This window comes from Sceloporus occidentalis, unplaced genomic scaffold (assembly GCF_023333645.1).
Source record: "Sceloporus occidentalis isolate IW3139 unplaced genomic scaffold, rSceOcc1.0.p SCAF_5, whole genome shotgun sequence".
In the NCBI taxonomy this organism is placed as follows: domain Eukaryota; kingdom Metazoa; phylum Chordata; class Lepidosauria; order Squamata; family Phrynosomatidae; genus Sceloporus; species Sceloporus occidentalis.
Window position 1 is genome coordinate 156,685,045 of NW_028316985.1, and position 57,017 is coordinate 156,742,061.

Below are 57,017 nucleotides of genomic sequence, written 5' to 3' on the forward strand. Positions count from 1 at the left end.
CATGAGATTTATTAGGAATTTTGAAAAAGCTGCAACAATTCTTGATTGAATTATAAGGATGTATTCCTCTGAGAGCTAAACAACTGAGCCAATTCAATTAACAACTAAAACCAAATGATCAATTAATCAATTAAAGGCAAATGCACATTTGATTGTTTTGAGCCAGAAGTAGTGGATATCATAGGCAGTTTTCTTTCATGGTCAAGTCCAAGCGTTCAAGTATTTGTTTACTTGTGATCCTGTAGCTATCAACTTCTTAAATTTCAACTAAGAAATGAAAATAAGGAAAATCCATAACTGGATGACAGTCACCAGTTGATCTGTATAAACAGAAAAAAAGAAATACAACACATAGGACATGTCTACACTACACTTCCTATGATATTTGATACCAATTCACAGTATCATGGCTATTTCCAAGGAAACCAGGAAACTATAGCTAGGATGGACCACTATACAGAGGTACCTCCATGTAGCAACTTGGCAGATGATATGACTCCCCCCTCTATGCCAGCAATTTCAACCAAACCAATCATTGACCCACACAAAATGGAGGCCAATAAATGTTGGGAGTATGGAAAGGCAGGAAAACTAGAAGCAATGGAAAGGTGCACTGACAGGCTTATCATAGTTGCATTACAGAGTGCCCAAAATGGGCGCTCTGCCGGCACCGCCGCTTGCTGTGTCCAGGAACCGCAGCGGACAAACCATGCGGTTCTCGGACACAACAAAAAGAAGCTGCAAAAAGCAGCTTCTTTTTGCGCCCCGGAAGTGGCGCCGCGAGTCGCTAGTCATGCACTCACGGTGTCACTTCTGCTGCGCGACGTGCAGACGCTAGGCGTCCGTGACATCAAGATGGCGGTGCCCGGGTAGAATGGGCGTTCCCATTTTGTACGTGCCAAGCGTGTACTAGGGTTAAGGGCATCTGGAAAGGATGTCTGGAAAGGGGCGTCTGGAACGGGCCATACTTTCATCTTCCTGTATTTGGAACCTGCAAAATTAGCTTATCACTTTTTCCAGGAATAACAGACAGAAAAGGAGAACAAACACACTAAGCCACCAATTGGCTGCAGTGAGCCAAAACCTGAGCCCATACCAACATTTATTTATTTATGTATGTTATTTATTTTTCATTGACCACCTACTAATCAAAGATTTTGGGAAGGTACTGAACTATATTCAAACATCAAATACAAAAACGATTGTTTAAAAATGCATAATAGAACAAAGATAAAGCCAGTTCTCAAGGATATAGTCAGAGCTTGGAAATGTTAATTTTGGGGGCTACAGCCTCTGGAGCCTCCCCCCACCCCAAGACCAAGCCCTACTAACTGGAGAACTCTGGGAGCTGTAGTTCAAAATAATTACTTCTTGTGAGTACAGTGGTCACAACTGATTCTTCCATTTCACATGGCTAGTTATCTTGTCCAGTGTCAGGAGATCAACCATACATTGAGCTTCATGCAAGAGTTATCAGGGGCAAATAATTTCAAAACATAATTCACCTCATTTCTTTTGAAATTCTTCTTCTTCAATTCCCTGTGTAAAGAAAAAAATGGATAATTTCTGAAACATTCTGTTTGAAAGAAAGCTGAGAACACCGCATGTTAGGTGCATTGGGCTTGTTTTTGATAAAGGGGCTATACAGACCGCCCCTTTCCTGGCTGGATCAGGGCCACAGCAACCTCACACTGTGGCCCTGATCTGGCCTCTGGAGGGTGCAAAAAAGAGCATCAAAAGGTGGCTCCTTTTTTGCCCTCCTAAGGGCGCTATAGCCACAGCAGCACAGATGTATGGTTCCCCTATGGCACTGCATCATGTGGATGCAGCACCTGAGTCACACCATGATGCTATGCACTGTCTGGAATGGTGCATGGAATCATGATTGATCACGGGAACTTCTAGGAATGACCATATAGCACCGGTCTTGAAGTCCCTGTACTGGCTGCCTATTAGTTTCCGGGCAAAGTACAAGGTGTTGGTGATTACCTTTAAAGCCCTACATGGCTTGGGCCCAGAGTACTTGAGGAAACGCCTTCTTCCCTATTGTCCTTCCCGCACACTAAGGTTCTCTGGAAGAAATCTACTACAGCCAAAAAAATCTAGGCTAACATCTGTCTCCCAGAGGGCCTTCTCTACTACTGCTCCTAAACTATGTAACGACCTGCCGGAGGAGATCCGTCACATTTCCATTCTGGTAGCTTTTAAGAAAGCACTCAAGATGGATCTCTTCTGGCAGGCCTTTCCAACTTAGTTACCCTCCCCAGATATAGAGATATTGTCTCCTCATTGGTCTATTCTTCCCCACCTATGTTTCTGCCTTTTTTAAAATGCTTTTAATGTTTTTAATGTTTTTTATACTATTATTGTTTAATTCTGTTTTAGTACTGGGTATGGGGGGGCGGTAGGTCTAGGGTTTGATTTTTAACTCTATTGTAATTGATGTATTTTATTGTTGTAACCTGCCCGGATTCTTCGTGATTGAGCGGGCTATAAATAAATCTTTATTATTATATTATTATTATGATGCCCTGTGGGTGGGGCTAGGACATCTAGCATCAGGACGCTGAGTCCTGACTCTGCCCACAGGCTGGCACAAAGTACCAGTCTGTACAGGGCCTTAGTCATATGTAGACCAGGCACAGTGAAATCAAAGAAAGTTGGGCTAAACTGATTAAATAATTCTACTTAATTTCAGCCAGGTGTACTCTAATGGAATAAATTGTTTCTGAGAAAACTATCCACCAATAGTGTTAGATTTTCCATCAACATTTCTACAGTACTAAAATTTTCCCCCAAAACACAGCTTACTTCATTCTCTTCATCTTTTTCTTCACTACTCTGTAAAGGAAAAGAAAAAAAATGTTTATGTGTCCCATGCAGAAAATCAGCTAGGAGTAGTGCAAATAGATGAGACTATGACACAGGGAAAAGGACATCCTTGTCCCATCCTTATTGCATGATTGCTAAAATATTTTCAGATGATGTTGCGCTTATCCGGTCATTGTTCTGTCATTGAACTGCATTTGACTGCAACTGTGCAAAAGACTTTCACATGACATCATGCTTATCCTGTCATTGTTCCGTCACTGAAGTGGAATTGTCCTGTCATTTTTTAATAATGCGAGTTCGCATTAATATAAATCCACTTAAATGATGGGACAAAGCACAACATCTCTGAAATGCTTTCGTGTAATCATGATAAGGATTGGATAAGGACGAGAGAGTGATCTGCTTTGCTCCCAGCTGTGTCCCATCCCTGTGGGAAAATCTCCAGTGCCTACTGCCTATAAAAGTACCCACATAGTTTTTTTTTAAAAATTAATTATATAATTTCAACCTCTGAGCCAGTTTCATAAGCCTTAAAATTTCCACAAAGAAAACAAAACCACTTTTCCCTCTCTTTTTCTTCTCTTCTTTATAAAGAATATGGTTAGATTTTAAAAGCCTTATTTTCAAGAAAAGCTTACCAGTGCAAGCAGGATCAGTACTGGCCACATAGCCCCAAAAAGCCACAATAAACTACAGACTTAGTACTGTTTCTTAGGAAGTAATGTTCCTGTTCTTACAGAATTTTATTATGCAAACTCTGAATACTTTTTTTAAAAAATCTTGATGCTTTCCCCAAACCAACACTCACAGCTTGCTCTTTGATGTCTTCTTTATTTTCCTATAAAGAAAAGAAGGGAATGATTTAAGTTTCTTTTGAACTTGTCTATTTTGAAAAAAAAAACAACACAAAAAACTAAGAACAGTACAAGCAGAAGATCAAGTGTATTAAGAAAGTATCTCCTTAAATGCCTGCCCTTAACAGAGCTGGTTTTCTGACCTAGGTCCCAGCTTTGGGAGCATTTTTATAGCTGGCCTCTGGGTCACAGTAGCTTTGACTACCCCACCTCTCCTCTCCTTGTGGAGTATACCAGATGCTTGAGGCCAATTCTTGGGTACCAAAGACCTCACTGACATGGCTTTGAAGAAGGCTGGGTGGGGTTCATCTAACCACCAGGAGACTGAATAGCAGGGGTAGTGAATTATCAGGCCTGCCACTCAAAAACTGTTTCCTATTACTAACCTATATCCTCAGGCCAGGCAAAGGGCGGGGGCCGGGAGAAGTCCCCCAGGAGCCCCACCTCCAGAGGGTGAAATCCCATCCCTGGAGGGCAAAAGCCCCACCCCCAGTACACGACGCCCAAAAGGTTCATCATTAGCGCCCTAAGGCACTGAGTTCCCAAGCCATTTACAGCTATATATATGTGTGTGTTAGCCGTTTTAAAAATGCAAATACTTGAAAAGCTCTGATTGTGCTTACAATATTAATTTTAAAACTTCATCCGACAAAACCTAAGAAAATGGTAGATTTGCACATATTTGGGGGGGGGGGGCTTGTGTGTGTTCCCCACCTAATGCTTGGAAACAAGTACCTGCCTCAGCCTAAAGATTACTTTTGTTCTGATGGACAATGGAATAAATACCTGAAAAGAAAATCCCCACAGATACTTACCACTTCAGTATTCACACACTGAGGTTTCTAGAAGAAGACAGAGATTCATGCATTAATGTATATGTGCCAAAATAACACATGCTAAATTATTCTATGTGTCAGTATGTCAGTACTGAGCTAGAAGGATCAATGTGTCGATGTGCTAACAATGCTTGAACAAATTCTTTTTTTGGAGTATAGTTCTCAGTGAACATGACAGAAGGGCTATTTTGAAAATTGTAGTCCAAAAGAGTAACTTTCACAACCATAAGGGGTATTACTAATTTAGCTATTCCCTTTAGATAAAAAGGGGTTAAGTGAAGTACACTAGTCAGTATGATTTCTTTGACATAATGCATGTAATTTCTAAGCAGGATTCTCAACACTAGAGAATTTACAGTATTAAAAGCACTGTAAGAATTGGGTCAGATTTTACTTGGAGATGTATCTTACCCCTTGTAGCTCCATTCATTCTGCCATACCATATGAAAACGGGGACATATATCACCAAGCAATATAAAGGTAAGGTTAAGATGGCAAAAGTTATTAATGAGGAAGAACACACAAGCTAGGAGAATATGCAGCAGTTTGCTTTTGCCTGAGCCTATTAGGAAGAGCAAGATTCTGCCCTTCTTTTCTCCTCTTTCCCCTCCTGAATGAATTGAGTGAAAATTACTTTTGCACTTTAAACTATTTGCACCAATTAAAGTAAGCCAAGGTAAAAGGGAGAAAGTGAAAGGAGAAGAGAGAAACTAGAGCATTTGGAAGGCAGCTGAATGAAATGGGATGACAGAGGATTAATTAGTACTGTCCCTGCCAAATTGAAAAAGTTGGAGATGTGATGTGAAGGAAATAAAAGAGTCTCTAGGAGTCAGCTTTAACCAATGTAGGCTCTCTTTACAGGAGGCTTTTGGGAACAGTAGGAAGGAAGGATGGAAAACACATGGCAAAAAAACATACCCCTTTTCCTTTTCCACCCTGAAAGAAAGGGAAAAAATAGGATTTATTCCAGTACAATGCTGATCTTTTTTTTTAATGCAAACCATATGTGAGGTAACATTAAGGTATAAACCATATGATATCCTGCTCCCAGAAAAAACATCCAACAATGCCAATGGCACACAAGAAGGGATTATGGAGAAGGAGCCTGAGGAAAACATCTTGAATTCTACTCTTGCTTTCTGAATGGCTTCATAATTGGCCGTCTAGAAAGAGCTATTTCAAATATAAAGGCTAGCATGTAAAGGCATACCCTCCAACATTTCACAGAAGAAAACTGGGACATGTGTGGCATACTAACATCAGTGCATGGCCCAGATGGTTTTTAAAAAGGAAGAACAGTTTAGCTAGAAGAAGCTGCAGCAGTTTCCTTTTGCCTGAGTCAAGTGGGAAGTGCAAAATTCAACCTCTTCCACATCCCCCCCTTCCAGTTAATTGTGAGCAAACTACTTTTGCACATTGAACTCAGTTTGCAGCAATTAAAATTTTTGTTTGCAGCTCAGGATGAAGGGGCAAAATGGGAGAAGGAGAAAGAAACCATTCTCAAGGCAGATGGGGAAAATGGAACAACAGAGGATTAATAATTGGTTCTGTCACTGCCAAATTGATACACCTGGAAGGCAGGGTTAGATTGGGAAAGTCTTTCTTATTCTAACTTTTCCACTTTGCTTAAAAAGATTAGATGCAGCATATAACAATTCTCTAATTCTCAAGGCCCATATTCCATCTGTTCTAATTTAGGAGAGCCCACAAATAATGCTGTGCTTGTGGCCTACACAATAATAGTATCAATACTGTCTTAAATTCAAGTAAAATTTGAAAAGGAAGGATGTGCAGAGACACTTACCCCAATGTAGTCCAAGCCAAATGGGCCCTGAAAGATGAAGCCAGAACTTTTAAGAAGACAACTAAAGAGATACCTGCAACCACCCTAAACAATTCCTCTCTCTCTTTCTTTTGGCTGGAAGAGAAGGAGGCCCAGAATGATCTGTCTACTTAAACAAGCAAACAAAAACAACTCACCCCTGTTCCTGTAGTAGGTTTTCCACCCTGGTAGAATGACAAAAATATATTAATCACATTATATTTTTTATTATCATTATTTGCTAGACAGCTGAGAGAGTTTCAAGGGGTTTATATGCTTTGTTTTCCACTGAGATACAAGTCTTTGGTGTCTCAGGAGATTATCAGATGGGAAGGTAATAACAGGAAAAGGATGGGAGCAAAGCTCTATGCTCCCATCCTTATTGCAAAGATTATCAGACACATGGCACTTATCCTATGATTATCCCGTCAATGAAGAGGAATTGTCCTATCACTTCAGTCTTAACAGGTTATCCTGTAATTAAGATATGGAGGTAAATTATGGGACATTTCCTCTTCATTGACAAGATAATCATGGGATAATCACAACATCTTCTGATAATCTTCACACAATGGGCGATAAGGATGGGAGCCTCCCGCTTCGTTCTGTTCCTATTTCTGGCATTAACCTCCATCTGATAATCTTCTCAATCTTTTCGTTGAAAGGATCTCCAAGGTGGTTTAGAAGAAAATAAAACTGCTCCTAAGGGCAGTAATTATTCTTCTGATTTCTGATGTGCATTGACAAGACCCGAGAAAGGGATGTTTGCTTCTCTATGCCTCTGTAAATATAAGCTTATAGGATAAAGCCAATAACCTCAAGAAAGACATTTCAAGAAATTTAGAATGGAGGGAAATCCCATACAAAATTTGGCAAACATACAACAATGATGTCACAAGGAGGAGGACTGTGACTTAAGGAAGCCCAGATGGCTGGACTGGGACTCCAGGAGGACCACATTTAACTCCAGGGCCTAAGATTCTCCACTTTGACATAAAGGGGAAGCTATTACAGCTAGTACAAATGCTTGAGCAATTTGATCTGAGTGGCTTCTCAAGTAAACTACCTGGATTTACATCATATCAATTAATGTGAAAATCAGAATACAATTATTAATTCAGTTATGCACTCCTTGGCATTTTATGATGCATTTCATGGCTCAAAAACATTTGTTGTTGTGTACCTTTAACTCATTTCTGGCCTATGGTGACCCTAAGGCAAACCAATCACAGGGCTTTTTTGGCAAGATTGATTTAGAGGGTGCTTTTTATTGCCCTCCTCTGGTGCTGAGAGTGTAACTAGCCTAAGGTCACTCAATGGGTTTCCAGGGCTGAGCAGGGATTCAGACCCTGGACGCCAGAGTCGTAGACCAGTGGTCAAAGTATTACACGACTCTGGCTGTCCTCAAAAACGTAAGAAAATACAATTTAAAATGCATATCTTAGGATCAAACCTATTTGGAAATGCATATGTTAAGGCATCAAAATAAATATGAAAATAGAACTGAATAGACTTATTTTGATATGAATTCAAAACACACTGATCAAATCTGAATTGTTATTATTTTTCCTTCAGCAGCAACAAGAGTTGGATTCATCAAATAAAATTCACAAGAATAAACAAAATTAAAAGAAGTCTCAGGAGGTTAAAAAAAAGGTTTGATATGTTTTTATCTACAGATGCTATTCAGGCCTTCTACATCATTTCAGCATCCTGATATGTGTGGATTAGGATTGCCAGGCCAGAACTCTTCCAGGACCTGAGATTTCAGGACCAAAACCTAAGAATGAGGGATGTTCCCTTGAGATGGCACAGGAGATGGACCTTCATAATATTACCAGGTGATGTTATAAAAAGTAAATTCTGGTTATGTAATAACCAGAGTTTCACAGAGAAAACCATTCAAATAAAACAAATTACCAATGAGGGGTATTTTACACTCACACAAACACATAGAGGCTTTTCAGGGCAGTGCACTCTTTCTGAAATTCTTCTCCTTTTCCTGAATGACTGGAGAAGGAGGGGTCAGGCACTGAAACTGGAGTCAAGCATTGAGATCTGGAAATCCAAGTGTGGATCTCCTCACATGTGTTAGGTCCACCCTGAGAGGTATTGCCCCTTTTCTGTTGTTCTTTTAGCATTGCATCAGGATCAGGGTACAGACATGTTCCTGCTGTGCTTAATTGTTGCCTTGTTTCATTGCTGTATCTGAATATATGTACTGTATGCAAATGTGAGATGATGGGTTATGATATCATGTTGGTGAAGCTGGAAGAAGTAAAATTAGTCCATGTGCAGCCTAGAATAATGAGCAGATGTGTGGGGAAGAAATATGCGTTCCCAATAACAAGATTGTTATTGTGGGAATCCACAGCTTGATACAAAGGAACATAAAGATGATAAGAATATGCTTTGACTTGCTGACAAATGGGGTGAAGGCTTTGTAATGAGTGAATTGTTTGAACTGTGACTGGGGAAAATTCTTCAGTCCTGACAACAACTATGCACTGTGATCATCTCTGCTTACTGAAGTGAAGTTAGTCTGTACATTACACATTGTAATGTAAAAACAAATAAATGTGGGGTTTCTGACCACTGCAAGTGCTGGGGACTGTCATAGGTATATGTAGTCCATAGCCTCATCTCCCCCCCCCCCCCCTTCCAATAGAAAGTGTTGCCTGAAATGCAGATCATTCACTTTTGAAAAGTGTTTCAGAAGTACCTTCTTTAGACTCAAACTCACCCTATGTCCTCTGTGTTCATGTCCATTCTCCTGTAGTGGGGTGAAAAAAGAATTATTTCTAAACTAGTCTATTGCAATAGTACAAGCATTTAATTTCTTTAAATAGAGACATCAGGGATATCTGGGCTGTCCAAGGATGGCACTGAACTCTGTAAAATATTTATGTGAAGATAAATGCCTTCTATTCTGACAGGCAATGGTGTGGAATAAATGTTTGAAAGCAAGAAAAAAACCCTCTACATACCAATTCATGGTTTGCAGGAACAGGTTTCTGAAAAAACAGAAATGAGAGTTTCATGTTTCCATAGCTAATCTCAAAAACAAAGAGGAACTAATACATGAATAATCTGTCATATTATTCTAAATGTTCTAATGCCTATCCCCTTTAATGTCTAAATGCTGTATTTAAATATACTGCCTGGTGATGTTTCCCCCCTTTTTTTCTTAGTTGGGATGAGGAATCCAGAGCCAGAACCTAACTATTATACTTGATCTTCTACTTTTATTACACATTAATTTTTTAATGGGCAAATAATAATTTGAGAAGGGTGAAACTGGCAGCATGATGTAACTTCCATAAGAATAGCAAACAAAAGTTAGGATAGATTTGTCCTCTGCTAAAGGCTCCTAAATACAACTAGCCCTCCACATCCACAGATTCAACCATCCATGGCTTGAAAATATTTTAAAAAAAAAATTCAAAGAGGAAACTTTGATTTTTTCATTTTATATAAGGGACACCATTTTACTATGCCACTGTATATAATGGGACTTGAGCATTCCCGGATTTTGGTGTCCATGGGGGGGTGGGGGGGTGGGTCCTGGAACCAAACCCCACTGGATCCACAGGACCTACTATGTAACCGATTTACACTGCTGTTTTTGGGAAATGCCCATCTTAAATAGCAATGGATTCCTAATGCCAGCTGACTATTTTTGATTTAAAAATTCTAAATTGACCATGTTCACTATTAGTACTGTAATAAACTTACTATTACATTTATTTTTTAAAGGCAAACACTTACCCTTTTTCCTTTTCCACCCTGGTAGAAAGGAGAATGTAAGGGTTATTTATGAAACATAAGATATTTTCATAGGAAATAAGAAACTTGTGAGTATGCATGCATGTGCAGTGCCAATCACAATGTGGTTCTCTTTTTAGATTTCAGAAATACTCTCAGAATTTGGAAATGCTACTCTTTTGGACAACTTCTCTCAGACTCCTGTTGGCATTATGAATGGCCATACTGGCTATGAGATTCTGAGACCTTCTTTCCAAAAAGCCCCTTTTCCCAACTTTTGCTGATTGACACCTAGAAATGTCTAAATATATGGCTGATGGCTGCAGGTTGAAGGACAGTCCTGGAAGAATGTATGAATTACATATTTAAGCTTATCATAGTGTGATCCAAGAAAAAGGGCAACAGAAAGGGAAAGTCAAAAAAGTTAGAAAAAGAGCCACAGAAAAACTCATCAGCTCTGCCTTCTCCTTTATTGTGAAATTTGTGGGATGGGCCGGGAATTATCCAGGAATATAAAAGCTCACCCCCTTTCCACAGTGTGGCTTTTTACCCTGGGAGAGAGAAATGACATAATACTGAGATTGCTTCAAAAGCTTTCCATAGCTTTTACAAATATGTAGCTACTGTTCTCTACATCAGGAATAAGCAAGAGTAAACACTGGACTGAAGGAGAAAGTAAGACTGAAACTCACCTCATTCTCTTCAGCAGTTACCTGTGGAATTAAAATAGATTGCTTTAACATTTGTTCAGTTCAAAGCAGAACAAGCATATTAAGGGCTTAGGAATCCATTCATCCAGGATGAATTCTTACCTGACCCTCAGATCACACTTAGAGCAACTTTCAGCTGGATGAAAAGTTGCTCACTATGGATATAGACCCAAACAAATGATTTTTTCCCCTTTGTCATTTTGGTTAGAGCAGTGCAACCCCTAACTCACCCCTCCCATGCCATTTTCAGACATCTGTTCAGAAATGGTGCCACAGCAAACTATAAATCCCAGAATTCCACAGCATTGAGCCATGACAGTTAAAGTGTTGTCAAACTGCATTATTTCTGCAGTGCAGATACAGCCAATACAGCTCCAATAGTCAAAGCAGATTTCCTGAATTAGTTGGATTTACATAAGTGCTGCATCAGCAATTGATTTAACAAGTTGGGTCCAGTGGGGGAAAGCAATTGGATTTAGGCCCAGCTTTTAAAAGGGAGTGATCTAAGAATTGGTTTCTTCCTTTAAAAAAAAGCAGTAGCATTAAGAAACTCCCTTTAAAAACAATTAATACATTCTGCATTCTAGCAGAGAGAAAAACAAACAAACAAACAAGTAAATTAATTAAAATGAAACAAAGAAAAACATTTTTAAAGGGGGGGGGCTAGATCCTTTGAATGTTTTACATGTGTATAAGGCTCCCCAGCGGAAGTAGCTGGACATTTTTGTACACCTGCATTCAGTCCAAGATTGTGGAAGCAGAGTGGTATATCACTGTACATAAGATTCACATGTTCATGTGGATGCACATGAGATGTTCATCTGTTTCATTTAGGTATGCATTCAATTGCACAATTTTGCCATTCAACATAAGGGTCGTGGAGCACGCTCAATGAATCACTCCACATGCACTACACAATCCCAGTGGTCAACCTAAGATACTGCTATGTCAGAAAACAAAAATCTGAGGAACTAAGACTTACTCCTTTTCCTTTTCCACCCTGGAACAGCAGAGAAAATAGAGATTAGTCATTTGCATTGTATTTATCCTTTACTTTCCAACCAAAGTAAATGCAGTCCACAAAAGCTTGTGTTATAAAAAGATATCAGTGTTTAACTTTCCACGGGAATCTGTAATTTTTATGGTAAAAATTGGCATCTTGCTGGAGAACAATGCCAATTCCTTAGAAAGAAAAATACTGCTGTGTAACTTGAATCACAGCACAGGTTCTTCAGCTTTGACTGGTATTATTTAGCACTACGGAAAAGCACCCAAAGGCAGCCTGTGTTTAAGGATCCAGTGAGAATCCTAGAAACAGAGGTTGAAGACATAGTTATTTGTCATCAAGTTCACTTTGACTTATAGTGGCGCTATATATGAGAGATGTCCATAAGCCCTGGTCATTAACAGCCCTCATCAGGTCTTAATAAACCTATGGTTGTGGTTTCCTTGATGAATCAGTCCATCTGTAGTTGTACATATATACTGACCAAACAGAATAAAAATAAGAAGTGAGATAAAAAGAATGCAAAGAAAAAGAAGTAAAAAAAAAAGAGGCAAAGAAATTCCTGTGATTCCTTTTCAGTTTGGATACCAATGATTTTTTAAAATCAATTAAATAGCAAACCAGAGGGTGTGGGGCAGTAGTCATTCCAGACTGGGACCTGAAGTTGGGGAAAGAGAGGAATTAACCTTTTGGACCTCTTCTGATCTTGACCACCCTTCACTTTATGTACTCGCTGCTAGTTGTGCAAATGGTGTCACAACTTCTTTGCCCCTTTTTGTGAAAAACCAGGTATAGAGAGGAATTAATGTATGGAGAAGAAACTTACCCCTTTCCCTTTTCCACCCTGGAAATGAAAAAAGAAAAACAATATACTGTTTATCCTTGCTTCCCTAGCTTAAACTTAACTCTGATCTTTATTTTTAAGTCACGTAACATGACAGCTTGCTGGAAGTCGGTGGCACTGTCTTTCAAAGGCCCAGAGGACAGTCTGTCATAACTACTTAATAAAAGTTTGGTCTTGGTCTTCAGCTCATCTCATTCTCATGACTGAAAAATAAGCTCTAAATATCAAGTTGATGTCTAAAGGTTAAGTGAGGAAATGCAGAAACACAGATTGCCAACCTCTGGGATTTGCACACAATGGGATTTGCCATGTAGAAGAGGTCATGTCCATTGGCCACAACCTGTGATACTCTTGTGTTTACTTGTCACTTATCCCTTAGGGTTATGCCTACAGCATTAGTATGAAAGGGATCGTATACAAAGCTGAAAAAGTAATACTGTATATACTCATGTACAAGTCTAGAAATTTAGGTCAAAAAATTGACCCCAAAAATCTGAATTGACTTATCCATGGGTCAATGTAAGTTTTGTATCTTAACTCTTATTTAAAAGAAGGAACCATCTCCTGATGCAAAGCAAGAGTATAATATGTGAAGCACTCACCCCCTTCTACTCTCTCATCCATTCAGCCTTAAGAGGAGGCACAAAGAGTAATGTCTGCTGGACTTTTGTAAGTTCTTTGAAATTTTTTTGGTTTGATTCATCTTGTAGATCCTTTGCTATATGCCCCTAAATTTTATCCTTGACTTATCCAAGGGTCATAGCAAAATCCATAATTTTGGCCCGAAAACTTGCCCTGTACTTACACATGAGGTCGACTTATTGTCACGTATATACGGTAAGTTTCAAGTAACATACAGTAGTTATCAGTAACCCTACAGATTTACCACACTAAGGTCCAGGCACATGAAGTCCTGAAAGAAATACCCATGCAGTGGCAAAGAGAGGTGAATGGATTCTTAAACCTATTTTAAAACACTTTCTCCTAATTGTGATACTTTGGTGCTGAGAAGCAAAATACAAATCAATATTAAAACTCACCCCTTTGCCAAGATTTGGATTTCCATCCTAGTAAATAGAACGAAGTAAGGTAAAATTTATTGTTAAAAGCTAAAACCTGTCACAATATAAAACAGATCCAATCAGTAAATACAAAAACAGTAAATAGAACAAATATGTATCACTGAGAGTGTTTTCAATATTTTTCAAACCCCCTTTGTAATGCTTGATCACTGATCTCTAGATATTAGTTTCCAGGCACACTTGCTATGCATCAGAACTATAAACCAGCCTAACAGAGCTGCATCATTTGTTTTAAAGCTTTATGAGAATGTCACTAATTGCATTCTCCCCTTTTCTTTTTTATGTTCTCTACATCTAGAAAATAAATGCACATTGGACTGGAATGTAAATTGTTATTTTAAGAATTAAACTCACCCCATTCTCTTCTTGTCCAATCACCTGTAAAAGGAAAATAGGTTACTTTAACTTCTACATGTGAAAAAAAGAAGAATACAAGCCAAGAGGGTGCCCAGGACTGACCTTTTCTGTGTATCTCCCCCAATTTGTGATGTAAAGAATCAGGTTTATGAATGGAAGAGAAACAGGTTAATGTATCTGCTTCCTTTAACTTACATAGATTTAAAGGCGGAAAATAAACATTGCAGCTGTGGGACATTGGCTATATTATTTCAAATATGATGGCAGCAGTCCCGTTTGTTTTACTTTTTAAAAAGACCCAGTAGAGCAAATTATCTGAGGTAATATTTATTTTTGATTTTTAAATCAGGCACTAATCACACAACCTTTATGCTGAAGATGAGCCCTGTTTTGCTTGTTGTTGTGTGCCTTCATGTTGTTCTCAGCTTATGGCAGCCCCAAGGTGAACTTATCTGTGTTTTCCTGGCAAGACTTGTTCAGAAGGGGATTTGTTTTTGCTTTCCTATGAGGCTGAGAGTGTGTGACTTGTATAAGGTCACCCAGTCGGTTTCCATGGCAAAACAAGGATTCAAATCCTGATCTCCCGGATTTCTGTCCAACACCCAAACTATTACATCATGTTGGATCTCTGGTTTTCTACCTGGTTCAATACTAAAAATATTTTCTGCTGAATATGAACATTGAAGAACACTGTGTGCTTTTCTACTGGACTCCATATGGGCACACATTCTTTGGATGATGTTATTTTGCACCTCTTGCCTATTTTTGTAGTTCACAAATCATGATCTCTGCTCATGAGCAACCACTTATGCAAGTGGGTCCTGTGATGTGCAATTTGAGCCTTGACACTGATGTATGAAATTGGCATAATTTGACGGGACTGGTTGTTTTATCTGACTAAAGATGCACTTTGCAGACTACAAGAATGAGAGGTAAAACCGTTGATTCCTCTCTTTCATTGTATCGTATGTAGAAAGAACAATACAAGTTTTATAGGGCTTTGCATCACACCAGTTTTGGTTGTCTTTTCAGAGGCATATGAAGGCAGAAAAAGAATCTGTTGAGCAAAAAGCCTTACCCCTTTTCCTTTGCCACCCTGCATGAAAGAAGATAATCAGAATTAGTCTGCCATGCTTTATTCTTCTCAAGAGAAAAAAACAACAACCAAAAACAGGGTATATGTAATAGTTAGAAACCAGCCTTACATTTGAGCTGTTCAAAGGTTTATTTTAGAGTGAACAGGTATGGGATGGCATAGCTGGAAACCAAATTTGTACCCAGACAATTAACATGAGGGACTGGAAAACCAATGCATTCAAAACAACAGTTCTTATCCTTTTAATGACAAATATTAGCTTAAATGGGATTTATGCAAACTTGCATACTGTTTCAGTGCTGTGCAAGGGTAATGGTCCTGCAAACTCAGCACTGTCTACCATGCTTTGAAGGTCTTCAAACAAGAATCTCTCAGTTCTGTCTAGAGAAGGCAGGAATTGAATCTGGGACCACCTCATTTTAATTTCAGTAAGTGCTAACCTTCCTTTTCTTCCCTTTTCCCCAGAAAAACAACAACCCTGCTAAGAATAATATTGATATACCTGCTAAGTTACCAATATTGATATACCTGCTAAGTTACCAATAGCTGTGTCGAACATGTTAGTCAAAGTTGAAAGGACAACCCAGATCTTAAAAACTCACCCCTTTTCCTCGGTTTGGTTTTCCAGCCTAGTTGAAAAGCAAACATGTAAGTCTCAAAGAAGTAGCCATGTTACTATATTGCAGCATGAAAAGGAAGAAGGAAGAGGGAGAAAGAAAAGAAAGGAAAAGAAATGTGGTAGCACTTTTATTCTCATACGAGCCTTTGTGGATATAAGCCCAATTCTTTGGATGTAGTACTGCATCTGAAGAAGTTGCTTTATATCTGTGAGAGCTCATATGAAAATAAAAACCAGTTAGTCTTAAAGATGCTGCCACATTTCTTTTTCTCCTCCCCTTCTTCCTTTTTATGTAAGTGTCAAAAACCATTTCTTTTTATTATATGACAGAATATTTCTTGAACTTTGTATAGGTCTTGCTTTTTGAGCCTCATGTACAATATTTTATCACCTGACCAGAACTTGCAGGAAAAAAATCAATTTTTTAAAGAAAATTATAACTCTCCGAACTCCCATCCAGCTAGGGTTGCCATAACTCCGGACCTCCAAATCGGGGGGAAATGTAGGACAAAATTTCCAAATGTAGGACACAGAAACTGTGTCCTACATTTGAAAATTTTGTCCTACATTTTCCCGCGGAGGGGAGCGGAGGCCAAGCGGCGAGGGAAAGCCTTCACTTAAGGAAGCTTTCCCTCCCCGCCTGGGCCCCGGGCCTCGCCGCGATCGGAGGCCGCGGAGGAAGGGCCAGGCCACGGGCGATCGCCGGGGCCTCCCTTCCTCCGCAGAGGCCGAGGAGGAAGGCACGAGGCTGCCGGTGATCACCGGGGCCTTGCCTCCTTCCTGGCCTCCGCGGAGGGAGGAGGCTGCAGGGAGGCGGGGAGGTTGGCGCGGCTGCGTGCAGGAGGCGCCACCTCCCTGCAGCCTCCTCCGCCCCAGGCCTCGCTGCCCTCCTCTTCCTCCATGCGGCCATGCGCGGTGGAGGAGGAGGGCAGCGAGGCCCCCCGGGTTGCTCTGCAACCCCGCTGCGACCGGGCTTTACCCGGTTCTTGGATGGCACCCGTGCCGGGAGCGGGCAGGTGCCACCAAAACCGGGAAAAACCCGGTTGCAGCCGGGTTATGGCAACCCTACATCCAGCATAGTCAGTGGCCATTGGAGATACAGTCTAAAAAGGGACCTTTCCAGGCTGTAATTCTGACCCTCACCTGGCTGTCTCAAGGGTTTTGAGTACAAACTACCAGCACACTTTGAATTTAAAAAAAAAAAAACTCCCAAGACAGTCTCTCTCATTATATAATGAGAAAATTGCTTCAGACAAAACAGATTTCAGAGTCTGTACTATTTTCCTACCCTCAGACTCTGTCTCTGTGTGCCATTTTGTCAGACTCAGAAAATATTAAGAACACAGGCCCTGGAGACAGACATTTGGTTCATCTATCATGCTATTATTCATAGATTTTAAACAGGGCTCTTTTCCAGTCCTGTGGGGAATTGGCAGGAATTGAACCAAGAACCTTCTTCACTTTCCATAGAGCTACGGCCTTTCCTTTAAATAACAATATTACTGGGGTCTGAACAATAGGACAGAAATACTTCTTTCACTGTGATCAATTGTGCATTATGGTCAACAGGAAAAGTAGTAAAAGCTGGTAGAAAAGAAGTCCTTAGTTCTGGTCACTGAAATCATCTTAAACTCCTCCCGTTCACACAGACTGAGAGACAAATATATTCTTTAAACTGAAACTCACCCTATTCTCTTCAACTTCTTGTTCATTCCCCTGTTGAGAGGGATTGCAAAGAGAAAGTAAGTATTCTTTGCTCCACTGCCACTCCTATTGGCAGCTTATTAAGGCTTATTGAGCCATACAGGATGGTGTATTGCATGTTGGCCAAAATCTGCCAATCCTGATCAGCCAATTTCTCCAATGTCTTATTTCCTTCATGGTTGGTGCACCCAAGGCTTTTCCCATCTTGTCAGCTCTGCATATGCCAGTGTACTTACACCAGAGTAGTAAGCCTACAGCATTCTGGTTTAAAAGCTTATGTTTCAAAATATCAAACTGTGAGCCATCTTCTCAAACCATGTGTCCATTCAAAGATGGATCCAAAACCAAAGTCAAAAAAGCCAAACAACTTCTGAAGTGCCCCCCTCCCCGCCTCTGCTATTGTATAGGGACAAGAAAATTGGAAAATGCATTTTTAAAATGGAGAATTTAAGGAATATTGTGGCTTGGAGTAGGAGTAATTGGCTTGGCACTTGATGTCCTACAAGGTTTCCCACCTTCTAACTGTGTGTTATGAAAGACTACTGCCATGAGAAACTCATGGAGAAGACATGCCACTTTAGGGTACCACTGCAAGTGAGCAATGCTCTAATTCCCCCTCCACAAAACTATATCACTGGCTGATCCTACCATGACACAGAATCAAACAGTCTCCATGAGCATTAGATACTGGATGGAGAGTAGAAATGACAGCCTTTCAGTTAATAATAATAATAAATAAATAATAAAACTTGTTTTTTGTGGGTTTTTCGGGCTATGTGACCATGTTCTAGAAGAGTTTATTCCTGATGTTTCGCCAGCATCTGTGGCTGGTATCTTCAGAGAATGCTAGCCTGGAAAGGAGTTGGGTATATATATACTGTGTGAACCTAGGAAGGCAGGAATGATTTGCAAGTGTATTACTCTGTTGCTAATGGCAGGCCTCAGGGTGGGAGGGTCTGCAAAAGAGGATAAGTGTCTGCTTGATTAGCGCTCATTGTCTGCTCAATATATACATATCTCCCCCCCCCCTTAAAAAAGGATTAAGCAGTATAAGAGTAAAATTCAACAATTAAAAACCAAAACAATAACCAATACCAATAACAGATAACCATGGGCCGAGTCATCACATGTGTGTGGGAGTCTTGTTGTAGAACAATAACACTGTATATGCTACACAGCCTATCCTGCACCCTTTAAACCAGTGCTTCTCAGGCTATTGGATTCCCTCATATTTTCCCTAATGTAAGGGACTCATTAGCTGCACCTCGTTCTTTCTGTGCACAGAACTCACTGTGAACAGGCACCAGAAGGGCCATGGACTGGTACTGTTCCACAGACTATTACTTTGAGTTGCACAGCTCTAAACCTGCCGCTCTTTTTTGCAGTAGTGGACTGTCCAACCGCCAAGATTTCATAAACACAATGCTTTCTCACACAATTATTCCAACTTCTTTGCAGCACTCATAGTTGACCCCGGCTGATTCCAATTTAACCAGAGGCTGAGTTAGTTACCCTGGCCATATTGCAATAAGTCTACACAAACTTTGATATCTTTGCAAACTCTTACACTTGTAATCACAAAAGGACAGGACATCAAGGTACATCTACAGATGCACAAACATAAATGAAAAACATATTGTTTCTAGATCAAAACTCACCTTTCCTCTTTGTTTTTGCTGGTGTTCCTAGGTGAAATTAGGAAAAGAGAATTGATTGTTACCATAGTTGTCTTTCAAAGCAAAAGAAGAGATAACAGGAAAATTAGATATTCTCCTAAAATAAGCCTTTTAAATAAGTGTCACCTTCCTCCTTGAACATGGAAGGGTTGCAGGCTACCTGCAACAAATTACTTCTTTGCAATGAGGGTGAAATAATTACAGTTTAAATGCAGTGCAATGAATCGAAATGAACTTACTTTACTGGTGTTAACAAGTAGTGGTAACAGTTTCTAGTTATTTTTCTTAGATAACATTTCTGCCATATTTTGACAGAAATTTCTAAAAGTCCTGTGCCATTCTCCTATCAGCCCTAAGGAATTTGTCATGAAAATAAACAAACAAAAATAATGAATAATCCAACATAGTGTCCTTCCATTTTACTTTGCAATGAATAAGAACAATGAATTACTGATACCAAGTGAAGGGAATACTTAGTGCCCCCTCTTTTTCTTTTAAAGTAACTTTCTTTTGTGACCAAACAATGCTCAAATGTACTTCCTGTGGTCAAAAGCTCCACTCTCAGTTCTTCCTTTGAAAAAGAGTCAAAAGATCATTACTACCCTGTGGTAATATTGCTCTAAGTTATTTGCAAAGTTCATACTTGAGCCTCAAGTGGAACTGCTCTGGACAGCTCAAGGACCACCAGAACACAGAAAAGGACACCAGAAAGAAAGTAAAGCTTCATTTTCTTTCTACAGTAGGAACCTACTGTGACTTCACTCAGTTCTGCTGGTCCTATTTATACCAAAAGGAAAACTATAAATGCTGTAAGGATGACCCAAACCCCTCCTTCACTTACTCTAACCTTCACCTGAACATTACCTCTCTTCCTATTGTCCTCACAGTTCTTTCTTGACTAGTATTCTTATGTCATTCTTTTCTTGTTTGTATTACCTATCTTTATTGTTAGTCATGAAACCTTGCCTTTCACTGTAAAAAAGGGATTTTTTTGTGTATGTTATTTTATGGACATGCGGTCTACTGTTTGCATTGATCTCATCTGTAAGAGAAGCAGCACAAAAGAAGAGGCCCATGTGTGACCTTCTAGTCTATACATCTGATCAAAGTAGGGGTTTTTTTGGCAAGGGGGAGTGAATTATATAATTTTTTTAAAGCTTTGAACAATTTTTAGAAATGTGACACAGATTATCCATTAAGGTAACATGTAATATTTATAAACAAAAGAAGAAATTAAATTGTGTTTACAGTTAATCTTACCAACAAGTTTAGCAAAACTCGTATTTTGCTGCTATTTTGGTTTTTTCTTTTTAAGGTTTATGAAAACGTTACATTTATAGTGAAGAAAGTGAGCCTAATGAACCTCAATGAAAGTATTTTTAAAAAATCCAATTCAATAGAGGGAGTCAGAAGTTGGATGAGCGGGCATTGGACCTGATTTGACCTCAACACTCTGTTTCTATATTTATATATTTTATTTCCATTTTTAAGGGTGTTCTTTTATGAGAGAGATATTTTAAGTGCATTCTTTCATGGGCTCTGCATTTCCATTTTAAGTATGTTGTTTTATGAGATATATTTTGGTTTTATGCATGGTCTTTTATGGGTTCTGCATTTGCAGTTTTAATTTTTATATATAACTTTTATGTTTCAAGTTCTGTTACACATTTGAATCAAGCATTATGACTTTGGACAGATATGGAAGGAGTCCAGGCCACACTTCAGAGGATGTACATCGCAAGTTCAGACAGAAGCCAACCAAGAGTTTCATAATGCTGCTTCTACAGATGTGAAAGGTGTAGCATTAATACTCCATAAAAATGTAAGAGCACAGTTTCCTACCTGTAACAACATAGATATCTAAAGAGCAACAGAAGATTTACTGTTTGAGTTTGGAAATGTTATTTTGAGGAAATGAAAACACTGGCGGGATACAGACGGGCAAAAAGGGGTGTATTCATGTGTAGTGAGGGGAACCCTGAGACAGGGAGAGCTGGGAGGGTGGAAGTGGCCCAGGTGGGAGAGGAGGGAGGAACCGACCAGGAGGCGGGGCTAAGGAAGGAGGAGCCAAGGGTCCCGGGGGGGGAGATAAAAGAGAAGGGAGAGTGGCGCTCGGGAGGAGGGAGACGTCGCGGAAGAGGAGGTCGGGGAGTTGCGGACGAGAGAGGGGCAGCGCAGGTGACGAGGAGCCCTGGGAGAGACGGGGTCCCAGTATCCCTGCAAGGTCGGTCTAGCTTCCGCAAGCGGGGACCTCACCAAGAGGTGGAGTTAAAGAACCCTCGAGCGGAAGGAGACTTCCCTTACTCCGATGAAGAGGAGTGGGCAAAACCCCTTAGGAAGGACCTAGGAGACGAGTGGTGGGATCCCAAAGGGGAGAAGTGGGAGTTGGGCCCTCAACCCCAAGACCGCGACAAAGCGGACTGCGAGCCACTGGAAAAGCACTCCGGGGGACGGAGGAGCGGCGCTGCGAGTGGGGCGTCGACTGGGGGAGCTCAGGACTGAGAACTTAAGTCATGGGTTTTGAACCCCTGAACTGGTTGGCCCGTTGGCCTTTTTTTTGTTGAGCCCTGAGGAGGAAGGGAAGATTGTTTTGTTATTGGATTAAACTCTGTTGCAGCAAACGCGGGTCCTGTAAGTTTGTTTCGCACGTGGCTTAGGACTTCCCCTTTTCTGTTCTGGATACAAGAATGCAGCCTGCTACACCAGCCCCGCCCACATTGGTGGAGAATGTGGGCAACGCCCACAGGGCGGGGCAAAGGCCCACTCAGGAGCAGCTTTTTGCATGGTTCGCAGAGCAGCAGCAGCTTTTGCTCCAGCATGTCTCGGCGCAGCAGATGCGAATGTTGGAGCAAGTGTGCAGTACCCAACAGCAAGCCCAAGCTCAGTTAGTAACCCAGTTGGCCGAATTGTGGAGGGCTCCTCGGCCGGCGGCCGGGGAAAACCCGGATCGTGGCCTGACATGGACTGTGGAGTTAAACCCGCTGAAGCTGATGAAAATGGGGCTGCAGGATGATGTGGAGGCCTTCCTCAACACGTTTGAGCGAGTAGCGGCCGCAGCCCAGTGGCCCCAAGAGCAATGGGCTCTTATTTTGACACCATGCCTCACCGGCCCCGCCCAAGAAGCGGTAGACACTATGGCGGCAGAAGATGCTAGAAGCTACGAGAAGGTGAAAGCAACCATTTTACAGACCCTCAATATCTCGGAGGAGACGTACCGATTACGGCTGAGGGAGTTGCGGTGGCGGCCGGGGTTGCACCCGAGGACTTTGGGGCAAAAGATTAGGGCAAGTGGTTTGCGGTGGCTTAAACCAGCAGAAAGGTCTTCCGTGGAGGTGGCAGAGCTAGGCCTGGTGGAGCAGTTTGTGGGGGCACTCCCGCTACAGGCTCGAAATTGGGTCCGTTGCCACCGTCCCAAAAATTTAGAGGCGGCAGTGGCGCTAATGGAGGCGTTCTCAGCGGCGGAGGAGTGTGAGGGCGGGAAGACTCGGAGGACAGCAGAGGGCTTCCTGGTGCGAGGAGGAAAGGGACCTACGGGGATCGGAAGAGGAGTAGGGAGACTGGAGATGGGAGCCGGGCCGTCTCGTGTTGGGGCAGAGGCCCCGAGGATGGAGGGCGGTGCGGAAAAAGGGCCTCGTGAGTCGACGTCCAAGGAGCTTTCGCGCAAGCCCCTCGTCTGTTATACGTGTGGCATGGAGGGGCACATTCGGCGGGACTGCCCGGTAATGGAGTGCTCATGGGCGGACTCCTGGGAGGCAGCTCAGGTAAGTAAAGGGCCCTCGCAAGCCCGGGTGGTGCGGATGAGAATCAATGGGAAGGAGGTAAAAGCTTTGGTAGACTCGGGATGTAGCCAAACTTTGGTCCGAGAAGCCCCGGGGGTGGACGGAGCCCAGGCAATAAATGTCCAGTGTATACATGGGGATTTGAAACCATACAAGGCAGGGTGGGCCCGGGTCGAGGTAGCCGGACAGACCCAGAGGCTTAAGGTTGGGGTGGTTCCTACTTTAAAGAGAGAGGCTCTGTTAGGGCGAGATTGGCTTGGGTGGAGGCAGCTGTTAAGAGAGGAGGAGGGCTTGGAAGGGGAGGTTCCCGCTGGCCCTCTGGTCTTAGACCTGGCAGGTGTAAGAAGAGCCCAAGTGGTGTCCTGGCAACAAGATGATCCGGTGCTGAGGGAAGCCTTGAGGCAAGCCCAGACAGGGATGGGGGAAGTGAGACCCAGGTTTGAGATGAGAGGAGACTTGCTGTATCGGGTCCCGCCTAGGACTGGGGGAGAAGAGAGTGAGGGGCAGTTGGTGATCCCAAGAGCCTTGAGAGGGGAGGTGATGCGATTGGCCCATGAAGTCCCCATGGCAGGACATTTAGGCGTAGAAAAGACAACCCAAAGGGTGCTGCAGCGGTTTTTCTGGCCAGGGGTGTATGCTGAGGTCAAGGCCTTCTGCAACTCGTGTCCCCAGTGCCAGTTGTTTCAAGAAAAGGGGCCACCTGGGGGCAAGCTGATCCCAATGCCCATCATTGAGGAGCCCTTTTCCAGGATTTCAATAGATATCGTGGGGCCCTTGGAGCAAGCCACTGGGGGATTTCGTTATATCTTGGTGGTGGTAGACTGCGCCACGCGGTATCCTGAGGCGGTACCGTTGAGGTCAATACAAGCGACCCGGGTGGCACAAGAATTGGTAAAGATATTTTCCCGGGTAGGGTTCCCGAGGGAGATTTTGACGGACCAAGCGTCCAATTTCATGAGCCAAACCCTCAAGAAGATTTGGGAACTGTTGGAGGTCAAACCCCTAAGGACGACCGTTTACCACCCGCAGGCCAATGGCCTGGTGGAACGCTTTAATAGAAGCTTAAAAGGGATGCTAAGGAAGTTTGTGGAGAAACATCCCAAAACGTGGCCGCAATTGGTGGAACCGTTGTTGTTTGCCTTTCAAGAGGTCCCCCAATCATTGTTGGGGTTTTCCCCATTTGAGTTAGTTTATGGGCGAAGGCCCCGGGGAATATTAGACATCCTCAAGGAAGGCTGGGAAGAAGAAGCCCCCACCTCGCAATCAGAGCTCCAGTTTGTTTTAAAGATGAGGCAACATCTTAAAGAAATAGGGCAGTTGGCTCGGGAAAATTTGGGAAAGGCCCAGGAGGAACAAAAGCGCTACTTTGATGATAAGGTCAAAGAGAGGAGTTTACAGGTGGGACAACAGGTTCTGGTGTTGTTACCGGCTCAGAAGGCAAAGCTGTTTGCAAAGTGGCAGGGCCCCTTTGAGGTGATAAGGAGATTGGGCCCAGTAGATTATGAGGTGAGGATGGGAGGAGACCCACCTAAGACCAGAGTTTTTCACATTAATCTTCTAAAGGCCTGGAGGGTACGAGAGGCCCTGTTTGGAAAAGCGGAATCGGAGTCAGAGGAGGAGGAAGAATGGTTAATTGGGCCCCAGGCGGAGGACTTCTTGGAGCAGGGAGACATTCCCATCTTGTCACCCTTAAGTGAACCACAGCAACAGCAGGTGATGGATTTGCAAAGTCACTTTAAAGATGTTTTCCAAGGAGAGCCGGGTTGTACAGGCGTGATACAGCATGCAATCCACACAGAACCGGCTACGGTAGTGAGGTTGCCCATGCGCCCTTGGCCCTGGAGGGTGCAGGAACTCATTAATAAGGAGGTGGCAATTATGTTAAAATTAGGGGTGATAGAACCTTCAAAAAGCCCTTGGCGTAGCTTACCCGTGATGGTGCCCAAACCAGATGGGTCGGTTAGGTTCTGTGTAGACTTTAGACAGTTGAATAAGGTATCGAAATTTGATGCGTACCCGATGCCGGGGGCCATAAATTTGCTGGAACGTCTAGGACAAGCTAGATATCTGTCCTCTATTGATCTCACAAAGGGATATTGGCAAATTATGTTGAGGCCGGAGGACCGAGAGAAAACAGCATTTGCTACCCCGAGAGGATTGTTCCAGTTCACCCGGATGCCATTTGGTTTACATGGGGCCGCAGCTACCTTTCAACGGCTAATGGATAAGGTCTTACAAGACCTATCCTTCTGCCCAGCGGCATATATAGATGACATTATTATTTTTCGTGATTCCTGGGAAGAGCACTTATTGCATTTAGGAAAAGTGTTGCGGGCCCTACGACAGGCAGGGCTAACGGCCAACCCGAAGAAGTGTGCTATAGCCTGCAAGGAAGTGAAGTACTTGGGGCATTGGGTAGGGCAAGGTTGTATTAAGCCTCTGGCAGATAAGGTAGGAAAAGTGCATGAGTGGGGAATCCCCCAGACCAAGAAACAAGTAAGGCAATTCCTAGGCCTGGCGGGCTATTATAGACGATTTATTCCTCACTTTTCACATATAGCGGTTCCCTTAACCAATTTGACTAAGAAGGGGCAACCCAGAAGGGTCAGATGGGGAAGAATAGAACAGGAAGCCTTTGAGAAACTGAAGGCACACTTATGTAGTTACCCTGTTCTACGAGCTCCAGACTTCTCCAGACCTTTTATTTTGCAAACAGATGCATCGGAGAGGGGGTTGGGGGCGGTGCTGTCACAGCAATATGAAGATGGGGAGCATCCAGTTTTATACTTGAGCAGAAAGCTGAAATTGGCTGAGCAAAGGTACGCAGCAATTGAGAGGGAAGCGTTAGCTATCAAATGTTGTGACACTTCGATACTACTTGTGGGGATCCTCATTTCAGCTTATAACCGATCACGCTCCGTTAACGTGGTTGGCCTCCATGAAGGATACCAACCCTCGTATTACTAGGTGGTATTTGGAGCTGCAGCCTTACGCCTTCACGGTGCATCATCGACAGGGACTTTTGCACGCTAATGCAGATTTTTTTTCTCGACAGGCCACCTGGACTGCTTCACGCCCGCCATCTCTCTTGGGGGGGGGGGTTGTGTAGTGAGGGGAACCCTGAGACAGGGAGAGCTGGGAGGGTGGAAGTGGCCCAGGTGGGAGAGGAGGGAGGAACTGACCAGGAGGCGGGGCTAAGGAAGGAGGAGCCAAGGGTCCCGGGGGGGAGATAAAAGAGAAGGGAGAGTGGCGCTCGGGGGGAGGGAGACGTCGCGGAAGAGGAGGTCGGGGAGTTGCGGATGAGAGAGGGGCAGCGCAGGTGACGAGGAGCCCTGGGAGAGACGGGGTCCCAGTATCCCTGCAAGGTCGGTCTAGCTTCCGCAAGCGGGGACCTCACCAAGAGGTGGAGTTAAAGAACCCTCGAGCGGAAGGAGACTTCCCTTACTCCAATGAAGAGGAGTGGGCAAAACACCTTAGGAAGGACCTAGGAGACGAGTGGTGGGATCCCAAAGGGGAGAAGTGGGAGTTGGGCCCTCAACCCCAAGACCACGACAAAGCGGACTGCGAGCCACTGGAAAAGCACTCCGGGGGACGGAGGAGCGGCGCTGCGAGTGGGGCATCGACTGGGGGAGCTCAGGACTGAGAACTTAAGTCGTGGGTTTTGAACCCCTGAACTGGTTGGCCCGTTGGCCTTGTTTTTGTTGAGCCCTGAGGAGGAAGGGAAGATTGTTTTGTTATTGGATTAAACTCTGTTGCAGCAAACACGGGTCCTGTAAGTTTGTTTCGCACGTGGCTTAGGACTTCCCCTTTTCTGTTCTGGATACAAGAATGCAGCCTGCTACACCAGCCCCGCCCACATCATGACGTCATGAAGGTAGAGCCTTCAGACGGGCCTTACCTGAATGCCGCCATGAACACGCCCCCCACACGCCCCAAGCGGGAAGAAGCGGCATTAAAAAGGTGCTGCTTTTCTCCGCTTCTTTTCCGTTTGATGCGCAGCTGCGCAGCTCCGTCTGTAAGCTGCTGCACCGGTACACCAGAATTGCTACGCCGCTAATTTAAGTTGCCCATTTAAAAGCTCCGAGTCAGCCGCGTCGCATAATGAGTCGGGGTCCTGGAACATGCGCAGTTTGCAGTCAGGCTTTAATTGCAGCGTCAGCTGCCATGCAGGTGTGGAAGCTGCAGCACAGCTGCAGCGCATTTTAAGACTCGTAACCCTAACCCTAACCCTAACCCTAACCCTAACCCTAACCCTAGAGCAACATGTACGCATGCGCTGCTTGGAAAGTTTGGACTTTAAAGTGAGCCCCTACACACATTCCTGTGCCATTTTCACCTAACAATAAAAACCACTAAAACTGTAAATATTTACATATATACAAGGGAGGTGATGGGGGATGGCAGGGGGACAGCGATGGCAGCGGCGACAGCTGTGGCTGTGCATTGCAGATTCAGCAGGAGTGTGGGGACCAAAGGAGAGGAGGCATCCATGATGCTGGTGACACTGGCAAAGTGCAAGAGGACAAGGATGCCAACACCAGCTGATCACCAGCTGGCAGGAGACCACCATTGTTCTTGGGCAGAGCGGGGGGAAAAGTTTTAAAGGGGCTTGGGCACTTTAAATGTGCACATAGGCTTTCTGCCGCCGCTGCTTAGCGCTGCAGCTGCGCAGCTGCGCATCCGCCAGCCGGCAAAGGAAAAAAAAAGCCCCGTTTTTGGCCGCCCGTGAGGAAGCTGCCTCTCTCTTTGCAGCGTCCTCCGAGGCGGCGGTTTGGAAACTGCGGGTCAGAAACGGCCCCAGGTGAGGCGTCTTCACTGCCCTCCATGTGGAAGCCCCATCTCCTGAGCCACGCCCCCGGGGTGGGCGGTCTGGAGGCTCCGTATTCAGCAGAATACACCTCCAAGACGTCTTCCCCTGCCCGTTTGTATCCCGCCTGAGATAGCAAACACAAAAATTCAGTCAAATTAAAATTGTATCAGTACCCTTCTCTCTGTCACACATCCGCACATGCCCACTTATCCCCATCTTAAGGAAAAATAAAAACTTCTCAAGACAACCTTTATATGGTGTGTGTGTGTGTGTGTGTGTATGTGAAAAGGGAATTCTCAAACTATGACTTTTCCCCCATTATTTTAAACAGGTAAACTGAGCTTTTTGAAAGCTACAGGGTGTCCTACTAAAAATCTAGAAATGAGATTCACTTCCTAACTTTATCACCTGTGGATCTTGTTAATCATCTGGATAACCTTTTTAAGAAAAAGAAAGAAATGTCATAACTCTACGAACAGATGTGTGCTCTCATTCAGTTGCTACCAAGATATTAACCTGATATTTAAAAAGTTTATGAGAAGTGCCACCCATCCTAGCTCTACTATGATTATACCTATCACATAGTCATCTTGAGCCAGAGAGATCTTACCTACACCTTGAAAGATTTTTTGCATTGAAGGGGGAAAAAGGAAAGCAATCTAGGTTGTATCTATTAACATGCCCACCATTTAAAATATAAGCATATCAAGTCTGTAAACATATATTGGAAAAGTGGCCTCTCAATAGTTTCTCTCACACTTTTTCAAATCTAGCGCTTGCTTTTCCAGACTTATTGAAAATACTGAACCCCCAACCCTTCATTAATCTGCTTTGGGCAAATGGTTGTACAAAATTCTCATGTCCACAATTGGAAACAGCTAACCTGGGGACAGCATAGGAAGCATTTTCAGATATGAGAAACATTGCTATGGGAACAATTTGGCTGAAATATTTCTTAGTGAAAGATTGCTGTGGCCTTAGAGGACAGTCTTACTTGCAATACCTAACTATGGTAGTTATTCAAATAACCCTTTCAAATGATTGATTGCCACACCTAATGTCAGAAGAATAAACATTTGTTGGACTTTCTAAACGGGGCAGGAGAAAAGATATCTTGAGAAACTTACCATATTCTCATTGTTTCCATCTCCACTTCCCTGTACAGAAGACAAGTAAATTACATTTTGACTTGTTAAGTTGAGAAACTTTAGGCCAATATTTACACTTTGCATTGGCATGGTAACTTTGAAATTGCAGCCTCAGGAGCACCAGTTTTGACAGGCATGACTCATGCTGGGCACTTAAGGTTGAAAAACCTAATTGCTGTGGGGATAATTTTCATGGAAATCACACTGCAAGAGAGAAAAGGATTGATTCTGTCTATTTAGCACTGTTACATACCTTTATTTATCTGCACTGGCAATGGGATGGATGATATGCGTGGTCTTACATGGGAATGATTTACTCTGTATAAAGAACTAAGCAATCCCTTTTTTTCTAAGGTGTATCAGTGTGTGGTAGGATAGGAAAGGGCATGATATATCAGAACTTGGGAGGGAATATTAAATATTCCAGCTCCATGTTATGGAATCCCAGTAAAAATCAAAACCTCCAAACTGTTGAAAGTAAAACAGAAGGGCAGGTGGTGGGGGAGGACAGGCTAAAATCTTGTTGGTGACATATACTTGCAATACCTGGGATAATACAATGCATTGCCTGGGATAACACAGATATCAGTGCAGTGCCTCTCCCTTATACAATGCCCATCCCCTAAAAGGCAGCTTGACAGTATTGGCATCTCTCCCAAATTTATTAGCCACAGGAAAACAAAGGGAACCCAGGCAGTGTCCAACTGCAGTCCAGCACCTGGGGAAGAAAAGGGAGGGCATTGCTTCTCTAGATCTCCAGCATATTCACTGAAGAGCCAAGAAAGTAAAGGCTGCTCTTTACTCCTGTTTTTGGAATTGCAGCTGGATACTGCTAGATGCCACCTTTCCTCCTGCCAGGTGCTAATTGGCCATTAAATCAAGAACAGAAGAAAAATCTGATTTTAAAAAAAAACATCAGATAAAAAACTGATTTTATCCAGGCTGCACATGTTTCATAGTTACATTATTCAAAATGTATTAAGACTCCTGCAAGAACAACAAAGCTCTCTGGTTTCCCCTAATGGGAAGATTTTGAAGGTGGGAGAAATCTCATTGCTAGTCCCAATCAATTGCTGAATAAATCAGCACATATATAAAGCCCATTGAGCCAATGGGTCTATTCTAGTTATGATTAACAATGGAATTTAGGCCATAAAGCAAGGCTGAGAATCACGCAGCCCTCCAGATGCTGCACTAAAAGTTCCAGCATTTATAACCATTGACTATACTGATTAGGGCTGATGGGGACTGCAGTCCAACATCTGACAATTTCTGCCCCTGTCATGGTAAGTAAACCTTAAATTATTTTTCTTTGTTAGAAGAAGGAAGCCCTACCTGATGACTGGTAGAACTATTGTGGAAGAAGGATCAGCATCCCCACCATGATCTTTGGTATCAGCATGACACTCTGAGACATGGAAATGGATATCTTCTGAAGTGTGCTGTTAACCCCTCATGAAATGCGAGAGGCCCGTCTTCATGAGATGCAACTCCAAATCTCATGACATACGAAGATGGCCCAAGCTGTTTTAATACCCAGTGTGCTATCTCTCTCTTTAAAGTCCACTTTAAAATAAAAAAGAAGGAAATTCCATGTAGGCCTAGGAAAACCCACTCAAAAGTTGATTCGTTTGCCGGGAGAGAGCTAGCTTCTATGTCCTGAACTATTTGGCACCATGTAAAAAAGAAACTCTTAGCCATAACAAAATGCTCCACAGGCAAAATAATAAACAAGGCATTAATATTTTGGCTGAATATTTTTGTACACTTCCAGATTGGAGGCATTGTAGCATATGTTAGCACACACAAACACACACATCTATAAAATATTCAGTGAGATAGCCCTGTTCGGCTGTTAGAGATTTAAATGAAAAGGGAGAAGGAATCTAGTAGCATCTTTAGACTAAGGCCTGAAATGCACTGGCCAAATAAGGTAGCTTCTGTCTGCTTTGGGACCATAGCATTTACATGATGCATGCCTCCAAAGTGGCTGGAAGCCACTGCAAGGCTGCACTAAGGGGGAGAAATACGGTTTTAAAAGGAGCTGATATAATCCACTCCTGCGGCAACCATTTTGGGATTGTGGTGGCAGCCCGCTTTGGAAGAGGGTCCTGAGGTCACTGCAGTCCTGGCCTGAATGCGGCAGAAACAGTCTCTGTGGTTCAGCCCTAAGTGATTTATTTTAGCATGCACTTTCATTACTTTTAATCCAGTTCTTCAGATGCATTTGTAAGAGCATAAAATTAAAATGTTTTGATCTTATACTTCATCAGTGCACCTGAAAAAATACACTGAAATTTGTGAAAGCACATTCTAAAATAAATTACTAAAGGGCTAAACAGACCACCCCTTTCAGCACCAGACTGGGCCCGCAGCAAATGGCCTGATTTGGCACTTTGCCGTGCTGAATAGAACCGGCAAAATGCTGCTCTTTTTTAGAATGGCAAAAAGCTACCCTTGCCACTGTGGCAGCAGCTTTTCCAGGTTTCCTGCAGTGCATCTAAATGCTGCGCCAAAGAAATGGCATCATGCTGGCATTGGGATGGAGTCGGGGCATGCGGTGTGCAGTCACTATGCCCCCACTCCACCCCAATGCCAGCATTTATCGCTGGTCTATTTAGCCCCTTAGGCTGCATCAACACTGCAGAAATAATCCAGGTTAACACTGCTTTAACTGCCATGATAGGAATTCTGGGAAATGTAGTTTGTTGTGGCACTACAGCTCTCTGAAAGAGAAGGCTAAATGTCTCACAAATCTACAAATCCTAGAATTCCATAGCATTGAGTCATGGCAGTTACAGTGCTTTCAGACTGGATTATTTCTGGCCTCATAGATGCTGCTAGAGTTTCTTCTTCTTATCTTTTTTTATATTTATAAAAATATCAAATAGATTTTGCAAAAAGAAGCCATAAACATGGTTTTATAATTTTCAAAAGACATCTCATTTCACCTCATGTTTTTCTTGAATTGATCTTTCAAATTCGATATTGTATAGCATTCACACTTATTTTCTTAATTTCATTTGGGAAACAAGCGACTGCTGTATGATATCCACTATCAAAGATCAATTCAAGAAAAATTAGAGGTGACACAAGAGTTTATTTGAAAATTATTAAATAATGTTTATCAAAAGCCATGATTTCATCAGATGAATGTTTAGAGGGAAGAATAGCCAAACTATATCAGGATATCCCTAATATGGACAACCACTCTAACTACCTCTTTTGAGGTAAAGTTGGATGTTGGGCTACCTATAATAAGGTATCACTGCAATTCCATCGAAAGTCATCCTTACCTCTGGATTTAATGGAAGTGCACCATATCTTTCCAGGAACAGAAGAAAACAGTTGCCAGCACACACTGCAGCCTCGTTGTGTCCAATTCGTAATTTCTCTTTAACAGGCCTTTTGAGTTCACCAGGATCCTACTGTGGTTACATTACCCAGTCCTGATTTCTTATTTATATAAAAGGGAAGACATGGATATTGCAATAGTGATCAAATACTTCCTTCTCTTATCTTGATCCTCCCTTTCATTTGTCCATTAATACTTAAATGTCATCCCTCTTCCCGCCCTCCCCCATGTTTGATTTAAGCAAATTCCCAACATTTAAAAGACAAGTTGACACAGTTCTCTTACTTTCCTTGTTTATTTTTCCCCCTATCTTTCTTGGCAGTTGTGGAACCTCAGTAGCATTTACCATTATATTATTACATGTTTGTGTTGCCACCAAGTTAATTTGTGGCCAGCTGTAAGATTAATAAGACAGACGTCCTGATACATATTTAGATTAATGTGCTGTTTTACTGTGTCTTCTGTATTTGTATCATGCTGTAATCCAGCCTCGATCCATTGGGAGAGGCAGGAAATACAAATTATTATTATTATTATTATTATTATTATTATTGGAAATTCCTAGGTTCATAATTCTTGTGGAAATGAAAGGTTTCTTCACAGTAACAGGTACTGTAGGCCAAACACACATACAACTATGAAATATTCTCCAACATGTCCCAGATGAAAACTGGGACATGTGTGGTCACGAAACACCAGAATGTGGTCAAGAAGGCAAAAGTTATTTATGCACAAGCTACAAGAGGCTGTAGAAGTTTGTTTCACTTGAGCCTACTCAGTGCTGAGAGATTTCTTCCTCCTCTCTTCCGTCTCATTCTGGGTTAACCAAACGTGAAGTCCTTTTTCACTTTGACTTCAGTTTGCAGCAATCAAAGACAGCCAAAGTCAAAGAGGGAAAGTGGGAGTAAGAGAGAGAAACTGGGACTGGAAAAGTAGAACAACACAACACATGGCGTGGCATCTACACAACACACACCCCAACTCCACCCCCCAGGTCGGTGTGATGCTGTGTGCTGCACCACACGGCATGTGGCATCACAATGCTCCTCTGGCGCTGCATCAACATGATGCAGCACCAAAGGAGCACTGTAAAGCTGTGGTGCCACAGCTATTGTGCCCTTTACATGGTGCAAAAAGGAACTGCTTTTTGTGGCTCTTTTTTGTGCCCTGTGAAGGCCAGATTAGGGCTGTGGCATGCAGTTGCCATGGCCCTGATCTGGCCATCTGCACAGCCCTTTACTGTTCTAAATATGTAGCATAATTAGGATCTCAAAGAACCTTGGCTTCTAAGGGAACACATTAAAGAACTCCAGTTGGGCATTGGACAGGAACCACAAAGGGAAAGAATGGCATGAGTTTCCTCACAGTGGAGATCTTTTGGGAGCAGCAGCAGAACATCTTCTACAAAAGAAATGTGTAGGCCTGCCTGTCCAATTTGCTTGTGAATGTTGAAATGAACAGGAAAGCATTCTATTCTAAATACATTCTGAAACTGGAAGGAAATTCCCATTCCCCTTCATGAAAATCAGTGCAAAAATGAGCAAGGAGCTATTGGCAATTTGAATTACCAACAATTTTTGGTAAATTCTGGCAGTTGGATCATTTTAGGATTACTTGACTTTTTTTGATGCCTTTCTCTTTTCTTTTTCTTTTATAGTTTTATTTATTTTACAGTGCATTTATTTATTTATTCATTCATTTATGGCATTTCTTATTCACCTTTCAACTCATCAGGGTCACTGAGACAATGGACAATAGATAAGGATATCTTAAAAACATTAAATAAATAATTAAAAACCAATTTAAAACAGCCCAGACTTCTCTTTAAACTAAAAATACTTTTAAAAGCCAGAACAGACACCTCTAATAGAGACAAAGGCCACACAAAACAGCACAGTCTTCAATGTCTTCTGGAAACTCAGCCTTCCAGCAATAGAGAGTTCCACAATCGGTACAAAACCCCAAAAACCTACAATGTACTATTTCAGAAAGCTGTTCTCGTGCAACATTCCAATTGCATTCCCTGAAGGCATGGCCAGAAATGTGCTTGTGGGAGTGATGTGACAAAGACATTATTTCTAGATCACCCTGACTTGGTCATGTCATCAGACAGAAGATGGTTATCAACTCAGGCTGTAGATGTTGGAAGGTACAGCCATTACTGGACCACAGATATATGTTTTAAGCTGTCTGTCCTGCATTCATTAAGTTAGGCTGCTGCCTTCTTCTTTATACAAAACTAGCATTGTTCATGTTCTCCAAAAACAGCAAAATCATTGAATCCTGAGAAACACCACAAATACTCACTGAGAAATTTTGTACTATTAGATTTATTTCAAATATGGGGAGGGAGTGACTACAGCTTTTTCACCCAGTGATTAGGAAATATCCCCAGTGTAAAACAAAGCCAGTTCACAGAACACACTGTGCACACATTTGATGTCTTGAGCCACAAGTGGAGAAAATTCTTTCCTTTTCAATATAGAATCCAAGTTTCAGAGTTTGGTACTTCTAATTCTGCAAGTGTTTTCCTGTTGAGGACAAGAACAAGAGCTATATACATATATCAAATGGTCTATATTAAAAAATGAAGCACAGTAAGTTCTATAGAGGTTGTTCAGAAGATGGGCTCTTCCGAATAAACTAAATCCCAAATAATCCACTCTCATCTGTATATATTAATTTTCTAAGGGGTCATTCAGACATCTTTTTTTTAGTGTGGCTATGCAAATAATTTCACTCACATATTCCAGATTTGTTATTCACACTATGCAAGCACATTTATGTGCATCTCTGGGCATTCAGGTGCTCACATGAGCAAGCACTTAAATAAAGATGGAGTTGACGATGTGAATGTATTGGAAACACTTTTGAGGCATGCAGAGTTTTGACCTGGGTCTATTTGCAACGGTTATTCACACGTCTGACAATGCTTAAAAAAAAACTCAAGAAAAAAAATCTGCTATTGATTATCCTGGGATAAGTGGGTTTTTGGGTAGCCCACTTCCAAACTTAATCAGGTGCATTCAGAATGCATGTGAACAATGGAGATTTAACCAGATTCATTCTGGATTATTTTTACCATCTGAACTGGGCCTAAATTACTTTCTTTGCCTATTAGTTTAACCCTTGACTCTGAAAACCAAAATAATGTGATGAGGAAAAAAATGTGTTTCTGAGATTTCTAGTACAAAAGAGAGAAGTCAAAGGAAATGTTTATTATCAGATTGCCATTCCTGGATTAAACCTCAGAGTCCCATTACAAACCCTAATCATTTAGCAATATTATTTTGACCAAATTCCCGATGTGCACCTTGTTGATATGAGACCTCAAGTCAACTCTGATTTATGGCCATTATATCATGCAATTTTCTTTAAACATTTTGTTTACAAAGGCTTTGTCACTGCCTTCCTCTAATACTGAGAGTGTAGCTTGCCTAAGATCACCCAGTGGATTTCCATGGTTCAGCGGTGTATCAGATCCTGTTCTCCCAGAGATCTGGTCCAACATTCAATCTGCTACACCACATTGGCACAGTCAAGGAGGGGAAAAGCCATGGGCTGCAGATGTGAAAAAAATAAGGCACTGGAGAAAAATATAGCTGATAGTTTGTCTGCCTTCCCTCACTACTACAGCATAACTCTGGAGAAGGTGCAGCCATTGCCTCTAACCTCAGCTATGGAAGGGAAACAAAGCATATACAGTAGAAGAAATGTATGCAGTTATTTGTACAGTATCTATATTTTTGTGCATAGAATAGCAAAAGCTGTTTGGGTCAAGATGTTCTTTCTCCCTTCACTTTCTTATAGAAGGGGGGGGGGGAGGAGTTGTGTGTGAGAAACTACCTAAATCCCTATAATCCTGTCCAGATCCATAATGTCAACATCTGGTAATTTTTTTAAAAAAAATGTTAGTGCTTTCTGAAACGTTGAAACTCACATCACTGGCATCTTCCTACTCATTTTCATCTTAGTTATTGTTGGCGGTGTCAGCATCATCAGCATCATAGATGTCACTGTTGTTATCATCATCCTTATTGTTGTTGTTGTTGTCACTATCATCATCGTCATCATCATTGTCATCATCACTATCATCTGAATGACTGTCATTATCTGTATCCTCTTCATGTTCCTGTAGAGTATGAATTTCAGCTGAATTCCATTTCCACATTTCTTGTAATACATAACAGTTTCTTAAGGGACTACTTTGTGTTCTTATCCAACATCATATAATAGAATCATAGAGTTGGAAGAGACCACAAGGGCCATCCAGTCCAATCCCTTGCCATGCAGGAACGCACAATAAAAGCACTCCCACAGATGGCCATCTAGCCTCTGTTTAAAAATCTCCCAAGAAGGAGACTCCACCTCATTCCAAGGCAGTGTATCCCACTGTCAAATATGTTTAGGTGGAATCTCTTTTCCTGAAGTTTGAAACCATTGCTCTATGTCCTCATTCCCAAAGCAGAAAATAAAACAAAAAAATAAAACAAAACACAAAACAAAACAATCTTGCTCTTTCATCAGTATGACATCCTTCAAATATTTAAACATAGCTATCATGTCACTTCTTAATTTTCTCTTCTCCATGATAAATATTGCCAGACATCAAACTAAATTCTTGAGCTTTCAAATTTTGAAAGTTGTTTTCCATATTGCTTCACTTCTACATGGAAAGAGGATGTTTTGCTTAATTAAATTAATGTTAATTCTCTCTCTGTGTGTGTGTGTGTGTGTGTGTGTGTGTGTGTTTTAAACAGAACACTGCTTTCATTTGTACCTCACATATCTTAAACATTAAATATTTGCAAAATGGAGTACAAGTGAAAGAATTAGTACTGCTTTAGAACATTACATTCAAACTACATTCCTAGTTGATATAATGTGATCACTATGTTTATTTTCCCCACTTAATTTTCACCACACACCATGTAATATTATTGAAGTGTATAGTGAAATAAACCTTTATTGACACATTTAAATAAAAAGACTGAATTAAAAAAAGATAACATAGCTTGGCTGTACTGAATTTTCTTGCTCCAGAAATGTGGCTATGTCATACTCACTAGGACAGAGCAGACCTAAATCCTATTGTCAGTCAATATTATTAGTTTTATTGTTAGAGTAGAGCCAATGAATTGGTTGGATTTGCCTATATGTTTACTCACCATTCAACCACTGATTAAATAGGTTTATTCTAGTTAGGACTAACTAAAAGGATTGTGGTTGTAATGCAGAAGGATATAATAAATAAATATACACATGCACAAAAGCATTATGGCTCTGAAGTCTGAAAAGCCAATTGAAAGCTTCATGGTCAAGTTTTGTTAAAAGATCAAAACCCACACACATATTACTGTACTTCCAAGTTGTCACCTAATGCTCCATTATGCATTTAGCTGGTCTGGATACAGAAGTCATCTGTAGCCCTGAAACTGTGATATGAGGCAAGCCACACAATCTCTATTCTGACAAACTGTTCTGTAAGTAATGCACCTGCCTTTCAATGTGCAGTATTTAACCAACAAGTGAAATCACAGCTGTGATAGGCATCACATATTGTTGCTGTAGAAAAATTGTAGAATGATTCACCCATCTCCACAATATATACACACATAGTGTGTAGCCAATCCAAGCTTCTTTACTAGTTAAGGGTTAGACTGACAACCCTCAATCATGAATTCTAGACAATTAGAGCATGTGTTAAGGGAAAGTGATTAAGGTTGCTTCCTGCCTCCTGTTCCTTGTATGAGCAGGAGCTTTTTGTATTTAGTCATTGCATTTTGCCTGATTTGGAGAAATGTGGGAAGGGTTAAAGTGGGTGGGTCGGTATCAGAGACTGGGGAATGGATAAAGCTCTCCTTTCAAGGCTACGATAGAGATTTGCTGACTCTATCCTTGATAGAGATTTGCTGACTCTATAATCTTAAGTTTGAAAAATCTTTCTCTCCCTATGCTGCCTATTTTGAAAGGTCTTGAGAATAGTCCCTATTTTGTATTTTTCTGCCTTTTTTTAATACTGCATATTTAAAACAAGCAGAATGAAAAACAAATATTCTATATATTAGCAGAAATAATACATACATACATACATACATACATACATACTAGCTGTATCTGCTGTTAATACTGAACCAAAGGTTGATTAATGACATACATATACACATCCATATAAAATAATAATTTCTTACTCTTTTTCTTTTATATACAAAGATGTGGAGATCACTTGGTTTTCATAGGAGAATTCAAAGGAGAAGGGAGAAATAGGTCCTTTAAAATACTGTAAATGCTGCAACAGTAATCTCTTCAAGGTTTTTCAGGCCAGACAATGACAGATTAAATTAAAGAGGACAACCATCATGTATAATTGTTTTGAAATAAAACTGGAAATATCTGAGCGAGCTGTGTTAACATTTCTTTAAAGGGACATCTAACATCAGCTTTTCAGCCTAACCTGTCTGTCCGATGAAATTGCTCTGGAGTCCTCCAACGCCAGAAGACAGAAGAAGAGAAAGCCAGCCAGAAACTGCAGCCTCATTATGTCCAGGTTTTAGTGTCTTCACAGCAGCTTTTGTGCTATCACTGTAAAATTACTCACAGACCCTCCTCTTTATACCCAGTACAGAACCATAAAGGCTAAGCAAGCAACCAAACCTGTATTGTCTTTCTCTTACAGCAAGCGTGCTCTTGTGAATATCTTTGCCACTCTTTTCTTTATCTTTCCTGGTATGCATAATTCCTTAAGCAATGTCATAACAGTAATTATCTCTACATCTCTGATTTGTTGATGTTAAGTGCCTTCAAGTCATCTTCGACTTTACAGACCTCCAAGTCATGCTGTCATCAATAGCCCTACTCAGGCTTTGCAGACTCAGGGCCATGGCTTCCTTGACTGAGTATCCATCTGTAATGCTGTCATCCTCTTTCCCCATTGTTTTATACCTTCCCAAGCATTATTGTCTCTCCTAGTGAGTCATGTCATCTCATGATATAGTGAGTCATGTCTTTTCATGATATGACCAAAGTACAACAGTTTCAGTTTAGTCGGCTTCTGAGGAAAGTTCAGGCTTGATTTGCACTAGGGACCATTTATTTGTCTTTTTAACAGCCCATGATATCCACAGAACTCTTCTCCAGCACCACATAAATAAGTTGATTTTCTTTCTATCTGCTTTCTTCAACTTTCACAATCATACACAGAAATGGGACATATGATGGTATGGACAATCCTAACTTTAATATTCAGTGATGTATTTTGACACTGCATGATCTCATCTAGTTGCTTCATAGCTTTCTCTCTGAGTCCACGTTCCTTCAAGATGTTCCTTCTAAAGTACAATAAAAACCTACCCTCCTGCAACTTAAACCCATTATATTTGTTTCTATGCTCAGGGGTATCAAAGAAAAAGCTTTAAATACCTTGAGGTGTTTAAAGAGTGTGATCATGCCTTCCCTTAGTCTTCACTTCATCAAGCTGAACATGCTCAGCTCCTTCTTCCTGTCATCATATGTTTTGTTCTCCATACTTCATTATCATTCCCAAGTGAATGCATGTTCCAGATAAGGCTTGAGCAACACAGAATATAGTGGGACTATTAACTTCCCTTGGTGACATCATGAAAACCATTCAGTCAACCAACACCAACCAACAGGTGTTTCCCACAAATTATCATATTATCTTCCCCCTTAGACACTCTTTTAGTTTAGTGCTGAGGAGACTCTCTGGCAAGGGGGCCTGAGTCCTACTGAAGTGTGAATGTTGTCACACAGCTCATGCTCTTAGTCTAAGGGCTGAGTAAAGTGCTATCCATAGATCACATATGACGCCCCCCCCCCTCAGTTTGTTTGTTTGTTTGTGCGCCATGAGCCCTTTACATCCCTGTCCTTTTTTTTTAAGGAAAAATGAGAACTTGTAGAGAGCTCCACAAATACCATTTTGGGGCATTCTAGTTGGCTAATGGACATCCCTTCCTTGCTGACAAAGACCATGAGAATGAGAAGCAGGATATGTGTATTAAATTCTCACCTTTGGAGGTTGGAAATGAGATGTAAGGCATACTATCTCTTTCTTCTGATATTAGCAAGAATTTGAAATGGTTCTAGCAAGCCTTCTTTCCCAAGAAATTGTTAATTTGCAATGTTATTATATAGTCCTTCTGATGCTTTTCTTAACTCCCTAAGGTGATTGTTTCGTCTGACAGAACTGATGTATAGTACATCATTGCTATCAAAGAAAAGGGCAGTTTAGAGAATAACTTGGAGCTGCAAGCGTAAAAATAACCCACTAGAATAAAATGCTTTGTTACCACGCCTAGGAAAGACCAGTTGCGAATTAGTGAATGAATGGCATGCTAGCTTCAGGCCTTATATGAGTCCTTATACAATCTCCTTGCTGTTCATTTTGTGTTCCCATCAGGTGCTGAGAGGCAGGAAACATATGGAGGACAAGAAGACTTTACAAAGCTTAGGTGAGTCTGCTTGACAAAGGTATCAATAACAGGGTGATATTAAATAGCACTGTATATGACCAGGACAAACAGAAAAAGTTAAATTCAGTAGAACATAAGCAAAAGTCTGCTCTTAAGATCATCAACAGACATAAACCCTATTCAGGAATCACAAGCAATAAGACGTTTCTAGATTTCATAAGGTGGAAATGTACTTTTAGAGAGGCTTGTGAATGGAACAGGATATGGTTTACAACATGAGAAAGAATGTTCTGAATGTTGTCATAAATATTCAAGATCTAAATTTATTAGTTTGGTTTAGAAAGACTTGGGCTTGGATTCTACGATAAAGTTAACAAGGAAGTTCATATATTTTTTCATTGTCAATGGTGTCTCAACAGTTCCATACCATTAAAAAATTCAGTTATAAATCTTGTGGTTACTCTTTTGCCTTTAAAGTTAACAATAACTTTTAAAGGGAACACATTTATCAAATATTATTTCTTTACTTCTGAACATTCAATTGTTGACTATTAACAGTTACTGAAATGAATCAAATGCTGTACTCAACCTCAGTCTTGAAATTTCAGTTATATTTTTGGGAAGATTTTGTGCTTCTTGACTTTTCATCATGTTCCAAAAAGTTGAGTCCTTTGGTTTTCAGTACTGCCATCTAATATATCCACAAACCAATTCGTCTTATATTCCTTTAATTTTCTTCCTTTTGTAGGGCTTCATTTTAGAGGGCTTCTGTAAGCCCACTGAGACTTTCACCCCTTAAATCCAATATTTCAATTTCATCATAAATTTAATTTTATCATATTTTACCTCCATATCTTCGTATTTACAAAATATTTTCCTCGTTAATTTATTTATCTTGGGTTGGTTTCATATGCAGTTAAACTTATGTCTTGAATTCTGTTTATTTTAGTCAGGCTACTTCACTCATGGAATAATATTATATGAGATGCATATAATGCAGTAGCTTCTGTTTTTTTCATAACAATTTTGTTCATAACAATATATATATGAATTACCTTAGTAATACTGGGTTGGGCCCATGGCTAACTGGTATGACTACCTGTGTGACTAAATCTGAATCCAGTTCTGCTGCTGTATTTAACTTGGCATGGTGGGGCCCATGTTTCCTAAATGTGAGCTGTGCACTACATGAACATAACATTGTAACCTGTTCCTTGGGAAAAGGCAATTTCACATTAGATTCCACAAGAGGGTACTAAACTTACAACTACAAGAAAAAAGAGAGGAGATATTTCTTACAACAGTAATTCTGGCAAACAAGTCCCTAAAAAGATCTGATTTATTATTTCCCTAAAATAGGCCACCAAATATGAGATCAGCATGTGCTTTATATACTATAGCAAAGCCTTTGACTGCATAGATCATGAAAAGCTATGGAATACTCTCAAAGACATGGAAGTGCCAATACCTTTGATAGTCCTGATGAGGAACATGTACTCAGGACAAGAAGCCACTGTCAGAACAGAATATGGAAAAACAGAATGATTCCCAGTTGGAAAGGAGGTCAGGGAAAACTGCATTTAATCACCCTACTTTTTTTATTGCCTAAGGAGCCCTGGTAGCAGAGTTTGTTAAAGAGCTCCAGGGTCCACTCAGCCTTCCATCCTTTCATAGGCTAGTAAAATAAGTACCCATCTTGTTGGGGGCAATTGGCCTACACATTGTAAACCATTTAGGGAGTAATTGAAAGAAAGAAATTGGCAGCATGAGCTTCCATAGACTTCAGTCTACTTCCTCAGATGCATCAATACAAACTTCATACAAACAGCAGGCTTAGACATAGAAGGAGAAGGAGAAAGAAACATCAACAATCTCAGGTATGCAGATGACACAATATAACTCATGAAAAATATCATGGACTTGGAACAATTAGGAAGGTCAAGGAAGAAAGTGCAAAAGCAGGCTTGTTGCGGAACATAAAGGAAACAAAAATAATGACCATGGAGGTCCTACATAAATGGATATTAGACAACGAGGAAATTGAAATAGTTAAAAATTTCTCGGATCTTAACTCCAGTCACAGAGCTTTTGGGAAAGAAAGTTGAAGCAACATGTCAGAAATTATTCAGTCCTCCCCACCCCCTTTATGTACTAACAATCCTTGAAGAATCTGTGGAATGGTTTGCAGCAGTGCTGTGTTTGTGTGACATGTCTTTACTCCAGATCAATAATTACAAAAATTTGATTTCTGGCTTTCTGTTTTTAGAAATTTAATCTTGCCGTTGTTTATTTCTCTTGGCATGCATAGCATCCCCAACATATGAAGTATAACTATCTGGAAAGGAGATTCTCTTCAATCCATAGAAGCTCTCTGAGTTTTGAAATGCTGGAACAAGGAGGACCAGGCTGTTTTTGAGGCCTCCAAAGGTCACCAACTTTGATTTTTAAACTCAAAATGCCCTGCTCTAGAGGTTGTGGGAGCAACTTGCTACATTTCCCCAGTTACCTTAGGCCCATGGGGATTATTTGGAGAAAGGTTTTCCTGGGCCCAGAATAATTGGCTAAATTGCTCTCATGCTGTGACAAGTTATAGCTTCATGTAGGGCTCACTAGAGAACATGCCTGCTATATATTTTGTCAATTCTAGGCTGGGTTGTTAACTTGGCATATCTGGCTATCCCAGACAAACTGTTATTCCTGGGCAGATACTATAATCTACTAGAGGCAACTTCTCAACCAAAATTACATAATTTCTTCATTATCACAGGCAACGTCTCAACCACAATGACATAACTGCTTGATTTGTAAAATGACTTTGTAATAGAAAGTACAGGCATTTAACCACTGTGCCACCAGCATGAGGGCTGATGGCACAGTAGTTAAATGCCTGTACTGCAGCCACTCACTCACAAACCATAAGATTGTGAGTTCAATCCCAGCGAAAGGGCTCAAGCTTAACTCAGGTTTGCATCCTTCTAAGGTTGCTAAAATGAGTACCCAGATTGTTGGGGGCAATTAGCTTACACTTTGTAAACCGCTTACTGAGTGCTTAAGTTCACTGATAAGCGGTATAGAAATATACTTGCTTTTCCTATTGCTAATAGAAAACAAAGGTCAAATCAAAGTTTAAAAGACAGTTAAAGTCCAGAAATAAGCAGAATTACTAATATAATATATAGGTATAATAACTTTTCTTGTATCTTTAGTGTAAATGTCACTTCTGGGAAAGGTGGAACCAATTCACAAGTATATACAAGACAATTTTGGATATAACAAGAGCATACCCTTCAACATTTCACAGATGAAAACTGAGACACATGTAGCCAAACAAAATCAAAGTATGGTCAAAAGTTATTAATGAGAACACTCAAGCTAGGAGAGGCTGCAGCAGTTTACTTTTACCTGGTCCTATTGAGAGGGAGAAGGATTCCCCACCACCACCATTAACTGAGTGAAAACAACTTCTGCACTGTGAAGTCAGTTTGCAGCAATGGAAATAAACTGAGGACAAAAAGAGAAAGTGAGAAAAGGAGGGGGAAACTGAGACATTTCAAAAGTAGTTGAGAAAGTGGTAGGGTAGAAGATTAATTGGGACTATTCCTGCCAAACTGGGACATTTGGACAGTAAGGAACAGAGATATTTTAGATCCCACTCCCAGACTGTTGCCACTACACTACACAACACTACTCTACTCTGCACTGGGTATGTGTTTTTAAATGGTCCAATATGGATCCCCCTCCCTCTGCTGGGTTAACTGAGTGTAAAGTATTTTTGCACTTTGAACTTTGCACACATCAGCTAAAGAAAGCTTAGGACAAAGTGGGAAAGTGGGAAGAGAAGCAAGCTACTGGGACATTTTAAAAGCAGCTGGAAAAAGTGGGGCTACAAAGGATTATTTGGGACAGTCCCTGCTATGTCAGGACAATTGGGGAGCACAACTTAATTTATAACACTGTCTGAATTGCTAGATGCACCCAGGAGTGACAGCTATGGAATCTATGTGGGCACACTGTGTGGTTTCCTGGCACTAAGTAGTGAGGCAGGTCCTTTAAGGTAATCCTCATAAAAAAGGGGGCACAATACATTCCAACCAGGCCTCTTCCAAAACTGAATCCACTCTTTATGCCAAAACTACCAAAGTTGTGAAAATATACAGTACAAAGCAGCATAGAAACATGACAGTTGGATCTTGGCATTATATATTGTCTGGCAGACAATGTGTTAGCTCACAAGTATGATGACTTTATTGACTAAAAGCTTTGCTAATCCTACTTTCTTACCTCTCTCTGGTGTCTCTATATTTTGATCCTATCTTATGAATTCTCCTCATGCTTTTATGTCTATGTCAGGGTCACCAACGTTGTGTTAATACTGCAAAAAGGAAGGCAATGGTAAACCTTTCTACCTTGAAAACCCTATGATAAGAAAATCCAAAATGAAGCGGAAGATGAGTCTCCAGGCACAAGAATTTCAGGCACAGGTCCAGCCATATCAAGTTAATATTCTTTTCCTGCAGAAAATTATAAGGCTTTACAACCTTGAAAAGAAACCTGACTTCTGATCTTTGGAATGTCCCCTAATTTTTGTGGTGCAACTTTATGCTATATAATTCTGATTATCAGTGATGATTTGATAAGATTTCTTTGTTAGTTAATCATTTTCTTTGCATTTGCCTAAATTAAAAGACATTGCACGGAAACTTTTGATCTGAAAATTGTTGTTCATCAATCAAGGCCATGATGACTTGAGCTCTCAAGATGTTCCTGTAGAACCTATGGATCTCAAACAAAATCTTTTCTGTTGACAATTAAAACATGTAATAAAATTGTAGGATGCAACTGTGGCTAATCTGCATTATTGGAAACTGGGAGTGCAAGAATTACAGTTGTTCTTGTATGCTCCTTTAACAGAGGAGGGTGGAAATCACATAGACCTTGAAATGCTGCTGAACTGCAACTCACATCATTCCTCACTATTGCCTATGCTCGCTAGAAGTTACAGTCCAACAGCATCTGAATGTTTACCACCCATTTTCAGAGACCCTATCTGTATGCAGACACCTAAGAGAACAAGTAAGATCAGGGCCATCACTCATAAATACACAAATGATGACTCACCAGAAAATAAAATCCAAGAAGTCATAGTACCCACTCACACTATACCAAAGCACTTTCACAGGCAAAAACTACAGTTGTCAACACAACGTCTGGAGGCATCACTATGCCCCCAGGCATGTCCTTTAATACTTGTGGAGGTGTCATGCCCTCCTAATTCTTCATTAAAAGAAATCCCAGGCTTTGCTTCTTAGTGACTAAGATCATTTTAGAACAGAAATCTGACCTCTAGGCATCAAGGTTTTTCTAACTTAGGGCCAGAGGTACTAGTATGAAATGAAGTTGGCATTCAGCTACCAGCCAGTATTCCTGCAATTTTTCTAGAGGTCCATAAAAATAAAATGTACACCACCCTTATTGGGTGCACTCCCAGGAAAAAAGTAGGCCATTCTTCTCCATGAGCTGCTAGGTTTTCCAGGTTCAAATTACTAATGACTGTATTGCAGACAATATACAAGTATTCAGTTTTTCTCCTGTCCTTTGTACTATATAATCCATGCCAGCAATGTCTGTGAAACTACTCAGGTTTTAGTAAACCTTTAAAGGAAGTATCCAAGGTGCTGAACCATATTCCCTTGGACCATCTTAAATAAACCCTTCAAAGGTCAAACTAAAATCAAGAGTGAGTTCCCCACTTCACTGATATGGAGGCCATCAGCTGCCACTGATCCACACATGACTACACGATACTCCTGCTTGTATGATTAAGCTCCGGGTGGCAATATTTACATTTGTAGCACTGTGTGTTCCCTGCGCAATTGCTGGTTATCCAGTCCCTGGATGCTTCCAGACCAGGATGTGGAAGCGTCTACTTTCTGAAGCCACTAGCCAAACTGAACAGGGAACTGCAGTACAGTATAATGTCAAAAGATATTATATCACTATTCCATCTTTCCATCTCCTTAACAAAGTTCTGTAGTAAGACAAAAAGAGACACAATAAGTTTACAAAGGAAAGAAGAAAACATCTAGACCCCTTTTAAAATTTTCTGAATGAGACATGGTGAAGAGGGCATGATAAAAATTTCATCTGGAAGTGGTGCCTGCACAGTACTTGCATCTGCCCTGTCTCCTGCTATTGTTACTTCTGCTACTACCACTAAGTGGAAAGAGTGGCTTTATGGGAATTTGAAAGTACATATCTCCATTATATCAAAGGAGAGGTCACAGCCAAATTGGTCAGAAACAGGAAAGTTAGAAAAAGTTGGAGAAACATTGAAATGTAAAACATTAGCCAGTTTCAAATCCTCCTTTAGAGTGGTCCTGCTAGTTGGGGGAGTCTGGGAAATGTAACATAAAATAACTTCTCCAAGGCCTGCTGTTCTTGTGGGCCACGTTGACTGCTATTCTATTACCTCTATATTACCTAGTTAAGTTCTTGTATGCTGGGCATCTCTTTTTCATGCTGGCCTTTGATCTCCAGCAGTTGCAGCAGTAAATTAAACATTGACAGTTCATACTGAATGACAGGTTCTTTTGCAGATTTACTGGAACACTTCACATTGTATCAAGATAATCACCAGGGAGATTTGTTCACAAAGAAGAAAGGCAGGTATGGGGAATCTTTAGCCCTACAGATATTTTGGCTCATATCTTCCAACATTTCTATCTAGCATGGACAATGTTAAGGGATTTGGGGACTTTTCAAAATGTAAGGTTCCTCACTCCTGTATTATTCTATCACTGCACCTTTCTTTATGTGGTGAGGAGCAGTTGTGTTTTAATGTTGTGTGGTGATACAAAAGAACAGATAAATTCCTTTGGGGAACCAATTATGAAATTACTTTTGTATATGTTAAGAAGAATAGCAGATGACTAAAATTTCTCACCAGAAATGTAGTGAGGTATTCCTTAACAGCAGAAAGTAGAGTTAAGTATCTGAACAATCCTGTTGAGACACCCATTGGTGACAGATCCTCAAATTACTTATCTTAGTTGACTCGGAAGTGCTTATCTTATCTCAGAATATGGTTTGAAAATTGGAGCTGAAGTGAACCCAAGTCCAACCTGGCATCCCAATTGGTATATAGTTCCAGGGCCAAGGTTCATAGTAATATAGCAATCTGCTGTACCCTCTTTCAGTCTAGTGGAGTAATATTGACCCTACACCTGGGTAGGGAAGTGAGATATGGATAGGAAGTGCTGGTTCCAAATATGAATGTGGGAGTTTTCAGATAAGTCCTTTGCTGTGTAATCGCACTGCCTGTTGCACATAATTTTAAACAATTGGACATTATTACCATCTACTAACAGCCCTCTTATTTTCTTCTCACTGCCTTTTTCATCTTAGTTCTTTCTAGAAGTTGGAAAATTAAATTTGAATATTTTATAATTAATGTCACTTCACAATCTCTACAATTCCATTTGTCACTCATCTGCATTTCTCTTTTCTTTCCACCCTAATGTATACACTTTGGTGGGTAATTCTTAATTTTAGGTTTATGAGAGCCTCTCAGCATATTCAGAACATTTTCCTGCAGAACTGAACTGAATCACTGCATCCTTTCTGTCTTCTCACTCCAAATCAAGAAGCATGGTCTGCAAAGATAAGGAACAGGGCACATGTTTTACATGCACCAGCCAGAGATCCCAAAATCAGCCTGTGGCCTCTTGTTTTAATGAGCAGATATCTAACAAGCCCACTCTTTTTGCAGCCCTTTTATCTTGTACAACTAAAAGGGGATAAGAGGGGAAGGAAGTAGAAGTAGAATAAATGCTGGAACCTCTGGTTTTACTCCAGGAAGTAGAGACAGGGGTATGAATCATACAGTCCTCCAGATGCTAGACTACAATTCCCAACATTCCTCACCACTGTCTATGCTGGCCACAGCTCCTGGGAACCGAAGCGATACCAGGAGGTGCCCATGATAACCACTCCTGCTCTAAGGACACATGGGGAAAGTTCAGAAAGCAAAGCACTAGCATTCTCTCCTATTTATCTTGGAGTCTTTACAGTAGGGCTGGACAATACTATTGGCTCTGCTGAGTAGCATGGTGGGAGATGTAAGTAAAAACATCTGGAAGGCCAAATGTTTTCCTCCATTCTCTTAAAAGACAAGGAGATAATAAACTCTGAAGTGTTTTATTTGTGGGAGGCAAAACTGGCTGAATATCTATTGCAGTAGCAAGTTTTAGAATACATGTGTCATAATATAGAAAGCCTGGTGTCACATAAATCCTGTGTACAGCCTCCTTTTACCCCTACAAACTCTCACACAGCAGGCTGTTCAGCACAAGCTGATCTTGTTTGCCTTGGCTGACCTCCATTCAATTTGACATCAGGTGGCTGCCCTATTCTTTGCATTTTATCACGACAGAAATCAAAATCCAAGAGGCACAAAGCTCAGGTCTTTGGGGGGGGGGGGGCAACATTAGGCATCTTCTAGAGTAATTATGACCAAGAAGTAGTTTCCCAATCATGTTTCCTATCCTCACTGTAGACTCTACAACATAAAGAATGGAGTGCCTTCCCGATACAACCTGGCAGGTGAGAATAGGGGGAACAAACTGTACTGATTGCTTGGGCAAATATTTAATTTTTCTTAGCCTAAAAAGGAAATACACTTCTGCTACTACTACTACTACTACTACTATTAATATATGTTTGTTTGCTAGAATAAGCAGAGTTTCAATTAAACCAAGGCACTACCCTGATAATCCTTCTTTTTACCAAGAACCAACTCAGTTTGTTATTCCAAACTGCCCCATAGAGACATTGAATTCATTAATCACCATTAACTTCTACAAGAATATAGACAAATAACCCCACAAGCTACATTTCTCACAAAGCAAAGAGCTAAAATCAATAGAGCAGATTAAGTGTATAGGGTCATATGACTAATTGCACTTTAGTCAGCCACACTAGTCTGTGAATTGCTTTCAAGATAAGAGAAGGCATATATCTCCTTGAGAAAGCTGAGCTATACCTCTGATTGTGCAGAAAAATATCACCTCGGCTTGAAGCTTCCCCATTGCAGCTGGTAGCCATGGCATTTGATGGAACCTGGAAAGTGGAGAAGAGTGAAAACTATGAAAAGTTTATGGAAGCAATGGGTAAGATATGCATTCTTTCTGCCTCCAGTCAACAGTCATCTACTATAGCACTGTACTGAAAAGATCTTTGGGCCCTTCCATGCTACACAATTATAGAGCTATGATTCCACTTTAATTGCTGTGGCTGCATCCTATGGGATGCTGAAGATTTTATTTTGGTGATACACTAGAGCTCTCTGGCAGACTTCTGAATGCCCCTTACTAAACTATGCATCCCATGATTTCATAGAAAGCCACCATGACAGTTAAAGTGGGATCATAGTTCTAAAATTGTGTACTGTGAAAGGGCTCATTGTTACTGCCTTCTTTTCATGAGCCTAGTCACTGACGTTCTGCTATATTGTCCTCATAATAACTACTACATTTCAGTCTAGATCTTATTCCTTTGCTCTCCAAACAGTTTTTTTCCTCAGACTACCGTGGCATAACTTTCTCATTGTCTCTTTTTTCCTTTAAGAGTGATTTTTTAAAGGTTTGCTACCTGTGCTGAGAGGCACTTTTTTCAGTGTGTGGACATGTTTTGCCAGCTGAAGTCATTGGCCTAAACCAATAAAAACAATGGGATTTAAACAAGAATGGATTTACCATTCAGAGGTTGATTCAATAATTTACTCTAACTGGGACTATCAGAAGTGCTTGTCTACTTCCTTCCTCTGAAATATAGCCTAATGCACCTGGCATTCATTGGCAGTCTCCCAGCCAAGTACTAACCAGGGCTTACCTTGCATAGCTTCCAAGATCAGACAGGATCTGATGCCTTCAGGCATAATTCCAGTAGCAAAGAGAGTCTTGTGTTATAGAGAGCACTCTCAGCCCCAGTGATTTCATAGAATAATAGCATTGGAAGAGACCTCAAAGGCCATCCAGTCTGACCTCCTGCCATGCAGGAACACAGAATCAAAGCACCCCCGACAGATGGCCATCCAGCCTCTGTTTAAAAACCTCCAAAGAAGGAGACTCCACCACACTCTGAGGGAGTGTATCCCACTCTACAACAACTCTTATCATCAGGAAATTCTTCCTAATGCTTAGGTGGAATCTCTTTTCTTGTAGCTTGAATCCATTGCTCAGTGTCCTCTTCTCTGGAGCTGCAGAAACAAGCTTGCCCCATTGTATGCTGTATGCTGCTTTGGCATGCTTATGTAACCCGCCTTGATCACTGGAAAGGCGGGCTATAAATATTTATTTATTTATTTATTTATTTATTTATTTATTTATTTATTATCAATGTGACACCCCTTCAAATACTTAAACAGGGCTATCATATCACCTTTTACCCTTCTCTTCTCCAGGCTTAAAATACCCAGCTCACTAATTCTCTCCTCATAAGGCATGGTTTCCAGAGCCTTCACCATTTTGGTTGCTCTCCTTTGGACACGCTCCAGCTTGTCAACATCATATTTGAATTGTGGTGCCCAGAACTGGACACCATATTCCAGGTGAGGCCTGACCAGAGAAGAATACAGTGGCACTATTACTTCCCTTGATCTAGACACTATCAATAGAAGTCTATTGATGCAGCTTAGAATTGCATTGGATTTTTAGCGGCTGCATCACATTGTTGACTGACTCATGTTCAACTTGTGGTCTACTTGGACTCCTAGATCCCTTTCACACATAGTTTCATTCAGTCAGGTGTCACCCATCCTATATCTGTGCGTTTCATTTTTCCCCCCTAAGTGCAGCACCTTACATTTCTCCATGTTGAAATTCATTTTACTAGCTTTGGCCCAGCTTTCCAATCTATTAAGGTCATTTTGAATTTTGATCCTCTCCTCTGGGGCATTGGCTACTCCTCCTAATTTGGTGTCATCTGCACATTTGATAAGTGTGCCCTCTATTCTTTTGTTTAAGTCATTGATAAAGATGTTGACAAACACTGGCCCCAGGACAGAACCCTGGGGCCCCCACTGGTCACTTCTTTCCAGGATGAAGAGGAGCCATTGCTGAACACCCTTTGGGTTTGGTTGGTCACCCAATTACAAATCCACCTAACAGTTGCATTGTCTAGCCCTAAATTTTATTAGCTTGTTTGCAAGAATATCATGGGGGGACCTTACAGAAATCAAGATACACTATATCCATAGCATTTCCTTCATCTACCAAGCTGGTAATTTTTATCAAAAAAAGAGTTCTGATATGACTTGTTTCTGAAAAACCCCTCTTGACTTTTTGTGGTAATGGGATTCCCTTCTGAATATTTTCAGACTCTGATTAATGATTTGCCCCAGAATCATTCCTGGTACTGATGTCAGAATATCTGGACAATAATTGTTGGGATCCTCTTTTTTCCCTTTTTTGAAGATGGGAACAGCGTTTGCCCTCCTCCAGTCTGCCGAGACTTCTCCTGTTCTCCAGGAGTTCTCAAAGATTATTGCTAATGGTTCCGATATTACATTTGTCAGATCTTTTAATGTCTTTGAATGTAGTTCATCTGGTCCTGGAGACTTAAATTCATCCAGATTAACCAAGTATTCATGTACTACCTCTTTACTTATTTTGTGCTGTATTTCCCTTATTGTGTCTTCTGCTCTGTTTTCCTGAGCACCCCTTTCCTTTTCTGAGAACACAGAGGCAAAGAAGGTGTTGAGTAATTCTGCCTTTTCTCTGTCCCGTTAGCATTCTGCCATCTTCTCCACACAGTGGCCCTACCATTTTCCTTCTTCTTCGTTTTGCTATGGACATACCCCAAAAAGCCCTTTTTGTTGTTCTTAACCTCTCTAGCAAGCCTGAGTTCATTCTGCGCTGTAGCTTTTCTGACTTTACCCCTACACATGCTCGCTATTTGTTTGAATTCCTCTTTGGTGATTTTCCAGTCTTTCCATTTCTTATACATGTTCCATTTAAAACTTAGTTCCTTAGTCATCATCCATCCTGGTTTCTTGAGTCACCTCCCATTTTTCTTCCTTGTTGGAACAGTTTGAAATTGTGCCTTCAGTATCTCCCTTTTGAGAAATTCCCATCTGTCTTGAACTGCCTTCTCTTTTAGTCTTCCTGACCACGGGATCATCCCCAGTATTTCCCTAGGTTTACTGAAATTGGCTTTCCTGAAGTCTAGAATGCATATCTGATTTCTATGGAAGGTTCCTGAAAAAGGCATTTTCTTATATCATTTTTCACCAGCCACTATAGTATCTCTACAATAGTTCTGTTATTTCGGGGGGAGGGGGAGGAATGTTTTTGGCAGAAAATAATCCTTCTGCTGGGTGTTTTAACTCACCTTCCCTCTTACCTTCTTAGGTATTAATATAGTGAAGAGAAAGCTAGGAGCCCATGACAATCTGAAGATCACAATCCAACAAGAAGGAAACAAGTTCACCATCAAAGAGTCCAGCAATTTCCGTACCATAGAAATAGTGTTCACTCTGGGAGAGATCTTTAACTATAGCTTGGCAGATGGAACTGAACTCCGGGTAAAAGGCTTTTTTTCGTATGATGGTTTACACTTACTGTACTTGAAAAGTCTGCTGCTAAGAGGATGCAAATAAAAGTGATTCCTGTGCTTTGGTTTTGAGCAGATTTTACAAACATGTAGTCACTGCCATATTAAAAATGCCTTCTTTGGAAGATTTTAAACAGAAGTTGGATGGCCATCTGTCGGCGGTATTGATTGTGTATTTCTGCATGGCACATGCGGGTTGGATTGGATGGCCATTAAGGTCTCTTCCAATTCTATGATTCTATGATTCTGTGTCTTTCTTCATGTTGCAGGGTAACTGGGACTTGAAAGAAGGCAAACTGGCAGGCACATTCAAACGGAAAGATAATGGGAAGGAGCTTATAGCACTGAGAGAAATTGTAGGAGATGAAATGGTACAGGTAAGTTCACCAGGAATAATGGCTGTAAATATTATTTTATTTACTTTTCATTTTTAAAAGATCTCATTCACTTATTGACAAAGAACAGAGTAATATTCTCAAACCCTGGTTCCCAAAAAACACTTCCTCTCACATGAAAGAAACAAAATAGAGGGGAATGTGTAGTTTCTTTCAGTGAAGTGAAAAAGTTAGGTTTAAGGTTGCCAAAGTGAAAACTGGATAAGTTTTTTGAACCTTTAATAATTGTGTTTAATAGAGGAACTGGTAAAACTACCTCTGAGTATTCCTTGCCTATAAAAACCTTATGAAACCCTATGAAATTCATGTGGTTGCTATCAATAGGCAAGCAACTTAAAGGCATATATGCTCATGCAGAATTGGGCATTTCAGAAAGTGAGGCTTTTTAGTTTATTGTGTGACAAGCAAATCTGCTGAAATTCCTTATTCCATGCAACTACAGGAGCCACCTCCAGTTTTCAGCCTGACACCTATAGTTAGGATTACAGTCTGAGCAAGAACTCAGCTGTCTCTCTGATGAATATCAGTAGTTTGTCTTTCCTCGGGATAAAGGATAGATTTTTTCCCTCCTTGCCACAAGATGGCAATGTTTTGGAGCTTGATATCAAATTGATTTTGTACATTCTTGACCTAAGGTTTTGAGACTTTTTTTTAGCATTTCTATAAAATGTGCTATTTAAAAAAAAAAAAAAAACAAACAGTAACAATTGCTTTGCTGCATAGACTAATAAAAGTAGTGGCATTGGACGGGTTTGTGATCAACCAGTTTGCCGTGTTGTGCTTGCTGAATGGGTACGCTTCATAAAGGCAAAGGGGCACTAATTATGTCCATTTATAACATAAAAAGCTCACTAGAGAACTCTCATGGGTTTAGGGAATCCTTGACATGTCCTCTTACTCTTTCAAGACAGCCTATCCTAAGCAAAATATTGGTAGCAATAGGATTTCCCCCCACATATTTACAGTCGTATTGCATGAGAAATGAAAGTGGAAACAGAGCTGCAAAGTAGCGGCTTTCTCTTTGCCTTACCACATGACATCAGAGTGCTTCAGATCTCTCTCCATGGGAGATGGTTTTAAAAGTGTGTCTTTCGTCTAGCTGGAAAAATCCATACAACAAAAGACACACTTTTATGACTGTTTCCTGTGGGAAGAGAACTGAAGTGGTACAATGTCATGCAGTAAAGCATGGAAAAACCCACAACTCTCCGGCTCCACTTCCACTTTCTTTTCTCATGTAATGAAGCTCCCTCCCAATTGACCGTTTGCCTAAAAAGTTCATGTATGTATTTCTGCAATCTTTTGGGTTCCTTCAAGACTATGTACCCATGTACCATCTTGCAGCCTTCCTCAGTCTGGCACAATCCAGTTGTGTTGGGCATACTGATAGTGAATAATAAGATCAATAATCCAACAAATATGCAGGACATGGCATTAGTTTGGGGAAGCTGCTATGCAGGATCTATTCCTACATTCATCAGTGTTATATTAACAAAGTTTTCTTTGGCAAGGGGTCATTTTGTAAGAACTTATTATGCCATGCTTACCCTACATCTGCACTTGTTGACACATCTCATACCTAGATTTCTGAAACATGGAAATGGTTATGCTTCCAAAAAAAACAAACAAACCCATGTTCTGAAGAATGACATTTCTTGTCAAATATCTTTAATACTATTAATGCTAGGAATTACAATAACACTTCTAGTGTCCTTGTCACTTTAACCACAAAGCACTGAAGTGTTTTCTTAAATATTCTGTGCCGGAAAACACAAAGGCAGCACATCTATTCAGGTTATACATGACACAAGACAAATTCAAACAGCTCAGCTGCCAGTGTTTTGTCATCCAAGTCCCAATTATTCCAGCCTTTGAAAGCAGACATATTGAAACAACAACCCACAGGAAGAATCAAGAATGGTAATTTGTGGTTTTCTAACAAAGCCTGTGGAACCAGTCTGTTATTTACTTGCTTCAGGTTGTACTCATCCATACCTGTTAACATGACAAAACTAGCTATCAGCAAAACACAGACAACACACACACACAATCCAGGGTGAATCATGCCATAGAAAACCAAATCAAACAGGGAGTGTGTGTGAACACTCCCTCGAAGCAGAAGGAGAAACACTTCCATGGCTTCCAAATATAACAACTAGGATAGCTCCTAATCTCAGCCCCCCAGTTTGTGTTTTCCTTTTCTTTTGGGTAGTTAGACATGCTTCAAAATAAATAAAACAATGGGCTACAGCTATTCAGAGTTTTGTTTTTTATTTCTCCAAATTGCCCAGAACCCCATGTGAGGCTTAGGTCTCCTTCACATAAAACAATTAGAGCAATTTGATGTCATTTGAACTACTATGGTTCCAACCTATTGGGAGTCTTTGAATTTGTAGTTTTGCCTCCCAGCAGAATATAGACCCTAGCATTCTGTAAGATGCAGCGGATAAAATGGAATATTATAATCATGTGATGTGAAAGAGACTGTTGGGGGGACTCCACGGATTTATTATCCTATTGTGGTAATAAAATAACTTCTCCATGTGAAGATCAAATGCTTAAGCACTCATGGCTAACCAAGGCTTTTTTGGAGCTGGAAAATGAACCTGAGCCTGCTCTTTAAAGGTCTTTATTTGACAGTACAGCTTCAGTTTTGATTTATTTATGCCTCCTTAAAAACAGGGTGGGACAATTCATGGTCTTCCTGCTGTTGTTAGACTATGTGTTCTATCATTCATCACCACACACAATATTGGCTAGAGTTACAATTCACCAACATCTGGACAACAGCAAGTTGTCCACCCTGCCTTGGGAAACACCTCCTTCTTGTAAAGATGTGGATCAGAGTGTCCTTAGAAAATGCAACTTTATAAATGGGATCTTAGTAAGCTCAGTGACTTCTTGTTCTTTTAAATTTCAGACATACACCTATGAAGGAGTTACAGCTAAGAGAATCTTCAAGAAAGCCTAAATAACAGCTGGGAACTGAAACCCGATGGAAGAATGGCTGTTCTCTGTTTATAGAAACAGTACGTTTCCCAGCAAGCACAGAGCCATTAGGTTCTGCTACTTTTGTCCACGTTCTACAACAATTAAGATTATTTATCTTTCATGCCTATGTCTGTTTGGATAAATGGAGTTGCTAAGGCTACAAGTAATATTTACCTTTTTATAAATGGAGAGGAAAATAAACATGGTTTCTACTCCGTTTTTTTCAGGAGACACATTTTCATTCCATCATTTTTTGTGTATAAACACTAGATAAACCTTTAAAAATAGCTCCCTTTAT

The 57,017-nt window shown here is 40.9% G+C and overlaps 2 protein-coding genes across 2 annotated transcripts; one reads left to right on the forward strand and one right to left on the reverse strand.

Annotated features, from left to right (window-relative positions):
- Nucleotides 1-201: 201 nt before the first annotated feature.
- LOC149313018 (uncharacterized) lies at nt 202-28,965 on the reverse strand. The gene is made up of 20 exons (XM_089527245.1): nt 28,920-28,965; nt 19,186-19,212; nt 17,510-17,539; nt 15,807-15,833; nt 15,187-15,204; nt 14,106-14,129; nt 13,710-13,736; nt 12,652-12,669; nt 11,802-11,819; nt 10,802-10,822; nt 10,113-10,130; nt 9,332-9,358; nt 9,088-9,117; nt 6,503-6,529; nt 6,327-6,353; nt 5,441-5,458; nt 4,502-4,528; nt 3,641-3,670; nt 2,812-2,841; nt 202-267 (listed from the first exon to the last, which is right to left on the reverse strand). Exons 1-20 carry the CDS (start codon nt 28,920-28,922, stop codon nt 202-204), a joined length of 513 nt encoding a protein of 170 aa, XP_089383371.1. The 5' UTR covers nt 28,923-28,965.
- Nucleotides 28,966-49,229: 20,264 nt separating this feature from the next.
- Nucleotides 49,230-56,904, forward strand: FABP2 (fatty acid binding protein 2). Its single transcript, XM_089527063.1, has 5 exons — nt 49,230-49,325; nt 49,779-49,891; nt 53,132-53,304; nt 53,603-53,710; nt 56,649-56,904. The coding sequence occupies exons 2-5, from the start codon at nt 49,825-49,827 to the stop codon at nt 56,697-56,699; spliced, it is 399 nt and encodes a 132-aa protein (XP_089383189.1). The 5' UTR covers nt 49,230-49,325; nt 49,779-49,824; the 3' UTR covers nt 56,700-56,904.
- The last annotated feature ends 113 nt before the right edge of the window (nt 56,905-57,017 follow it).

What these genes read in the sequence shown, in the direction of transcription:
- LOC149313018 (XM_089527245.1), bottom strand. An exon ending in AACCTACTACAGGAACAGGG is followed by an intron (nt 6,354 to 6,502) that starts GTGAGTTGTTTT and finishes TTCATCTTTCAG; the next exon opens with GGCCCATTTGGCTTGGACTA. An exon ending in AAAAAGATGAAGAGAATGAA is followed by an intron (nt 268 to 2,811) that starts GTAAGCTGTGTT and finishes TTCATTTCTTAG; the next exon opens with TTGAAATTTAAGAAGTTGAT.
- FABP2 (XM_089527063.1), top strand. Translation starts at nt 49,825, where the DNA reads ATGGCATTTGATGGAACCTGGAAAGTGGAGAAGAGTGAAAACTATGAA. An exon ending in AAAGTTTATGGAAGCAATGG is followed by an intron (nt 49,892 to 53,131) that starts GTAAGATATGCA and finishes TTACCTTCTTAG; the next exon opens with GTATTAATATAGTGAAGAGA. An exon ending in TAGGAGATGAAATGGTACAG is followed by an intron (nt 53,711 to 56,648) that starts GTAAGTTCACCA and finishes TTTAAATTTCAG; the next exon opens with ACATACACCTATGAAGGAGT.